At 54.5% G+C, this 56,554-nt stretch overlaps 4 protein-coding genes across 4 annotated transcripts; 2 read left to right on the forward strand and 2 right to left on the reverse strand.

Moving 5' to 3' along the window:
* Positions 1 to 1,931: 1,931 nt before the first annotated feature.
* CREB3L3 (cAMP responsive element binding protein 3 like 3) lies at positions 1,932 to 6,713 on the forward strand. The gene is made up of 10 exons (XM_026041467.1): positions 1,932 to 2,203; positions 3,591 to 3,715; positions 3,899 to 4,154; positions 4,454 to 4,569; positions 4,900 to 5,031; positions 5,144 to 5,250; positions 5,393 to 5,461; positions 5,627 to 5,711; positions 6,212 to 6,308; positions 6,385 to 6,713. The coding sequence occupies exons 2-10, from the start codon at positions 3,593 to 3,595 to the stop codon at positions 6,711 to 6,713; spliced, it is 1,314 nt and encodes a 437-aa protein (XP_025897252.1). The 5' UTR covers positions 1,932 to 2,203; positions 3,591 to 3,592.
* A 1,052-nt stretch (positions 6,714 to 7,765) lies between these two features.
* Positions 7,766 to 15,519, reverse strand: SIRT6 (sirtuin 6). Its single transcript, XM_026041447.1, has 8 exons — positions 15,436 to 15,519; positions 14,204 to 14,331; positions 13,660 to 13,842; positions 10,811 to 10,870; positions 10,116 to 10,211; positions 9,238 to 9,318; positions 8,765 to 8,888; positions 7,766 to 8,288 (listed from the first exon to the last, which is right to left on the reverse strand). Exons 1-8 carry the CDS (start codon positions 15,499 to 15,501, stop codon positions 7,953 to 7,955), a joined length of 1,074 nt encoding a protein of 357 aa, XP_025897232.1. The 5' UTR covers positions 15,502 to 15,519; the 3' UTR covers positions 7,766 to 7,952.
* Positions 15,520 to 17,608: 2,089 nt separating this feature from the next.
* ANKRD24 (ankyrin repeat domain 24) lies at positions 17,609 to 25,759 on the forward strand. The gene is made up of 19 exons (XM_026041468.1): positions 17,609 to 17,677; positions 18,702 to 18,832; positions 18,990 to 19,078; positions 19,502 to 19,566; positions 19,707 to 19,764; positions 19,842 to 19,912; positions 20,150 to 20,256; positions 20,337 to 20,524; positions 21,065 to 21,093; positions 21,258 to 21,350; positions 22,005 to 22,109; positions 22,257 to 22,301; positions 22,461 to 22,559; positions 22,658 to 22,730; positions 22,886 to 23,007; positions 23,089 to 24,492; positions 25,075 to 25,212; positions 25,330 to 25,395; positions 25,580 to 25,759. The coding sequence occupies exons 1-19, from the start codon at positions 17,609 to 17,611 to the stop codon at positions 25,655 to 25,657; spliced, it is 3,030 nt and encodes a 1,009-aa protein (XP_025897253.1). The 3' UTR covers positions 25,658 to 25,759.
* A 2,406-nt stretch (positions 25,760 to 28,165) lies between these two features.
* LOC112949075 (tyrosine-protein kinase ZAP-70) lies at positions 28,166 to 38,973 on the reverse strand. Its single transcript, XM_026041450.1, has 11 exons — positions 38,572 to 38,973; positions 36,904 to 37,064; positions 36,122 to 36,260; positions 34,132 to 34,210; positions 33,399 to 33,439; positions 32,144 to 32,192; positions 31,667 to 31,841; positions 30,724 to 30,930; positions 30,253 to 30,445; positions 28,885 to 29,025; positions 28,166 to 28,282 (listed from the first exon to the last, which is right to left on the reverse strand). The coding sequence occupies exons 1-11, from the start codon at positions 38,971 to 38,973 to the stop codon at positions 28,166 to 28,168; spliced, it is 1,704 nt and encodes a 567-aa protein (XP_025897235.1).
* Positions 38,974 to 56,554: the final 17,581 nt, after the last annotated feature.

The following is a 56,554-nucleotide window of genomic DNA, read 5'->3' on the forward strand; positions in this document are numbered from 1 at the left end:
GCGGAGCCCGCGCCCCACATGGGAGCTGCGGCCGGGGCCTTGGTGACCCGCGAGGCCGAGGAGCGGCCGCCCGTCCCCACAGCGGCCGCCCGCTCCTGCCCGGCGCCTCGCTCCGCAGCCCCCCGTGCTGCCGGTGCAGGGCCTCGGCTCATCCCCCTGCCCCGTGAGGGGCCACGGGCAGCTAATGGCTCCCGGCTGGCGCTGGCCCGGCTGGCCCTGGCCTGGGGGGCTCCGCGTGGCCTCTGCTTCGCGCCAGGGCAGTCAGCGTGGCTGGTGGGGCCGGGAGCTGCCGTGGCACTGCCGGGGTGGAGGCGTGAGGCTGCAGCGTGATGCCCAGCCGCTGTTCCCGGCAGCGTTGGGCCTCCACTTCACCACCATGGAGGGCAAAGCCCCTCAGCTTGGTGCCCCCCGCGCCTGCCCCTGCGGCCTGCTGCGGCGCCCCGCTGGGGGACCGCTGTGGGGACAAGCCGTCCTGTCCCTGCCCGCAGCCGGGCCCGCACCGGCGCCCCGCTGGGCAGGGCTGCCGGGCCTAATCAGAGGGCGTCGTGCAGCGAGATAACGGCTGCAGGCGGCGAGCGGGCGCTGGGCCGCGGCCTTGTCCTCGGCGCCCTGCCTGCCCCACCTCGGTCACACGCTGCTTACTCACCGGTGGCTCCCGGCTGGGCCGTGGCGCCGGCCGAACGCTTCCCCGCCAAAGCACTCCCTGCCCTTCTGGGCGCTGTGGCCCGACTCCGGCCGTGGGCCTCCGCTCCGCAAGGGTGTCCCTCCCCATGGAGAGGTGTCTCGGGAGAGGATCTGCCCGCTGGCGGAAAGCCATGAGTCCAACACATTGTCCAGCTGGGAATGGGGGGGCCCTGCAAGGAGAAGGAGCTCTGCTTGCATCGAGGTGGGCTCTGGAGGCCAAGAGGACCTCGTCTGTATAAGGAAGGAACATGCCCAGGGCTATGTAAATCATAGAATCATAGAATGGTTAAGGTTGGAAGGGACCTCAGAGGTCATCTAGTCCAACCCGCCCTGCTCACGCAGGGTCCAATATGTGCCTTGACATTAAAGCTCTAAAACAGGGCTGCAAGAATCCAGGACATCACAGAATCAGAGAATATTCAAGGTTGGAAGGGACCTCTAGAGATCATCCAGTCCAACCTTCCTGCTCAAGCAGGGACACCCAGAGCACGGGGCACAGGGTGGCATCCAGGCGGGTTTGGAGACCTCCAGAGTAGGAGACTCCACAACCTCCCTGGGCAGCCTGTTCCACTGCTCTGTCACCCTAACAGTAAAGAAGTTCCTCCTCACCTGGAGACAAAACTTCCTGTGCTCCAGCTTGTGGCCATTACCCCTTGTCCTATCGCTGGCCACCAGTGAAAACAGCCTGTCCCCTTCCTCCCTGCGTTCTCCCTTCCTGAACTTATACACGTTAATCAGATCCCCTCTCAACCTTCTCTTCTCCAGAGAAAACAGGCCCAGCTCACTCAGATCTACATATTTTTTTTTGTTCGTTTTTGTTTGTTTTTTAACGTTCTGCTTGATTTTGGGTTTAAGGCATGGAGGGTGCCATGGCTGACAAGGCTGGCACTGGTACCACACGGGAACTGGGTCAAAACCCTGGCCAACATGTTGCAAGCCTTAGCGCGAAAACCAAAGCGCGGAGGGCAGGGGAGGCGGCGGGCGACGGCACCCAGGCACCGTGAGGAGCAGAAGGCACCAACGCTTGTTGTGGCACCTGAGATAAGTAGCGGAGGCCGAGTCAACGCTTTCCACGGATGTTGTTCTCAACACCTATAAAACGCAATTAATGCTGATACGCTGGCCTAAAAAAAAAAAGGGAAATCAGCCCCGAAATGGGTGAAAGTTCATGGGCAGTCGCCGCAGCTGGGACTTTGCACCAACAACCCCAGCCCCTCCTGTCCCCCACTTAGTGGAGGAGGACAACAACATTTAGCTAATGAATTACGGGCTGGTGTGGGTCCTTCCCTGTGGCCCAGCTATCACTCAGCGCCAATCCCCAATCAGGGCCCAGGTGATTTTGCAATCCTTGGTGCTATTTCTGTGGGGTTGGAGTTTAAACTTTGCCACTTGGGCCAGGACACTGTGGAGGAGGAGGTGGCTGTGTCCCTTGTCTGCCTCGTTCTGCTTGTGTGCCGAGGGGGCTTGAAGGATCGGAGGCTTCCACAGAGCCCGCTGCTAGGGCTGCGATCTAGCACAGGTAGGTCCTGGGTGCCACTGGGTGCTCGAGCTCCTCTGTCAGTATGGGGACAGAGCAAGGTGCAATAAATCCCTGTGCCAGGGACATCTGGCCAAACATGTCCCCAAACCAGACTTGATTGGGCTCTTAGGTGAGCAATCAATAGGCCAGGAGGGTGAGAGGGGTGGTGGGTTGGGGAGCAGCTGAGTGGTGGTTTGGTGGTCGGTTGGTTGGTCAGTCGCAACAGGTCAACAGGTTGTTTGGCTGGTTCTTCACCTGGTTGGCCAGCTGGTTGGTCAGTCAATCAGTCAATCAATTGATTGGCCGGCTGGTTATCCATTTGGTCTGTTTATTGCTTGGTTAATTGGTTAGTTGGTTGATTCAGCCGGTTTGTTGGTTGGGTGGTTGTCAACTGGTTGGCCAGTTGCTTGGTTTGCCAGCTGGTTGCCTGCTTGGCCAGTTGGTCAGCCAGAGGTTTGATCAGTTGGTTTGTTACCTAGTCCATGGGCCAACTGGATGCGTCTGGGGTATCGAACAGTTTCTGATAACTGGCGCAGGCTTGGCAAACCCAGACTGAGTCTCCTCCTTGGGGCTGGCCAACAGTAGCCCTGCCCCATTAGCCATCCAAAATGATTAACCTGATCTTCCCAAGTGCCTGAGCAGGTTGCTCACAGTGGTCTGTTGGGGAAGCTGAGAGGGTGCCCAGGTCTGGGTGCTGCTTCTCCTCCTGCCCTAGTGGACAGGGCCAAGGCAAGCGTATGCCCTTGGGGAGGGTCAGCCGTTTTCCTTTGGGGGAAAAAATACAGTAATTGGGACTTTTCAGCCTTTGGAAAGGGGCTAAGGGGGGGAACCGTGCCCAGCAGAGCCGCCCTGGCCTCCTGAGGCAGTGTGTGCACACAGCGCACACACCTGCATGCTCACACGTGTGCTCCTCTTTCCACATGTGCACTTGTGGAGAACTTGGGCTTGCCCAGATATGCTCACACATGTCCAGACATGCACCCACACGGCTGCATGGCCATGCACATGCAGACACGAGTGCACATACATGCACGTGGTCACGTATACATGCCCAGATGCAGATGTTCCCCCATACATGTGGCCATACGTGTCAGCATGGTCACACATGTGCACAGTCACCTGCATCCACATGATCCTCCACGTGTCCACATAGGCACAGCTCTGCATACAAGTATGGAGACACATCCCCAGTGTCTCACCCCCCTGTCCCTTGCGCCCACTCCATGGCTGGGCCCTTGTGCCCAGCCCCAGGGCCATGTGGTTTGGGGAGGTGCCTGGGTCCCAGGTGCAGAGGCCACCAGTGACCGTGGGGCTGGGGGGACAATCACCCCATAGGGGAACCACAGTTGGTGGCACCTGCGGCCAGGTGGATTCTGCCGCCCCCCAGCCATGGCCTCCAGTGTGGGTGGCCTCGACAGCCTCGACCTGCTGGATCTTCTCTTCGACCGTGAGGATGGGATCCTGCGCGGTGTGGATCTGCGGATGCCCGTGGGCTCCTGGCAAGAGGATGTGGTGAGTCCCGTTAAGATGTCCTGCCTCACACCAGCGCCCAAAGCCTGGACCTGGCATGACGACCACATTCCTGGCACTTGCACGTGGGCTGGGGAGACACAGGGAGCCTGCCTGGCAGGGCAGCTTCTGGGGCACCCTGTGCTCACAAGTTCCCCGCGCTGACCAGTGTCCCTGTCCCCACAGCGTGCCCCAGATGGCGAGGACTTCCTCAGCTCCATCCTGGGCTTCCGGGAATCGGCGTCGGACTCTCCCAGCTGGTCTCCAGCTGCCAGTGACAGCGGGGTCTCTGATGACCCACCCTCCGATCAGCTTGACAGTCCCCTGGGGTGCTGCGATGGGGGGCCCAGCGACAACCCCTGCCCCTACCCTGATCCCAGCCAGCCCCTGCCCGTGCTGGGAGTGCACAGGGCCCCGCACCCGGAGGTCTCCATCGACCTGGGTGAGCCAGGGGGAGAGACCAGTCTGGGGTTTGGGAGGGTACTGGGATGAGCTGGGTTCACTGGGGAAACTGAGAGGGGTGGGGGAGCTGGATGCACTTGGGGGTACTGGGGTAGGTGGGGGAGTTGGGGGTCTGGAGGGGACTGGGCAGGCTAGGGAGAGCTGACTGGGGAAAGCCAGGGCACTGGGAGCAACTGGGCAGAATGGGGGTGTGGAGGAGGTGGGCAGGGGTCCTGCACCAAGGCCAGGCGGGACACAAGACGCGGGAATGCTGATGGCACCCGCTTCTCCTTTGCCCAGACGTATGGCACCCTGGCTGCTACCTGGAGGAGACCCAGGACCCTCCCACGGTCCCTGCGCCTGCATCCTGCACCCTCACAGTCAAGGACCTGCTGCTCTCAGGCAGCTCTGACCCCGTGAGTCCCTGTGTGCCCTTCCCTGGCCTTCCCTGGGATGATCCCTGGGATGATCCCTGGCCTTCCCTGGAATGATCCCATCGTCATCCCCATCCTTACCCCTGCCCCCTACTCAAGCACGATCCCATCTTCATTCCTGAACCAAGGTCTCATCTCTGTCCCTTACCTAGCCATGATCCCATCCGTATCTCCATCTCTGTCCCCTCCCGGACCATGGTTCCATCCCAACCTCAGCTTCACTGCTGCCCCCAGGGCCTTGGTGGCCCTTGTGGTCCCCTAGGGTGGGATGACCCTGCAGCCTGGGGATGTCACCAATCTGTGGCCCTGCAGCAGCTGCCGGTGCCCAGCTCCTTGCTGCGGCAGAGCCAGGGGCAGTGCCAGGAGCTGGTGCTGACAGAGGATGAGAAGAAGCTGCTGGCGAAGGAGGGGGTGTCCCTGCCCAAGCAGCTGCCCCTCACCAAGGTGAGTTTCGCATTGGCCAGGCACAGGGTGCCCAACACTGTGGCCACTGGTCTCCTCTGCATCCCTGGGGCCATCAGGCTCAAGGTGCCACCCTGCCCCCTCTCTTGCCCAGTACGAGGAGCGGGTGCTGAAGAAGATCCGGAGGAAGATCCGGAACAAGCAGTCAGCTCAGGAGAGCCGCAAGAAGAAGAAGGAGTATATCGATGGACTGGAGAGCCGGTGAAGCCCCCGACACCCCTGAACCAGCCTGCTCATGGGCCAGCTGCACCCCAGTGTTACACCCGCAGCCTGGGGCGACAGCGGTGGCCGCGAGCTCAGGGCCATCCCCTCCTTATTGCATCCCCTTCTCCCTGTCCCCCAGGATGTCGGCATGCACGGCCCAGAACCAGGAGCTGCAAAGGAAGGTCCTGCACCTGGAGAAGCAGAACTCGTAGGTGCCCAAGGGGTACAAGAGGGGCATGGCAGGGACCTGGGGACCAAGGGTGAGGCCTGGTTGGGGGGTTGAGAAGCCTCCTGGGCAAGCCCTACTCAGAGCAGGAGGGGCTCAGAGGAGAGTCCAGACCTCAGGGTACTGATGGAGTCTCTGTGTCCCCAGGTCCCTCCTGGAGCAGCTGAAGAAGCTCCAGGCCCTCGTGGTGCAGTCGACCAACAAGGCAGCACAGACAGGCACTTGCATCGCGGTGTGTTGGCCCCTTGTGTCCTCAGCCATGGACCCAAACCCTCCAAACACAACTTCCCCGGCCTCCCTTGGGTTGCGAGTCCCCTTTGTGGCCACCCTGGTTGAAGGGAGGGAAGAAGGGTTATAGGGATGGAGGTACTAGATGAAGATGTCTGGGCAGCAGTGTGCAAGGAGGGAAGGGTAGATAAACGCATGTACGGATGGGTGAATGGAAGAAAGGATGAAGATGTGATATGAAGGAGGAACAGCTGCTCCAAGGATGAATGGATGGATGGAAGATGGGATAGAGAGTGTGATAGAGTGGAGGAACAGAAGCACATAAGCATGGCTGGATGGAAGATGGATTGAGACGGAGCAGATGAGGCTGGAGGGAGGGAGGACAGTGTGCTGGCAGGGACACGTGGGCAGGGACAGGTGGCAGGATGTCGTCCTGGCTCTGCTGCAAACTGCGTCCCAGAGCCCGATTCTCCTCCACACAGTGACACCCTGCTCTGTCCTCAGGTTCTGCTGCTCTCCTTTGCGCTCATCGTCTTCCCCTCCATCAGCCCCTTTGCCCCCAGTAAGGCTGAGCCGAATGGCGACTTTGGGCCAATCCGAGGTGAGGAAGGCCAGAGGAGGATGGGAGGGCGTGGGGGGGGGTGCTGGAGCAGACCCTGACCCTCCCTTGCACACAGTTTTCTCCAGGTCTCTGCACAACGTCGCAGCCTCACGCGTGGCCTACATGCACCCCCGTCCTGGAGACGAAAAGCCCCCGGAGCCGCTGTGGCCGGAGCACCCAGGTGAAGCCCCCGAGACCCTGCACGAAGCGTTTAGCAGCCGCCAGTTCCCCCCACGCTCAGCTAGTGCCTCCCCCCGGAACGACACGCGGGCGCCCGCCCCAGGGGCGCTCGGCCGGAGCACCGGGGATGGCTCCGCACCAAGGGATGGTGCCGCGGCACCGCTTGCCTGGACCAAGGCCAGCCACGGCGGCCTGACGGCGCTGGAGCCGGCTGAGGAGCTTTAAGCAGCACCCAGGACTGTGGGGGATGCAACGGGGTGGCCCAGCACCCTATCTTCTATGGGACTGGCCTTTGGGGTAGCCCCGCTGGCGCTGCCCCTCCAGGAGGGGGGACAGGGGCTGGACCTACTTGGTTAGCTTTTATCTGTGAACTGGGAAGAGGCAACTGGTTCCTCCAGGCCTACAGGGATGGAAGGGGCTACTCTCACCCCCACAGACAGCAGGAATTGTAGGGAGATGCTGGGTCCCCCAGGATGGGAACAAGAGGACCAAGGGATTGACTGGTTGGTCATTGATATTGCAATGTAGGTTTTTTTTTTTTTTTAAACTTCATTTTCACCTCTAAATAAAAGTTATTTTGGAAAAAAAATATATATAACTTGCCTGAGTTGAGAGCCTGAGGAGAGTCATGGGAGAAATAATGGGCAGGGACCTCCATGTGCCCAGGTGAGGTGCAGGAGGAACAGAGAGCACTGCCAGAAGCACAGGAACCATCTCGCAGCTCCCAACACTGGGCCAGGATCTGGAGAAAGCTCTTCCTTGGGCCCCAGGAGGTCTGACCACAGCATGTTCTCTCCCTTGGTCCCTCAAACCCAAGTTCAAGAGAGGGAGAGGAAAGGAGAATTAGAGGATGCTGGAAGACAGTTACCTTCATCCAGAATAAGGCAGGGCAAGGAACTAAGTTCTAAGAACTGATACCAGCCACAGCTGCATCTGAAAGTATTCAAGCTCTGCATGCACCTCCTGCCAGGGTGGGAATAAGTGTTCTGAAGCCCAGGGGTCCTCATAAGAGGAACAAACCCCTCTGTGAACATAAGGCTCAAGGAGAGGTACAAGGCCATGCAGGAACCTGGCACTGGTGCACAACGCAGGAGATGTGGGGAATTCCTTGGATCTCTGCTCCTTCAGGCCACGTCTCACTCTATGTTTAAGCAAAACATCTTGTCCTGCTCCAACTTTGGGTCTTTCCCTGGCATCCCCAAGCTCTCCAGCCCCTCAGAGGCTGCAGGACATAGCTGGGCCCTGCTGTCATCTCCTTGCAGCTAAGGAACTGCTCCTCCTCAGCCTGTTTCAAGCAGAGGATGGATCACTCTCACCAGCCTGGTGAGTGCAGCTGAACAGACGTACACGATTCAAGTGTATTTAATACTTACATTAAAAAAAATGACAATATTTAAGGGTATAAAAAAGTTGGTAGGAAAAGGGGCACAGACTAGTGTCTAGACAGCCAGGGAACAGTCTGGGTCAGGTGAGGAGAGACTCCACCTTCATCTTCTTTGCTGTTGTTGGCCCCGTGTCTGGGCTGGGGCACTCCTGCTTCAGACTGTCACGGTGCTCCGTGAGCGTGGTCCCAAGGCCAGGGCGCACCCCAGCCGTACCGTTGCACTGGGAGATGGGCTCCTCTTTCAGCAGCCCCCGAACCCCAGGGTTGAATTGGAAGAGCTGTTCGGGCTTGACAAGCTCAGCGCTCTCCACCACCACTGGTCCTGTCCACTCGGGTACCTCCAGCTCCAGGTGCTTCATCAGCTTTGTCATGACATCATCAACGTAGCCGTGGATACGCAGGTCTGCCTGTCTGTCCTGGGGCAAGCAAGGGCAAGAATGGCATTAGGGGACAAACGGCTGCTCCGGGAGAGTGTCTGGGGACACCGAGTCCAGGGCTCCCAACCCTAAGACGTCATCCCCAGAGGAACCTGAACCGAGACTGTGACCATGGGGCTGTCTGGCACCACTCCCCATTATGCTGCTGGTGGACCGGGCTTTAAACACAACCCAGAAGAGGGGACATCAGCACAGAGCTGGGCAAGTGGCTCCAGGTCACAGTCAGAAAGGGACGAGGGATACAGAGGATACACTAAGTTTTGCGGATGGATTTATTTTACTGCTACAATTTACCTTGCACTTCTAGGTATTTAGGCAGAGCTGAAAGTTTAATCCCTTCAGCTACAGAAATCCAGTGCATTTGTTTGCCCCAAATGAAGGCTGAAGCAGGTAATGGGAGGAAAAAGGGGTGGAACAGAGCAAACCGCTGCAAGCGCAGCGGGCTAGACACTCACGTGCTTGGTTGCCTGTAGGTTCACTATGACCAGCTTCCCTCCCCTCTTTTTTGTGATCAGTGGGAGGTTGCCACTAGGTTTGATCTGCAGAGAGGTCCCCAGCGTGATGGAGAGGTCAGCTTTCCTGTGAGATGGAGACAAAATATGCAGGGCAGAATTTAGAAAAGTGTCTGTTCCCAGGCTGTTTCTCTCACCCGGCCCTAGCCTGGATCCTACAAATTTCCGAGCTAGTAAAGCTAAGTCATGGCCAGAATCCACAGCAGCTTTCCTAGGATACAGCCCCCAAGCTGCTCCCTGCCAGAGCTGAGGCACAAAACACACTGACCAAAACCAGGCAGGTGCAATACGAGGGCCGCTGTGGTCCTGGTGGAGGGCAGGGAACGCTGGCAGCCTTGCAGGAGCACCTGCAAGCTGCAGGCATCGGGAGCTGCTCCTGGGCTGCCACCCCGGGCGCAGGGACACAAACACAGTACCTGCAGGCTTCATCCGCCAGCATGAGGTCACGGTCAGGCAGGGAATCCTCCCAGTCCAAAATGGTGTCTCGTAATTTCCCTCTAGAAAAACACACAGAGCATCATTACCCCTGCCAGGTGGGAAGAGAGCTGCTGAACAGGACAGGATGGCTCCAAACCCTCCTCACACCCTCCTTGGCTGAGCACTGCCCGAGCAAATCGAGCCTGACCGTGGGTCCTGGCAGCGATGACTCCACAGATGAGAGAAATGCAGAATGTGCCTGCAAGAGGCATTTTGTGGCTAGCGCCACATTGCCACCGAAAGTCTTCAAGCCCCCAGCTGATTTGCTGGCCCAGCTCAGAGCTGGGGTGCCTTTTAGCTCCCAGCATCAGAGGTGGGTTGGCACAGTTCCGTGATATCTGATGATGCTAGGACATAGTCAGCTTTGGAGCAACAGAGCTGGAAACACTAGCTGTGTTTCCCTACTGAGGGTGGCGGCAGGGCAGGGCATGGGCCATATCCTGCTGCAGGAGGATGGATGTCTAGGGCTGCAGTCCTACGGCAGAGCATTCTCCAGCATGGGGACGTGCTCAGCTATCCACAACGGACGATGTTCAAGAGGTGGCTGTGTGGCCAGTAGTTGAGACCACTCAGAGACTCAGGCATTGGTCTCCTACCTGGGCCTTTGAGACCATCTCCCCTACAGATGCTTATTCAACTGAACTGGAGGAACTGGGGGACCACCACGAGGTCCGAGCAGCAGAATCACTTGCTCCTCCCCGCGGGGACATTCAGCCCACAGCCAAGTTCTGCAGGGCCCAAGGGGCCACCAGGGCCTGTGCCCAGGGGAGCCCCCAGCCAGCAGTCCCCCCCGCAGAGCCCCCCGGCGCAGACATACCTGCAAGCCCGCAGCCCTCGGCCTTTGGTGACGCTGCACAGCCTGCCCGTCGGCTTCAGCCCCATGCTGCCCACGACGGCGTCCCGCACGTACTGCCTGCGCATGCGGGAGAGACGGCGGCATTCGAGCCAAGGACGCGGAACAGTTCGGAGCCACCGCGCGCGGACGGGTGGCACAGATGCCTTGTGTGGCAGAGGTCTGCATACTGCAGGCACTCCCGACTAGGGCACTCAGGGGACAGCTCGGAGCTACCCAGAGTTTGGGGTCTCAGTCCTGTGCTGATTTGGGCCTTCGTCTCCACCTACGGCAACATCCCAGTGAGGGAGCTCTGAGCAACAACTCGGGGCAAAAGGGTCTGCTACAAACCAGGATGGAAAATCCAGAGTGCAGCAACCTCCTCTTGTCTCTCCAGTTCTCAGGGACCCTGTTGGCACCTGAGCCTCACCACACTAAGCAGGATTTGAGGGCAGAGAGGATTTTTTCCAGGTGATGGAGATCCCCCAAATGCTCATTCCCCACTACTTGATAGAATTTAGGATTCAGATAGGACAGACCTGTCACGGACCCAACCCCTTCTCCCGCACACACTCTGCTTAAGAGCCCTGTCAGACAGACACCCCTGTGGCACATGGGGGCCTCCAGACTTCTGCAGGGACAGCAGCGAACCCGTCACCCAGCTCTCGGGGCTCACGTACTTGCCGCATTTCACGCACTCCTCCACAAACATGTTCCCGTGCAGCTCGGCCAGCTTGTCCCTGTGGAAGGAAAGGCAGAGGTGAGCAAGAGAAGAGGAGCCTGGGAACACCTGGGGAAGGTGCCTGAACCCTTTTCTTCTTGGGGTGTCCAGTAATAAGCTGAGCTTTTCCTTTCCTCAACGTGCAATGTTTTTCCTCTGTCCCTGTGCAATTCTAATCCTCGGCCATCAGCTAGCTCAATCCACCAACCTGGCAAGAGCAGCTGTCATCGAATCATCGAACGCTTAAGGTTGGAAGGGACCTTTAGAGATCGCCTAGTCCAACCCCCCTGCACATGTAGTGTCACCCAGAGCATGGGGCACAGGATTCCATCCAAGCAGGTGTTGAAGATCTCCAGAGAAGGAGACTCCGCAGCCTCCCTGGGCAGCCTGTGCCAGCGCTCTGGCACCCTCACTGATAAGAATTTTTTCCTCAAGTTCCTGCAGAACTTTTAGTGCTTCAGTTTGTGGCCATTTCCTCTAGTTCTGTCAGTAGTCACCACTGCAAAGAGGCCGCCCCCTCCTCACTGCCTCCCTGGAGGTATCTACGACACTGCTCAGGTCCCTCCTCAGCCTTCTCTTCTCCAGGCTGAACAGACCCAGCTCCCTCAGCCTTTGCTCTCAGGGCAGATGTTCCAGGCCCCTGATCATCCTGGTAGCCCTGCGCTGGACTCTCTCCAGCAGCTCCACATCCCTCTTGTCCTGGGGAGCCCAGAACTGGACACAGTCTCCAGATGTGGCCTCACCAGGGCTGAGTAGAGGGGGATGATCACCACTCTCGACCTTCTAGAGACACTCTTCTTGATGCACCCCAGGATCCCACTGGCCTTTTTGGCCACAAGGACACATTGCTGCCTCATGGCCAACTTGTCATTCACCATGACACCTTGGTCCCTCTCCAGAGCTGCTCTCCAGCAGCTCAGTCCCCAGCCTGTATTGGTGTATACCGTCACCCATGAGAGCTGCCAAGCACCCTGGAAAGCACTTTTGCCACTCTCACAAGACCCAGCCCTTCCAGCAGAGCCCTTTACCCACAGAAAGGACAGGGGCTGTTTTGACCAAAACTCCTCTCACACTCAGCACCAGCCTCAAAGTGCTGAGACTAGCGAAAAATGAGGCCATGCTTCTCCTTAAAAGTCCCAGGACGACCGAGAACCTCCCCCAGGGTGAACAGAGACAGGACTGACTTGATTCCCACAACACTGAACCACTTTGACCCCCTTTCAGAATCAGTTACTTAAATATGTGCTTTGCTCAGGTGGAAGAGCTTGTGCTAGATCAGAGTGCAAGCCAGTGGCACCAGGCTGAGGGCAGCAAAGCTCAGTTCTCATCTCATGATTATTTCTTAGTCTTTCTATCATTACTGTTCAATTTGAGAAGACAGGTGAGGTGGTACAAACAAGGAGTAGAACTTGGAGCTAATGAACAAGGGAAATATCACTTTGAGGCAGCTCTCTGCTTGGCCAGCACTGTCTGAAGCCATCTGAGAAATGCATCTTCTCCAAGGTCCCATTCATGCTCTTGTTCTCATTCTAATTACCCTTATTTCACTTTCTTATATGAATTTAGCTGCTCTCCCCCTCCTTTGCAGGCAGCTCCAAGCAATTTGGCTCAAAAGACAAGCACAAGTGCTGAAAATGGAGAATTACTGTGGGCTGAATTTTCTCGAAGGGATCTGACTCTGGCAGCTAGCATTAATGGAAAGGCAGGTTCCTCTGAGGACATCTTTGAGATGGCTGCTGCACAGCAGCTCTTCAGTCTCCACCCACACGCGGAGCATCTCATACCCTCGGCTCCCAGCAGTGGGAATGCTGCTCTGCTGGATCCCCGAGCCCGCCACAGCTGACACGGAAACTGAGGACCTCAACCAGTAAGTCCCATCAGTTCTAACTGGGACTCTCTCTGCCCTCATGTCCTCCTGGAGAAGTCTGGCAAATTTATTTAGAGATGAAATATCTTTTAAGGCTATCTTGGATCCTTGGATCCTTGGATCCATCACATTAAACTACCTTTAATAGTTTTCTCTCAAGAAACTCGGTTTAAGCAAATCCTAAAATAGCAAATCCCCAAATGCAGCGCTCTGGGAGAGCTCTGAGCGCACTGGTAGATCAAGGTGATGCAGGTGCCTGCGAGCAGCTGCAGCAGTTCCGGATGCCTCGTCTCCTTCCTTGTGCCTTCATCCCAGTGTTGATGGATGCTTGTGCTGGGGAACTGAGGTAGAGAAGAGGAGCGTGTGGCTGATCCCAGCCCTAGGGCTGGTCCCTGTCCTCTGCCGCCAGGAGCACACACCTTACACGAAGCTGATGTTTCTCTCTGCAACAAGATACACTAGGGTCCCCGGGCAGTTGTGTAATGTAGCTTTGAAGCTCAGTCAGCTGCTGCAGCTCAGCTGGCGGGTGGTAATGCACTACAGCACTGTGTGCAGCTTCACTTGTGAGCACCCTTGCTGTCTGACTGGGCAAGCTTCTAAGGAGCATCACCTGAGGCTGATTTCATTCCATTACTACCCATTTTATTGCCATAACCACTCTTTCCTGATTCAAGCTGCTTTATCTCCTTCTCCCACCAATGCACCCCACTTCCCCCCCTCTTTGTATCCATCGGCAGACAACTTCTAAGCTGGCTGTTTCTTGGAAGCAAAACATTGAAGCCCCACTGCCAAATGAGAACTAACTGGCCCATTTTGTTACAGGCATTGGCAAGTATTTGCACGGGGGACCACACTAATCAGGCAGCAAGAACACCCATGCAGCAGTGGCTGGTGCAGGGACAGGCACAGGGAACCCCGGTGCAGGGCAGGACAAGCCGTACCGTGGGAATCCCGAACGGACGTGAAGGCCGTCCACGTTCTGGCTGACCAAGAACTTCAAGATGCCAACTCTCTGCAGCCCCAGCAAGGCCATATGAGTCTTGGAGGGCCTGGCGTTCTCAAAGGTGGTGTCGAATTTGGGAGAAAGTCCCTTCTCCTCCATAGTCCAGACGCCATTTGGCCCCCTGCAGCAGAGGGGACAGAAGAGCAATGACCACAGAATCTAAGACAACGCAAATGCATCTTGACCCCTATCAGGGTAAGACCAAGACTCTGTTAAATGAAGGTCATCTGTTACCAGAGATTTCCATCCTTGCTGCAAGGAGAACACAGGCAGGTTCTGCAAGTGCAGCTTAACGCCCCAAAGCAACTTGCAAGAGAAAAGGGGTAGTGTCTGCAAGGTGGTGGCTGCATACGGGATCACGTCCTGCTGCACGTGGCAGGGAGCACAGTATGGAGCTTTATGGGAAGTACAAAGGCCCAGGAGGAGATGCTGTTCCTTCCACCCATTCCATGCTGTCCTGCTACCCTCGCCGCTGTCCTTACCTGAAGTCGGGAATTCCCGAGGCAGTACTGATTCCAGCCCCTGTGTGAAAAACCACGTTTGAAGAACTCCTTATTAAGTCTGCCAGTTCACGCACCTTCTTCTCCAGCTCCTCTGGAGGGTCAAAAATCTGTCAAGAAGCAAAACGTGGTGGGCATAGAGGTGCTATACAGCCCCAACAGGGGCAGAAACCCGTTAAACCTTCTTTCTTAACCACAATGAACTGTAGGTGGCAAACAGGATTTCACATTACTGAATGATGACAGCATTTAACTGGAGAGAGGAAAAGTAATGTACAAGCAGCCCCTTTACAAAGGGCTTAAAACACCTTACACAGAAAAGAGTGTTTACTGCTCTTGCCAATGGGCACCCGATACCCAGAGAAGCAGCCTGGCTCGAGGGCACCCGGGAGCAGCAGGAGGAAGGCAGCGCCTCTGGGGCCGGCCCAGATGCTCCGACCCCTCATCCTCACGATTCCCACAGGCACTGCGAGCAGGACGAGGCTCAGAGCCCCGAAACACAGAGGAAGAAACAGGATCCCACAGCCTCGAGCAAGCTGGAGCTGCACGTCCATCCTGCTTTCTGGCACGGGCAACTGTTGTGGGCTCGGGGCTTCCTTTCCCCAGGACGCTCCCGGTCCCCGGAGGGGGTCTGGTCCCATCCCAGTGCCCCACAGCAGGCTCAGGACGGGTCCCCATGCAGCCGGGCTCCCCTGAGCCTCCCCGGGCAGCGCGGTGACCTGCGGGGCCGCAGCTCCGGGCTGCTCTGCCCCCGGCCACAGCAGGGACAGCCCTGGGCATCAGCGGCTGCTCGGGGACGAGGGGGCCCTGGGGGCACCGCGGCTGGGTCGGGCCGGGGCACACGGTGAGGGGGGTCCCCGCTGCGATGGGGGGGGAGACACGTCAATGGGGGTCCTGCTGGGGGTGCCTGGGGCGAGGGGCAGCCCTGGCTCGGGGGGGCAGCCATGCAGAGGAGCCCCGGGGCCGGGGCAAGAGCGGGCTCGGCGGGGCCGGGCTGCAGGGGGACACGGAGCAGGGCGCACAGAGGCGCCCGCGGGGCTGGAGCGGGCGGGGAGGACGAGGACGAGGCTGGGCGAGGAGGAGGAGGAGGACGAGGACGACGAGGCTGCGCGGGGGTCGCTGCTGCGCGGCCCGCGGCGGCTCCGCCCGGGCGGGGGTTAAGCGAGGCCCCGGGAAGCCGCCGGCTCAGGCCGGCCCCACAGCCCCTCACTCACCTCGGGGAGGCCGCACTTGCCCTTGTCCGAGTACGGCGAGAGCCCCGCCGCGTAGTTCACCGCCATGGCCCAGCCCCGGCGCGCCGCCCGCGCCGCACCAATAAAGTTTTCATTGTTGTCAATCCTCACGGCAGGGCGGAAGCGCGCAATGAAGCCGCCGGGCGCAGCGCGCATGCGCGGACCGGGCAAGGGGGCGGGCAGGTAGGAAGGCGAGGGCGGCGGCGCCATGTTGGTGCCTGGCAGCCTGGGCACTCGCCTTGCCCTCGCCCTTTTCTCGCTCAGGCCTCCCCCAGGCCCCAGCGCCCCGTCCCACGGTGCCCCCAGCCCGCAGGAAGGGATGGGGGATTCTTCTCTCACAGACAAGTGGCCCCAGGCCCCCCTGACCCGCTCTGAGCACACTGCGGGCCGTGTTTCCCTCCCACGCCTCCCACCCCGGGCTCTCGGGGGCTGCTCGGTGTCACCCTGCGAGAGCTGAGCGCGGCCATGGGGCTGCTGCCCTGCCTGGGCCAGGGAGCCTGTGCCGGGCTGGTGCCACCTGGTGTAACAGGAGCTGTGCGGCCGTAACCCAACGCCCGCGCGGTGCCTGGTCCCCCCCGCGCCGCCCGGCACCGCGCAGCGGGCGAGGAGGGGACGGGGCAGCTCGGCCCGGGGCAGCTGCAGGGTGAGGAAGGGTCTGCGGAGAGCGGCGGGATGGCAGGACAGGGAGACCCGGAGCTGGGTGCTCCCGGCTCGTGTGGGCCTGGCTTTGGGGGCGGCTGCGCTGGGGAGGGGGCGCGGGGTCCTCACAGAGGCAAGCAGGGCCGCGGGGCTGTCCCCGTGCGGCGGCAGGGACCCCAGCCCTCACTGCTCGGTGCTCTGCCTTGTCCAGCACGGCCGACCAGAGGGGCGAGCGCCATGAAGAGCCTGCGGGCCAGGTTCAAGAAGTCAGACGTGAGTGCGGTTCTCGGGGCCGTGGGGACCTGCGGGGGCCGTGGGGACCTGTGGGGGCAGTGCTGAGTGTGTGGGCGCGGAGGCAGGACTGCGTTCCCAATGGACCCCTGGACGTGGGAAGGGAAGACGGCATCAAGGGATGGGAAATGTGTCCCCGGCGCTGGCCCGGGGCAGCCGGGAGGGCTGCCAGGTTTCTGGAGCCAGTGATCGGGTTCCCGCCGTGGAGATGGCGGGTCGACGCTTGTCAATAATTCAGTGCTGCCTCGCAAGCCCTGGACTCCCGCCATCCCGGGTGGTGGCAACCATGGCTGTCAGCCTGCTGGCGTGACGGCACCGTCCGCGATGCCCGTGGAGCTGTCGTAGGGAGGTGACTGTATTTTAGCTCCTCTGTTTTTGTGCAACTTAAAGCTCCGAGCATCCTCCTTTCCTCCTGGGGGCACCGGCAGCTGCTGCGCTCGGGGGTGCCCTTGTCATCCCTCTGTGCCCGGCTCCCTCGGGCACTGTGGGGCAGGGGAGGGCTGAGCAGCCTCCCGTGTCCTCCCGGCAACTGCCGGGGTCCTGGACCCTGTGCTGCAGCTCTGCCCACCCCCAGCCCGCCCCGACCTCCGGGCCGTAGCCTGTCTAGGTGCTGCCCGCTCATTTTGGATGGGGATTCCCACGTGATGTGTGCAGCACTGAGGATCTGAGGCAGCAGTACCCAGGGACAGATGCTTGGGAACAATTTGCGCTTTGGGGCTCCCTCCTTGAAGGGAGTCTCCAATCCTTGGGGATACAACCGTCCTCCTCGCCCTCCCCGAGGCCTGTGGGGAGAGCTGAGGTCTGTGCCTCCAGGACAGGATGGCAAGTCCTAATCCCCCTCCTTCAAGGGTCTAGGTGATAGGAAGATGCTCTGGCTCAGGGTCTGGGTGACAGGAGGGTGCTCCTGTCCTTGATTTGGGGGAGCACCCCAAGAGGGAGGGGTGATTCCTCCCATCACTTCCCAGTCCCTCCCGATCTAACGGGGACTAGCGCCTCGCAGTGCTTGGCAGCGCTGTGCTCGCTCCATCCATCTGCAGGGATGCAGGGATGCTGGAGCTCCTGGTGCTGAGGAGGGAGGGAAGGAGGGAGGGAAGGAGGGACAAGGCATGGATGGAGGCGGGCCCCAGCTCCCACTGCGGCAGGACGCGCCTGGCTCTGCTCCTGGAGCGAGCCGGGCTCTGCGGCGCCCTGGCCTGCCCTGGCTCGGGCGGGGGACCAGGGGTGCATGGCCACCCGCCGCCTGCTCCTCGACACCATGAAGCAGATCTGCCTCTGTGCCGCTGCCTCCTTCGCGGTATGTCCCTGCCCCCTGCAGGGGGGCCCCTTCTGGACCCCCATCCCTTTCCGTTCCCCTGCACTGCGCACGGACCCTCCAGCCCTCGCCTCCCGCGCGCCGGGCCCCTGCCGTCCCCTTGCCCGCGGTGTGGCTGCGGCCGCTACGAGCTGCTTTGTCCTTGCATGACTGCCGGGGAGGGAGCGGGGAGCGTCGCCCTGCCAGCCTGACCAGCTCCCTCGGGAGACTGCTTTCGTTTCTGACCCAGGACAGGGTCAGTGGGGGCTGCGAGGGGACAGGAGAGGGAGCCCTGGCACTGTCCTGGGCACGGCTCCGGGCTGGCAGTGGGCAGGACGCGAGCGGCTCCGAGAGGTCACATCCATTTCCTGCCTCTCGCGGCTGCAACCCAGCTCTGGTTTTGTGGCCGCGAGCTGGGGCGAGAACCCCGGGCTTCCCATGCTCTTCCCAGCCTTTCCCTGTCCTGTCCCGCAGCAGTTCCCTCCTGTGGCCACCATCCTGGGCAGGTGCAGGGGGTGTCTTTGTGCCCCCCATGTCCCTGGAGACTGGAGCCGTCCCCAGGGACCCGCTTTTGCTGTCCAGCTCTACACAGCAAGCCAGGGCTGCCCCAGCTCTGGCTCCATCTCCGGTGTCAGCAAAGCAGGGTGACCGTGGGGTTGGGATGGGGTGCGCAGCTGATGGGGAGAGCCTGGGCAGAGTTAGGGCAGTGGGGGCAGCGGAATGGCAGGATCAAGTCCCACAGCAGGGGTGATGGAGCAGCACGAGGTCATGCCAAAGTCACAGCCGGTCACAGCCTAGTCCATCCATAGTTAAATTCCGGGAGCTGAAAGCTCCCTGTCCTAAGCAGCTAAACCTTCCCGTTACTGATGGCACCTTGCAAAGGGGCTGGCTTGGCGATGGCTACCCCAGGGTATGGGAATGGGAAGGAAATAGCAGGGATGGGGATGGGGACACTAGCCCAGCCCAGCATCCCAGCTGCCCTCGGGGATCAAACATCTGTCATGGCCCTGTCTTGGCTTCATTGCAGAGCCAGGACTGGACCAAGAATGATGAGAAGCTCCTGCAAGCTGTGGACTACAATGATGCCGGGAGGGTGACCTCACTCCTCCTCCGCAAGGGCCTGGTTGCCACCAAGTTGGACTCAGAGGGCAAATCTGCGTGAGTGCTGTGTTGTATTCTCATGTCCCCCTGCCCGCCTCTGCACAGGGTGTGTGGTGCTTCAAACCTCTCTGCTCAAAGCTGGAATCACTGGATGCTCTATGGGGCTCTTCCGAGGTTGGGGACCAGGGGCTGATGGCCCTGGACCTTGCTGCAGGTTCCACTTGGCTGCCATGCGGGGGAACGTGGACTGCCTCGAAGCCATGCTGGCCCATGGTGTGGATGCCATGACCAAGGACAGTTCAGGTGAGGGCACTGCCGTGAGTGCAAAACCCCACTTTGGCCTCCCTGACTAACGCTATAGACCACCCGTGGCCCCTGGCGCTTCCCAGTGCTTCCAACCACATCAGCAGATGCTGAGACCACGAGGATGGAGGTGAGGACCTCACATGCTACAAAACCAGGTCCTGGAGAGATCCCCGCAACCAACAGGGACCCAGACACTAGTCTATGATGTTCCCAGAGGTCAGGACTGGGGCAGACTCGTTCCTGCCCAGGCCCAGCCCCTTCAGGGAGCCGGGCTCTCCCGGTGCCCCAACCATCCAGCAATCCTCCCCAGAGCCACCAAGGAACAGAGAGACGTGTGGATGTCTGTCTGTCCCCCGACTTGTCCATCTGCCACCACCTCCTCCATCGGACTCTAACCCATCTTTCTGTCCCTCTCCCCAGGTTACACTGCTCTGCACTTGGCATCCAAGCACGGCCATCCGCAATGTGTGAGCAAGCTGCTGCAGGTAACGGGGCCTGGGTACATGGTGCCATGAGGGTGGAGATGCTGCTCCACCACCAAGGAACCCAGAGCACCTCACAATCCAACTTGGGCGGTCCAGCTGGCTCTTCCCCATTCTCTGTTAAGCCAGGTTCTCTCCCTCAGGCTTCCTGCCCTGTGGACGTGCCTGACAACAGCGGCCGGACGGCACTGCACCATGCGGGTGAGTGGGGACAATGCCGGGACATCCTGCTCCTGTCCCCATGGGAGGCACTGCTCAGCCTCTGTCCTTCTCCCCAGCTATCAGTGGTTGTATCACATGCTCAGAGATACTCTGCGATTTCAAGGCTCCCTTGAACATCAAGGACAAAGTAAGCTCCCTGTGCCCAATATCTGCTCTTGTGTGGAGGCTGAGTCCTCCTGCAGTGATTAAGCTCCACCAGACAGGGGATGCTGCTGTGTAGATCAGCCAAGGGCTGGGCTGGGGCTGCCTCTGAAGCACGGCCACTGCTGGGGTGAGATGCAGCAGCTATCAGTTGGTGATACCTCGGGTTCCCGGGGTGCTGCTCTTCTTGCCCAGGATGGGCAAACACACTATCCTTGCCCAGGATGGCTTCACTCCCCTGATCCTCGCTGCCAAGATGAGCCACTCAGAGCTGTGCCAGTACCTGCTGCACCGTGGAGCGGCAATAAACAGCCGAGACCTGCAAGGGAGGTGAGTCCCTGCTGTGATGGGGACAGGGGACTGATGGAGGCGCCTAGAGCCCTTACCTCTTCTCTCACTGCCCCCTTCAGAACGGCCTTGATGTTGGCCTGCGAGAATGGCAGCGTGGAGACTGTGGAGGTGCTCGTCAACGCGGGCGCCCATGTGGCTGTGGTGGACTCCATGGGCCACGACGCGGCTCACTACAGCCTGGCCACGGGCAACGCTCTCATCCAGCATTTCCTGCAAGAGGCGGCGCAGCGCCGGTCCTGGGCCAGCGGTAAGGGGGGACTGCCCCACACACGTGTTTGCACCTCGCAGGGTGCTCTGAGGCAGGGGCCTTCAGGGCAGTCTTACCCATGGCTGGTCTGCGTATAGTCAGCCCTGATCAGGGCTTGGGGACACAAGCGCCCTTACCCCGTGCGCTTGGGGTGTTTTCAAGCATGCTGTCCCCAGCCGAGGGCTGGGAGGTTGTGCTGAGCTTGGATCTGCCCATTCCTGTGCTTTTATGCCCTCAGACACACACGTTTGCACATACGCTTGCAGGTGTGCGTGGGTAAGCATACATGTGTGCAGGTATGCATACATGTGTGCATGTGCAGACGCACATGCCTGTTCCCCTGGGGCTGCACATGGGTGTGCATCCCTGCAACTGCGTGTGTGGGAGACCTCCCTGTGTTGGTATGTGTCCCAGGTATGCACACGCATCCCCATGCATGCACATACATGCATGTATCCCTGTGAGTGAGCATCCCTGATGCGGCCACCCCTGGGAGCCTCTAACCTTTGTGTTTCTCATTCCTACCTTTCTTCCTGGCAGAAGAGGAGTCGACTGGGCAGACATCTCAGGTGAGGCCCTGCCTGGCCTCTCCTGGGGGCTGGCCTCCTTGCCTGGCCCTAGTGAGAGGAAGATGAGAGTTTGGATGCTGGTGGGGTGGGGTTAGTAAGGAGAGAGGCTAGTGTGGCTGTGAAATGTGAAATGTGAAATCTTCTCTGCCTTGATGTCTCCACAGGCATCGTCACCCAGCCAGTCCACAGGCAGGGAGAAGAGCAGCACCCCGAGGAAGAGGAAGGCCCCGCTGCCACCCACAGGCTCCTTGAGCCAGGTGAGAGATGGGGTCTCACCAGCAGAGCTGAGGGCATCTGAACCTGCGTCCTGGATCAGCCAGTGATTAGCTGAGGTAGCTTCTGTGGGTGCCACCCACCCTGGATTGTGCAAGGTGTCCCTCTGTGGTAGAGACACTCCCCAGCTCGTCTCAGGTCCCATGGAGGATTCATTTTTATCCCTGGGCTGGCTATGCAGCAGATGAGTCCCAGCCCCAGTGGGATGCCTAGAGCCACCCCTGCACAGAGGGGAAACTGAGGCATGAAGCAACAGCAAGACTGGGTATCACCCCCCCAACCCCTGTGCCCCTGCTGCCTGCAGAGCACTGGGCATCAGCCTGTTTCTACCCACCTTGTGGCCCTGAGCACCACCTTGTGGCTGCCTCTGTGGGCAGGGGCTGGGCCCAGGGCTCTGTGCCTGTGTGAGGAAGCTGGAGTCCATTGGAGTCTTTCCTTCTTTCTCTGGTGTCAAAGAGTGCCCCACAAACCCCAGAGCGGGGCTCACCCTTGGCAGGACGTGGTGCCAGGGCGGCTGCCACCAAGCCTGGCTGGGCTCAGCCTGCCCCCATCCAAATGGTGAGCGTGGCTGGGAGTGGGGCTGTGGCAGGGAAGGGCACGGGCCCATGATCTGGAGCGTCACTGCTGCTCACTTGCAGGAGGATAGGGATGCCTATGAGGAGATTGTGAGGCTGCGGCAGGAACGGGCCCAATTCTTGCACAAGATCAGGGGCTTGGAGCTACAGGAGAAGCAGAGACGAGAGGTACCGGCAAACCTTGTCATCCACGGGGCTTCCTGGGGCAAAATCTCACTGGCGTTGTGGGACAGATGCCACTACGTCCTCAGGGATGGAGAAGAGGGGAGGGATGGGGATGGTGGTTAACCCCATCATGTCTCTGTGTCCTGCTAGCGGGCAGAGCTGGATGAGGGCTCCATTCGCTCCATGGAGAAGCAGGTGAGCCCAGTGGGCAGTGCCCGACAAGGAGGTAACTGATGTTTATGGCTCTCTGAGGGGTCCCTACCCAGGCTGGTTTTGCCAGCATCAGCGTCTGGCACCTTACTGGGGTGTTGGGTTGTCATGAAGGAGCTCCCACACCTCCATTTGCCTCTTCAGATCCAGGAGCTGGAGCAGCGGCTGGCAGCACGCGATGGTGAGAAGCAGCGTCTGGGCAAGGAGGTGGAGGCTCTGCGAAGTCGCTTGTCCTCACTGGAGGTGGGAGCAGGCAGCACTGGCAGCACCGGCGCGCTGGGGAGGGGCTGTCTCCATGCCCAGGAGGTGCAGGGTGCTGACACCCATGGCTCTGTGCTCAGAATGAGAAGGAGAACACGAGCTATGACATCGAGACGCTGCAGGATGAAGAGGGAGAGCTGCTTGAGTTCCCAGGTAGGGCCACGCTGGCCCCTGAGGCCCCTGCAAGGACAGGTGTCTGCTGGGGCTGGGCATCCTTTGGGGAAGAGATATTTCATGGGGGGAATCTCCCTGGTACGGGACGATGCCTCTCTGGGACATGGCACCACGTGCTTTCTGTGTCCCTGCAGGGGCAGAGCTGCTGCTCTCCAAAAAGACGCTGAGCCCCTCGACTGAAGAGCTGCTAGCCACGCTGCAGGGCCAGGTGCATTCCCTCACCATGCAGAACAAGGAGCTGAGGGAGAAAATACAGGTAACATGTCCAGCCCACCTCTCTGTCCAGCCCACCTTGATCCCCCTCCACCCTCGGGTTGCCTCACTGTCCCTTTGGTAGATCCTGGAGAACTACGAGAGGGACGAGAGCGACCGGGCCACCTCGGGTGACTTTGTCCCCGTCGGCCTCTACAACTCCCTCAAGTGTGAACTGGAGCAGCTGAAGGAGCAGCACGCCGCGGCGCAGGCTGCCTTGCGCACCCTGCACGATGGCCAGCCCAAGGGCAAGGCTGTGCTGCCCAAGGCAGGCGGGCAGATGAAGAATGAGGATGAGGGGCAGATGCACACAAAGCAGGAAGACGTGAGCAAAGGCGGCATCCGCAGGGAGGCGAGCCCTGGGCGGGAGACGAGCAGCGCAGCCGGGGAGAGAAGCACTGTGGAGCAGCTCACCCAAGAGCTTAGCCAGACCCAAGGCAAGTACAAGGAGGCACTGGCTGAGGTGCAGGCACTGCGGGAGCAGATGCAGCTGGGCATCCTCTCGGTGGTGGAGCCCACTGAGGGTACCGGTGCTGAGCTGGCAGCAGCAAAGGCAGCGCTGCAGCAGGCCCGGGAGGCCTTGGAGCAGCGGGAGCAGTGGGTGAGGGAGCTGCAAAGCCGACTGGAAGCTCGCGAGGCAGCTGGTGGCCCCCGGGCCTGCTCCGAATCCGAGGACACCGTGGCCTCGCTGAGGGCGTCGCTGGAGGAGGCCTCACGGGAGAAGGAGGCCTTGAAGGAGCGCTGCGGCCAGGCGGAGGCAGCGGCGGAGGCCCTGCGCCGCAGCCTGGAGGCCAAGACGCGGGACTGGCAGGCAGCGGGCAGCCCTGAGCCAGAGGCTGGCGTGCTGGAGCGGCGCTTGGCCGAGCTGACGCAGCAGCACAGCGAAGTGATGGCCCAACTGGGGCAGCTGCGGGAGGCGCTGGACCGCAAGGAGGCTGAGTTGGCCGCCCTGCGGGAGCAGCTGGCTGCTCATCCTGTGGCCTGCCAGGAGCACGAGGAGGCCCTGGCGCGGCTGAAGCGGGCCCTGGCGGAGGCCGAGGGCCGCGTGTCACGCGACGAGCACGCCCGGGCCACCGGGGCACTGGAGGAGCAGGCACGGGCGCTGCGGGAGCGGGCAGCTCGGCTGAAGGCCGAGGCGGAAGCCAAGGGGCGCGAGGCTGCGCGGCTGGAGACCGAGCTGGCCAAGGCCCGGGAGGTGACAGTGCCGCGGGACGAGCACGAGGCGATGCAGGCCGGGCTGCGGGCGGAGCTGGCGGCGCTGGCGCAGCGCCTCAGCGACCTGGCGCGGCGGCACGAGAAGACCAGCGAGGAGGTGTTCCGCGTGCAGCGGCAGGCGCTCTTCATGAAGAGCGAGAAGCAGGCGGCCGAGGAGCGCCTGGCCGCCGTGCAAAAGCAGCTGGAGGAGGCACGGGCCGAGGCGCGGCGCCTCCAGGACCAGCACGGCCACGTCGAGGATTCGGCCCGGCTGGTCAGGGACAAGGACAGGAAGGTAGGGGCTGCGGAGGCCGCTGCGGCAGTCATGGTGCAGTGGGTGAGCTGAGTTTGCCGGATCTTGGCGCAAAGTTACGCAGGCGGCATGCACGCACAGGAAAGCCTGCGTGTACACGTGCGCTGCATGTGCACATGCACGTGCATGGATGCCTCGGTGCACATCCATCCACGTGCACGCTTGCACGCACAGTACCTCACGTGCACACACACATGCAAATATGCATGCTCAGTTCAATGCTCACACTTGCACGTACGTCCGCACACATTTGCATACATGCAAATGCTCACACGCAGGCCTCCCCCCTGCGCCTGCTGCCCTGGCCGTTTCCCTTTTTGCTTTCTAAGCTGAAACTGAAACCTTGGGGGAAGCTTGGAGGTGGCTGGGAGCCCCCCTGCTGTAGCCTTGCTGTGGCAGGGAGGTAGCGGGCACGGACGTGGAGATTTGCCCGGCAACCTTCCACGCAATAGGCAGGATTCCAGAAGTGGAATGGAATTCCAGGGATTCCAGGGGCGGAGACAGGGCAGGAGCAGGGGTGGGGGGCGGCGTCCCTGGGCCCCCCTAACCCCTCTGCACTGCCAGATCACTGAGCTCTCCAAAGAGGTCTTCAAGCTGAAGGAGGCCCTGAACGCCCTCCCCGAGCCCCGGGGTGCCCCACAGCTACCCCCCGACACTGCTGTGCTCCAGGCCAGGATCCAGACCCTGGAGACACAGCTGGCGGTGGGTATTGGCAGGGCAAGTGAAGCTGGGGGCACTGGTACCTGTGCCGGAGTGGGCTGGGAGTCCTCGGAGCTTCCAGCCCTGTGCTTGACCCACCTTACTCTTCCTGACTTGAAGGAGATGGAGACGCGGCACAGCAAGGTGGTCACGCTGTACCGGAGCCACCTGCTCTGTGCAGTGCAGGTGAGTTGGGCATGTCACCTTTAGGGGATGGGGACATGGCCCTGGGGGCCTGGGGACATGGCGAAAGGGACCAGTGTGCTGGCTGGGGGCATGCCAGGCTGGCCCATCCACCCCTCCTTGTGTGGGGGTTTGATCTGGGCACTTGTCCCTCCTCTGTCCCCTGTGATGTTCTCCCTGCCCCCAGGGCCACATGGATGAAGATGTGCAGAAGCTCCTGTGCCAGATCCTGAAGATGCAGCGACTGCAGGAGCAGGGCAGATGAGCTCCGGCCAAGCAGCCAGCACTGCGGCGCCCAGGGACACCGGCAGCAGCAGCAGCGGGGGGCAGGCTGAGGCTGAGCCCCCACAGCCAAACCGGCCCGCTGCTTCCCTCCTGCTGCTTGGGCACCTGCTGCTCGCACACGTTCCTCACGCTCGTCTGGGCCTGTGGCCAGCCCTGGAGGCCGGGCCGTTATGACAATGTCCTCACAACTCTGTGCACCTCAACACAGCAGCAATAAAGTATTTATAGGGGCGCAGCTCATCCTTTTGAGGGAAAAGGACAGGGATGGGGACAACTGGCATGAGGGCAAGGGTGCTCGGAGGTGCAGGTGAAGCCTGAGTGCAGGGTTTGGGCACAGCTCTGGTGGTGTCCCCAGCGGCGCTAGAACCCTTGGGAGAGGCCTGAGCCAGTCACAGGTGACACAGGGTGCCCTTGTGGGGTGACAGTGTGGGAAAGGTGGGAGACTCTCCTGGTTAGAGCCAGAAGGACCCGAGTCCCGCTCTCCCGCGGGCTGCCTGCAGGGCTGGGCGGCCACAGCTCCCCCGGGAGCTGCAGCCTTTCCCGTGGCCAGGCAGGGCTGCAACTTCCCCGGCCTCCCTGGGGACCGGCACCCGGCCGCGCTGCGCTCAGCACTGCCAGTGGCCCGGGGGGCACCGGAGGCTCTGGGGGTGCCTTGGTGGCACTGAGGTGGAGGAAATGCCCACGGTGCCTGGCTGGAGGCGCCCTGGTGATAGTCCACAAATTACTCCACCTCTGACTGCAGTTGTGTCCCAACAGAGAGCCTTGCTGTGCAGCGTTATGAGCAACTCAGAAGGGACAGGGAGCATCAGTTTTGCTACATACAGTGCCAGAATTAAATAAAAAGACACCACTTCCCCCCACCCTCTCATTTTCATTGCTCTTATGCAAGGCTCCAAGGATTAACTGCTCCATTACATCCCGAAGCATCCTCAAAGAGCTTTTCTTAGCAAGCTGCTGATGGACATTTCTTCAGAAGGCAACGTAAGGAGGGTACCCCAGAGCATGAGCTGCTCCTGGCAGTAAAAGCCTCATTAAGCTTCCACAGTGGACTCAGCTGAGCTGCTTGACCCCAGTCCTAGGCAGCAGGGCATGCCTGCAAGGGAACTCCACTGCCACAGGGAGATGAGTCCGCAGGTGGCCTCACGGGTGACTCGAGGAGTGTGGAGACCATAAATGAAGAAGACTCTAGATGAGGATGGGAAAACTGCAATAATTTCAATATTGTGGTATTTCAGTAGTTGAACTGCAGTAGTTCAATAGTCTAAGCCGTATGGTGATAAATAGAAATGTCATTTATTTATAGGGTGGCTGATTTTCAGACATGGAAAGCAAAACGTTTCAGGAGCACGGAGCGGCCAGCAGGGAACCAGGAGGTGGGCGATGGTTCCCGGCCAGGGCCTTCGGTGTTTGTGGCTCCTGGAGGGTGGCAGCACGGCGGTGCGGGGGTGACGGGCAGCGCGGCCCGTGCTGCACCCACAGGTGCTGGCGGGTGGCAGAAGGACAAGGTGGCAGCTGAGGCTCCTCACCCGCGTTGCTGCAATCCCCGCCAGCGGAGCACGGGGGCACGCAGGGACCCCTGCTCCTGTGTCCCAGCACACGCCAACCTCACCTGACACGTGGTATTGGTGGTTTCCTGGGAAATGATCGTTTTTCAGGGGATCTGGAGAAATCCCGGTGTGCTGGAGCCAGTACAGTTCGTCCTTAGTAAGCCTGGTAGGCATTAAGCACTGCCGTCCTGAGCTGAGGTTTTGGAGCTGGGTAGGAAGGAACTGCAGTGCAGCTCTGCACTGTCCTGCGTGGGGCAGGTAAGTCATTGCCAGCTCTTCCTATGCGATGCTTTGGTTGAGTTCCCCTGTGCCTTGTGGCAGAGCCAAGTTTTGGGAACTGCTTGAGAAACAAAACTGGCATAAGAGATTAAAGCAGAAATTTGCAAAGAGCCTCTCCAGGTCCCACTGGCACTTGTTGAAACAAGTTCAGCAGAGCACGTGTTGAGAAGCAGAGAAGAAAGCTCAGTGAAGAGCTGCCTTTGGCTTGGCCTCTGCCTCTGACCCGTTTTCTGTCTTGGTAGCAATACTGTAGTAGTAGGAGCGGATTGTGTTTTCCACGGAGAAGAACCCTGGACGTTCTTCCCATCTGCGAGGGAAAAAGGAAAAAAAAAAAAAGCATATGGAGACATCAGAAAGGACAAAATTGTCTGGTGCACAAGGGAGAAGATACCAAGCATAGATGAACCTAGGAAAGAACAGCTTCTCTGTTGTATCAGGGCTCAGATAAGGAACTGAGACTTCTTCTGGGATGGAAAGGGACACAGGCAGGGAGGCTCGGACGTGTTCCAAGGCTGCTGCAGGCAAAAGGAGGGGAATGATATTAAAGAAAGAAGTATGTCATTCATTAGGCCTGGTGAATGAGACCAGGGCAGGAGATGCCATTTGCTTTAGATTGCAGCGCAGTGGACATGACACTCAGCAGAGAGGAGCTGGGGAAAGCCTCACCTGTAGATCCAGCACTGCTGCATGAGGGCGTACATCTCTGCCGGGCAGTCCATGGGGCAGTCCATGCGCTTGCCTTGCTCTATGAAACTGATGACCTCGGGGCCTTTCATTTTCTAGGGCAGGATCAAGGGGGAAAAGGTTTTAGTGGACATTGGTGCAGCAAGAGGGTGGGAGGAGAGAGATTAGACTGGTCTTCTAACAGGCACTGCGCTGGTACCAGGTTGTGCTTAGAGCTGTGTGCAGCACACCCCGGATCTTTAACCCAGGCAACCAACAGCGATGTCCAACTTGGCCTCCAACCTCCTCCTCCCCAGCCTGGGAAGAGCAGTGGTTGAGCAACAGTCTAGTCAGTTCAGTGAGTGGAAGGATCACATGCAAGATGTGCTTTGAATCATACCCAAATGAATTCCTGTTTTTGTTCCTGATTTTGTTTTCTGATTCTTCTTGCGATGAACACAAAGCCACGGGATCCAAGCAGTCTAATTAGCTGCTTTCATAAAATAGAAGTGAGTCGCTCTCCTTTCACCTCTGTCCAAGAGTGAGAGGACCCACTCAAGGAACAAGAAATGGACATTGCAGTGTACATCAGCTCTTCGGAGGGCGGGAGTCTACACTCAGACATCCATCTGTGGTGGATTGCTCCAACTCCCAAGCCATGAGCCAAAGTGCAACTATTTTTCCTCACTCTGCTCCTGCTCTTCCGTGTGTGCCTTACCTTATACGGTTTCTGCCCATAACTGAAGGCCTCCCACATGGTCACACCGTAACTCCATACATCACTCTTGCTGGAAAACTTGTGATAGAGGATGCACTCCGGGGCATACCATTTCAAGGGCCACTTTCCTGCTGTCCTGGCCTGCAGGCAAGCAAGGAAGAATGTTTTTACCCTGAGATGGATCGCGACACAACAGTGTGCTCTGTTAAAATCTGCTTTGCTAAATGCTTTGATCAAAAGCAATCACTCGGTATTGCATGAGAATAATAGGCAAAATTCAGTACAAATGACTAAGAGAACCTTATAATGAAATAACCTCTCTGTCAGACAGGGACTCGATCCCTGAGCTGTTGTATTTCTTTTCAAGGATTCATAAATAAATCTGAACTATTTGAATCTGGACCTGAATCTATCTGGACTTGAATCTAGACTGGGATTAAATTCATCACAATTTCAAAGGAGAGATACTAGGTAAGAACCTGTAATTTGCTGTAAGGAATTGGATCTCCGAGTGAATCTGGTGAGGGGATAAAATCCTCTGGTATGTGAGAGAAGGGGATCTGCATGTCAGTTGGAATAGATAAGAATGAACCCTAAATGAATTTCTGTGTGTGCCCCAGATGAAGCATCCTTCTCTCCAACTGCCAGTGAACATTTTGGGACACGTTTTCTGGCTGTGGACTTCAGAACTTGATCCAAATTGCAGCCTTCCCCCATAAGAGCATGGACGTATTTAGCTGGAGCCCCTCCTGCCCGCAGTGTGCAGCTCAGGGCCAGCTCACGGCTCTGCCCGGCCTCCCCTCAGCCGCTTCCAGGCATTCCTGGCTCGGGAGCATGGCAGCTCCTGCCCACTGAAGTCAGAAACCAGCCGGCATGTGCCCCAGCTGAGCGCTGAGGACAGGAGCTCCTCCAGGAGCAGAGGTGGCTGCAGGTGCAGAGTCCAGAGCTGCCTTGGCCATCCTTGGGCAAAGGGTGCCCTCCTGTGGTACCCACCTCTCCACTGGCACCCTGAGAGCCACCCGGGGAGCAGCCCGGCCCTGCGTAACCTGCAGACGAGCGGAAGCATCAACCCTGACTCATTCAAAGCTGCCTGTTCTTCGCTGCTCTCGCTCCTCTCCAGTCTCCTCTCTCACGTCATTCCGGTGAAGAGCACCCACCTCACTGCCTTTGTGCCGGTTTTAGTTTCTTCCTCGCCTCCGTGTTCTGCTGGAGCTTTGCAAAGCCCCTTTTGAAGTCAGAACAGTGAGGACAGCCAGAATATGATAAAGTCATGCAGCAGGGTTCCCAGGAATCGCTCAGAGCCACTATCCCTGGGAGTCTCACCAGGAAGGCCCTTTCTCTTGGATCTTTTGCTGTGCTTCCACTTACCTTGTAATAGCTGTCATCCGCTCCAAGAGCCTTGGAGAGCCCAAAATCACTGATCTTGGCATAATGCTGGTTGACCAGCAGGACATTTCTGGCTGCCAGATCCCTATGGACAAAGTTTTTTTCCTCCAAGTACTTCATCCCCATGGACACTTGATGCATCAGCTCCACAATATTGCTGACTGCGATCTCATCTCTGGGGAGGACAGGAGGACAATGCAGTCATGAAACTGTTGGACAGCAGGGACCTGTCATTACTCTGCACACCACAGCCCCCTTTGAAGTTTCTTGCTGCAAGAGAGAGTCATAGACATCTCTGCTGCAGATGCAGCAGTCCCTATTACCTCACATGAAAAGAAATCACCTTTTGCTGTTATTAGCCTCCCTCCACATACAAAACCAGGCTCCCTTGACAGCAAAGAGTATGATGAGAAGCACAGAGAATCAGACAGCCGTGCTTGTTTTAGTACTCACTTCTTGGAAGCCAAGAACTTGTTGAGAGGCCCTCCAGAAGCCATCTCCATCACAAGCATCAGGGACTCTGCCTCGCAGACCCCAATCATGCGGACAATGTAGGGGTTGTCCAGTTGGTGCATGATCTGGGCTTCCTTCATCATTTCATCCTTCACTGTTTTTTCGTTGTTGCTCTTCAGGACCTTTATGGCCACGTCAATCTGCTTCCTGCATGGGGGGCAAGAGGAACACACATGGGAGGAATTAAGACACAGTTGACTCATGCATCACAACCAGGAATGGAAACAACCTCTCTGTGATGCTGTTTCATCTCTCAACTGCAATCTCATTAGTCTGTGCTGGTACAGAGCTGCCTTTCCCAGTCATCCCAGATCTACTAGAAGGCTAAAGAAAAGAAGAAACACGCAGAAAAATGAGGAAATCGTATCTCCTCACCCTGATTGATGTAAGCTAGGATTTGCCATCTTAAAGCATGTCTTTAAGACGTGCTTAAAGATCACTAAGATCTAATCACACTATGATCACATTAAGATCAGCATCATCATTTTACAAGGGGGAAACTGAAGCACAAAGTGGATAAAAGCCATCTTCATGGTCTCACGGAAGGCTGGTGGTGGAGCCGAGTATCACACATCTCAATCTTTTTCTTTTCCCTGACATGGATGGAAGTGACCTCAGAAACGTGGACTTGTTCCGAGCCTAGCAAGTGCCTCCAAAAATGGCATATGGTGCCATGAAGCTTGCTGTGCAGATGACATCTGAGGGCCCTGGGGTTGTCACTGAAGGTCAGTGGAAAGCAGCTGTTGACTTTCTAATGTCTCTTTTATGCCTCTGCTCCATTATCACTCTAGAATTTATCAAACTAAAAAGTGTATGACTGGGGGCATCACTAAGCTCAGCCTGAAACACCCTCTTCCTCTGCCTGCTTCAGGGCAGCACTCACTTTCTCATCTTGTAAACTCCTTTCTTGACGCAGCCGAAGTTTCCTGCACCCAGTTCTACTTCATCCATCATCAGGTGGTCCCTCTTCAGGAAGAGTTTCTTATCCTTCAGTTCCTCGGGGTCGCTGTAAGGGCTCTCATACACGCTGGTATCCATTGGCAGCAGGCGTGACTTTCCTGCACGTTCCCGAAAGATAGAATGATTTATATTATAAGTGAGGTACCCTTCTCCTGTCCCTCCTCACATCATTGATTGGGAAGATCTTCTCTAGCCTTTTGACCAATTCTCATTCACGTTCCAGGGTTTAAACTTCTCTTTTATAGCCTGTGGCCTCTTCTGCTTACAGCTGGGGCATTCAGGGTGGAAAAAGTATTTGAAGCTCTGTGGCTTCTGTGGCCTCCCCATGTCCTATCTTACAGCTTGGCTGATGGTGCCCACCCCTGACCTGCACTGTTGGAAGGTTTTCAGAGGTGCTCACCTATAGGCTCTGGCGTGTATCCATCTGCATTCAGAGTCCCAACCTGCCTCTGGAAAAGACACAGGGGTGAAAAGCTTAGTGCAAACAAGGCCGTACAAGTGCAGTGACTGTTCCAGCTCGGAATGGGGGAAGAGAGGGACTAGGACAGTGCAGCCAAGCTGAGTCCCAGCTGGTGACCTCCACTAATGGCCTTTGCAGGCGCCGAGGTCTGCAGGCCATACCGAGGGCGCGGGACGTCAGGGTGCTTTTGGGATGATTTCTCCCTTCTCGGCTGACGTGTACCCCCGGCTGCAACTCCATAGGCAGGATGTGGCCTGAGAGGGAGCACCCACCACCCTCTGTAACTGCATCTAGGAGCAGTGCAGAGCAAAGCAGCGAGTGGTCTGCGTTTAGCCCGGCACTGAGGGCGCGCGCCCATGGCTGCATTTGCTCTGTCCCCCTTGTGCTTCCCCCACCTTAAAGCCTCCTGCAGCAGCTGGAGCCAAGTTTCTGCAGCCCGTTTGGAGATGGTGAGCAAAGGGGAGGCAGGGCACGACTCAGGGTGCCGATGGCACGCCGGGCTCCCCACGCACAGTGCAGGGCGGCTCTGTGAGCAAACGCAGACACTGCATCCACTGTGAGGGAGCCCAAAGCAGAGCCACACAGCTGTGACTGCAGCATGGCACACGTGTCCAGCACAGCTCTGCACTGCTGTGCTGCTTGCAGCACCTCACAGTGACATGGTTGCTTCTGGAAGGTTGTGAAAGCAGTCTGAGAAGCTGGGCAAATTAGGCGGGTCTTGATTCAGCCCCTGCTCGGCTTTGGGATGGGCTTCTTGTTGAGCTCAAACCAGCTAGTTTCAACACTGCTTTGCACTCGCAGTGGGGGCTGAGTACAGACATACCCAGAGGCCAGGGACACGGGGGGAGCACAAGGACCCGACCAGCAGCAAGACTAAGTGTTCCCAGAATCCAAGCAAGTCTTCCTGGCTCCTGCCTGGCAAGGAGGGCAGAGAGGAGAGGGTGCCCCGAGGACAGGCCTACATGTTGCAAGAAGCATAATACGAGTGGAAACCACTTCCAGCTCTGATAGTAGCAGTGTCCAGCTATTCCTCATCCCCATCCAAGCTGGAAAGGGGACAACATTGCACCTGTCCTTAATGTATTCCACTCAGATTATTCCCTTTCCACCAGGACAGAATTTGGTCAGCAAGCTTGAAATGTAATTACATGAAACCACTGAGATGCCACTAGAAAGGAGCTTCCCCAAAACTTACAGACATGGAGGGGTGCGTTGGTGGAACCGGTGCTGCAGAAGCTGAGTCAGGAAAGAGACAATGTTAGTTACTGCTTGTGCCTCAAGCAGGATCAGAGCATTAGTCCCTGGAAGACATGGCTCCGATTCCCACCCACGCAAACCCTCCTTTTCATCACTTTAGCCCTAGAAGGTGTAAGAATATGCATGGATTTGGACATTAATTTTGGATTTGGACTGGCCTTCGGCAGAGGCTCAGGCTTGCGGGAGGGCCCTGTATTCTCTGATGGTCCCAAAGCAGGGACTAGCTGAGTCCTTGGGGTCCAAAGGCAGGCACTGAAGAGAGATCTGTGACACTCAGGCCCAGTTTGCCAGGCCCAACCTAATGCTTAGTTTTGGGTGTTTGGCTTGAGAGACCCATGAGGAGACAGATTTGTGGGATTCTTTGGTTCCTGTTGTCAAAAAAGCAACTCATTTTTAGGAGCAGTATGTTTGGCAGCAGACACCCCTTACCACTTTGCAGCAATGATTCCCAGCTCCGTTGCTATCTTTTGGCCCCCCTAAGCCAGCGGGATGATTTGCCTGGGCTACCAGAACTGAGACCCCACCACTCCTGCTGATTGTGGAGCCTTCACTGTCAGATTTGAGCAAGAAGATTAGATTCAGTGAAGGAAATTTGTGTGGATGCACCTCAAATTAACCCCTCTTGGACACTGAACCAAGGCCACGGATGTCACTCACAACTGCCAACTCACCTGGCACATTGGGGTTGGGACAGCTTTCCTTCAGGTAGAATATCAGCCCATCAGGTTTGAGCTTTAAGTATTCCACCAACTGGGAAAGGAATCAGAGGAAAGGGGAATTATTGAAAGGAGAAAATCGTCTTTTTTTTTTTTTTTTTTTTCTTTTTTGCAAGCAACATTTGTGTCTTATGGTAGTGTCTTCTCCGAGCTTATGGCAGACAGGACCTCAGATTTGTCCCTCTCTCCTATCGCTTCACACAGAGCTAGTGTTTACGTAGAGCAAGTGTTTACATAGCTCAATATCTGCCAGAGCTAGGAAGAATTCGGCATGTTAAACAGGAAGCAAAGACAAAAGAAAAGTTCCCCAATAGTAGAGCGAGTTAGGACATTTCCAGTGCAATTTCACTATTAACACATGCAGAAAATTTTTAAAGACATGCTATGCCCAGTAAAGCCTGACAGAGAAGCCTTTTGCTTCCCTGGAGGAATCCCAGGGCTTGCTCTGTGGATCCAGACAATTTTTCATTGCAGTTCCCTCAGATTCAGGCACACCAGGACCTTGGATCTGGATGGAGACTACCACACCACCCCTAGGCACCAGACTGCACAGTCTTTCTCTTCTCCTCTCATGTGCTCTCCGAAACTGGATGCCTGGCAATGCTCCCTTTTCAAAGAAAATGCTCCAAAATCTTTGTTTTCATTCAAAGTCAGAGTGAAAACAGTCTTGGGAGTTTTCAGAACTCAGCAAAACAGGTACCGCCCTCCAGACAGCTCTGCCCGGGAGGACACGTTCTCTGGAGCAGCTCCAAGAGGGAGATGACCCTGGTGCTCTCCACGGGGGAGAATACAAAAGYGCAGAGCAGACAGGGAGGGGAGCGTGGCACATCTGCCATTCAGGGAGCTCCGGGGCCCTGTGCGCTGTCAGGAGGGCCCTGCTTGTACCAGGGTGTTGAGCCCTTGGCTGGGGTGCTGAGACTCTCATCAACCAGGTCACGTTCCCCCCAAACCTGCCTCATCCCGCCCTGGGGTGATGGGACTGCTGGCAAATCATGGCCACCTTCTGCCTCTGAACATTGCCCCTGAAGCCTCTGACCCTTTGGGGTGGCRGGATGTGTCCTGGGGGATTGATTCTTTGGTCTTGTAAAGCTTTTGGCAGTTGGCTCCAATAGTGCCTCCCCTATTCTACGCACAGTATAAAGCTAAGAAAGGAGAGCGCCAGTCCGCCTGCTCCATGGGAAAGACACCAGGCTAGTGTTAGACCTGACTGTAGAGATAAGCTGYTATTTCAGAGCAGCTATGATATGCTAGGCTTAGGTCTACACAGCTAGGAGTGCACGCTGCTGCACAGAGACGCGTGCAATGAGGTGAGCTGACACGTAGCCGGATCCAGAGGATATAAGGGTCTCCTGGAATGGGCTAAACAGTATATGTATGATCTTAAAGTCTTTAAAGCTTCAGATAGCCTTTCATGTGTGCCAATGCATGGGCAGCTCTATCCGAGGTAAAGCTCCCTTACCCAGCTAGGATCATGGAATCACAGAATCACAGAATGGTTRAGGTTGGAAGGGACCTCAGAGGTCATCTAGTCCAACCCCCCTGCTCACGCAGGGTCACCCAGAGCACGGGGCACWGGCTGCGTCCAAGCGGGTTTTAAAGATCTCCAGAGAAGGAGACTCCACAACCTCCCTGGGCAGCCTGTTCYAGGGCTCTGGTACCCTCACTGTCAAGAAATGTTTCCTTAAGTTCCTGGGGAACTTTTGGTGCCTCAGCTTGTGGCCGTTTCCTCTAGTCCTGTTGCTGGCCACCACTGAAACGAGGCCACCCCATCCTCCTCACTGCCTCCCTTGAGGTGTCTAGAGACACTTCTCAGGTCCCCCCTCAGCCTTCTCTTCTCCAGGCTGACCAGGCCCAGCTCTCCCAGCCTTTGCTCATAGGGCAGATGTTCCAGGCCCCTGATCATCCTCGTGGATGCCCGTGGGGTCGGCATCCCGCAGTATGTTACCTGCCAGAGCGTGTCGAACTTGGTTCCCTCAGGGATGGAGTACTTCCCGGACTTGTCCTGGTCTATGCGATAGTGATACACCGTTTTGCCATAGACAAGTGAGAGAGCGTAGGTACCRTTTTCCCTTCTTTCTCTTAGCCTGGTAGGAAGGACAACTATTAAAAGCAGTTCTACTTTTCTTTTTCTCTTAAGTTTTTGTGGCTACAGAGTGGCAAGGCACTGGGTGGACACTTGCTACAGTGTCCCTGGACCTCACTTTTATTGTCACTTTCCTCTGCCTAGATGAACATGGATCATCTGAATACTCTTCCTCTTCCCCATCATCTGCAGCTAATTGCTTCTTTCCCTAACTCATTTAGGAGATAATTAAGGGCTGTCTCACCTCTTCAAAAACACCTGAGTAGAGTCCTTACTCTAGCAGAGCAAATGATTTCTCATGGGTTTGGCCAGCCATACAGTGTTCCTATTTCAGTGTGAAATGTCTTCTCCCACTGAACACTATGTCTCATATCATCCTTTGCATTAGCAAGCACCCTTAATACAAACATCTGAACATGAGAGACGTGTAAAGCTCAAGATTGGCTTTCCTTGGAGACCACATGCTATTTGGGGRGTAACAGGGTTGAGACCCTCTTGTTCAAAGGCTGTAACTACAGTCTGACAGTATCCAGCTAAACCTCTTCTGAAGAACCCTCACAGGAAACAAAACTAGAGGGTAGTGAAGGGAAGGAGATGGTGGTGCTCCCAGGCATCATGGCATCTCCAGGGTTTTGCTTACTCACAGAAATTTCCCATCAGGTTGGGCTCCAGAGTAGAGCCTCCGTTCAGCCTCGTCCCGGGCGATGTTAGCGTGATACCAGGGCATCCTCTCATGGGCCGTGGTGGCGATGAGTTTCTCTACCTGCGGAGCCTGACTTATAATGGCCTGTTCAAGTGCATCCCCCTGGAAGAAGAGGAGAAATCAGACCCTCTGCAGCTCTGCTGTGGTTGTTGCATGGCTTTCATATGATTTTTTTGTGCGTTTTTTCTCTTTGGCAGATGGCACAGGAAGCTTAGGAGATCTCATAATTGAACTGTCGGTGACTTTAATTATGCCTTTAGGAATAGCGGCCTGAATTCTGTTCTGCTGAAAAGCAGAATTGCTCATGTATCTAAATTGGTCTCATGCCTTGTATGCATCTGCAGAGCATTGACTTGCTGATGAGGGAAGAGAAAAATCATTATGTTCCTATGGGCGTTCTTAGCATCGTTTGAAACATCATGTCTTTCAACCTTGCATTCATGGGAGACAATCACAGAATCACAGAATGCTTAAGGTTGGAAGGGACCTCAGAGGTCATCTAGTTCAACCCCCCTGCTCACGCAGGGTCACCTAGAACATGTGGCACAGGGCTGCATCCAAGCGGGTTTTAAAGATCTCCAAAGAAGGAGACTCTTCTCCTCTCAAAGAAGGAGAAGGATCCCGTTCTGGTGCCTCTGCCTTCCTGTCTGCTCTCTGTCCTCATACACTAGAACCTGTCAGGAGCCGTGCAATCTGGAAGTTATGTGGGTGGGATACCGAAAACTATTTTTACTGGCCCCAAACATCTTATCAACAGTTGCTTTTTTCTCATTTSCCAGTAGATGGCAATGTCCCTTACATCACCTACGAGCATTCACAAATCTGCTTCCATGGACACAACCTATAGATATCATCTTGGCAAGCACCTTTGGTCTAAAATTGGCCAAATTGAAAGATCTTTCTGAGAGAGGATCCATAAGGAGCCTGCATGAGCTGTCTTTCTGAAAGGGACACAGACGTGACTGAGTAGCTGCTGTTGAGGTGACCGTAGAGGGAAATTAATTCTGTGGCTGCCGATGTGACTATTTTCAGAGTTTGTATCATTATTTATTACAGTGTACAACCGAGTGTGGATATTTCTGTAGGTATTTTTAAATTTAAATATCAGGCCTGGTCCRGTACCTCAGTCAAAACCTCAACTGCTTTCAAACAGTGAGGAAAACCTGAGCAAGAGTTTGAGTCTGTTTTCTGTGTAGCTCCAACAGGCCATCGCGGAGCYGCGGATGCTGCTGTGCAGAGCAGTGCTCTAAGTGCAGTGTGTGTCTAGTGAGCTGCAGAGAAGCAACTGGCCCACGGGGAGATGCCCGTGCAAGGGCTGCCGTGAACTGTCCTGCCCTGCCTGCAGACACAGCGCTAATTGTTACGAGAACGAGCCTGCAAGCTTAGGAAGATGTTCCGACCTGCTTCGGAAGACAAAACTGCAAAAATGTGAGAGACTGAGGACTCCTCCAAATGTGAGCAGCCTCTGGGAAGAAGGACATTGCTCTAGTGTAACACCACCGTGGTTTAGTAGAAGAGGAGGAAAAGAGAGGCAGGAGGGATGAAGATCAGCAGTCCCCCAGGGAGTTCCTCTCGCACAGACCCCACCAGCATGGGCAATGGCCAGTACCTCCAGCTTCCACGTCTGCCGCACATACTCGCGCACCATATTGTCCCTCATGCTGTCGAAGACGCCGGGCTGGGGCTCCACGCCGCTGGGCCGGTTGCAGGGCTTGCGGAGGGCGCAGCAGAGCCCGTCGGCGTCCTTCGAGTAGAACTCGCAGAGCTCCTCGGGCCCGCAGTGCGCCTTGCCGCCCGCGATGGCGTAGGTGCCGTTCATGTGGCGCTCGATGGAGTAGTGGTAGAACTGCAGGTTGCAGACCACGGAGAGGACGTAGCCGCCGAGGCTGCGCAGGCACTGCCGCAGCAGGAAGAGCCCGTCCGACATGCCGGCCAGCTTGAGGTGCTCCTCRGCCTCCGCGCGGGCGATGCTGCCATAGTAGAAGGGCAGGTGGGCTGCGGCGTCGGGCATCTCTGCGCGCTGGCGGGCACTGCGCGCGGCGGCTCTCGTGCTGCGCCTGAGAGAGAGAAGCAGAGGGTTTCCCCGAGCCCGGATACTACAAAGAGACTCAAATGAACATTTCGGGAATTCAGGCTTTTCTATCTAGAAGTTCTTCAGCTCTCAATTGTCACTTTCTAACGTAACCTCACAGAGATGTGTATTCCTGGCCAGGGAAGCCCCGACGGAGATGCCTGGATGGGGCCCGGAACTGAGCCAGAAAGCATATTCAGAAAGCCAGCAGACATTGATTTAAAGTTCTCAAGCAACAAGGCATCCACCAAACCCACAGTGGGTTGTTCCAATGGTTAACTACTTTCATAATAAAAATGTGCTTCTTGCATCCCTCCCAAAGTTCTCTAGCTCCAATTTCCTTCCATTTTCTCTCCAGCCGTGCTCACAATAAAAGGAAGCTCTTTTCTTCTCTGAATAGTTARTTTTGCCATGAGAGCCTACGAGGGCCAAATCTTAGATGGATTAAGATTAGGATGTTAGATAGACATTGAATGTCTGAAAAACATTTAAACACACAATGGCACTAAACTCTACAGGACTTAAAGGCTAAACCCAGTTGCCTTTAGGAGGATATTAGCTACTAGCTGACAGGACTGAGGAAAAGTAGTGGAGATCCTCAGCCTGAGAAGAGAAGGGAACCTACCACCTTACTGCGACGCGCCACTTCTCAGGAGGAATCCAATGAGAGATGACACTTTCTTGACTGAGTCATTGCAGGATCCCTTCTATAGATTTAAGAGCTATAGGTTTTGTATTGAATCATCTTAAAATCCCACCCACAAACTGAAGCTGATTTCCGGTGATTAGTGGAAACATTACCAGGCTTGGAGGGTCTCATTTTTCCTCTGGAGCCTGCTATATCTTTGATTATATCATTGCGTAGACATTGATCCCAACAAGAGCTGCGTATTTGACTCCCTTTGCATTCGCGGCAAACGCACCAGCCCCATTAAGAGTAAAGAAAATGCAGGTCTGTGGCCGGTTCTCTGGGTATTTGCCCTAATTCTTCCCAATTTAGGAGCAGCTGCCTGATGGACTGCTGTCCCTCTGCTGTTTCAGACTGACCTGCTCTCCGGGATATGGGCTGGAGGTGTCCCTTGGCTGAGGGTCAGGCCTGCTTTGCGTTGTAAGCCAGCTTGCTTTGGACTGCTAAGCAGCATTAAAAATGGGGCTACCTGTTAGCCTGCAGGTGCAGTGGAAAAGGTTGACTGGTTACSTGATGGGTAGCAGTAGATATGGCAGTAGCAGTAGATACGGGAGAAGGGTTAAGAGGAATTTGCTCAGGAGAAACCATCCAGCTGCACATACCATGCAACAGCAAAGAGCTGCGGGGAGCTGGACTTGAAGCCGTCATGCTCTTTTCTACCTATTTGTTTGTTGCCTTGCTTAAGCCCAGGAGCGGCCTTGTGATGAGAACAGGAAAGCAGAGCAGACTCAGCGGAGGAGGCATTTCACTAAAGCAGGAAACCACAACAGGAAGCCGCCAGTGGTGTTTGCAACTTGGGTGCGGGACTGGAGTGAACTGTTTCAGGGACAGCACAAATAACCCTGAGTTGTGAAGCCCCTTAAATCAAATTCATGCAACGAGGCAGAGCCAACGCTTGGCAAAGCTGCCAGCCTGGAGCCCAGGCGGCAAACGAGAACACCCTGGAGCTCAGACACTAGCTGGAGTCGTGCTTGGAAGCAAAGCCAGCATCCTCACGGCTCCATCCGTGCTCCTTTAGGAGTGCTCCAGGCTTCACAAGGAGYGACTGTGGGGCAGATGCCTCCCTGAGGTTCAGCTTGTGCCGGGCCTGCCCGCCCTCAGCCCAGGCCCTGGTGCCTGGCCAGGGCACATCCAAGGGAGAGTGGAGAAGATGTGAAGGGAGAGGACTTCACATCRTGATTTGGAGGGCAGAATCGGGCTCATGAGTCAAGCTCACGAGTCAAGGAAGTTCTGAGTGGGCACTGCAGGACTGAAGGGCTTTCTGCCTTCTCATATGCTACTATTTTCCACTAGCTGCAGGGTGAGGCAGTGTAAGGTGCAAGGACGCTGTCCTCAAATGCATTGATTCCCTTTTCTGAAAAGCGCAGGACCAAAACATCACAACAAACGGAACATGTCTGAAAAAACATGAAGTCAGGTGAAAATGAGATGGCAGAAAGACATTGGCCTGCACTGAGAGTTTCCACCAAGTTTCCAGTTGCTTCACAGATGGTTTTTGTTACCAACAGACGGGTGTCTTCTCCAAGAGCAGCGAGGAAAGCCTCATTGAGGTAAGAGGCTGATGCAGGCACGAGAAGGCTGGCTCAGGTCACACCACCAATGTCACGCCAAGGCTCAGTGCCACAAATGAACCCTATTCTCTGGCCTTTAAGAAGTTTCCGAAGTCTCCATCATAGAATCACGGAATGCTTAAGGTTGGAAGGGACCTCAGAGGTCATCTAGTCCAACCCCCTGCACACGCAGGGTCACCCAGAGCACGGGGCACTGGCTGCGTCCAAGCGGCTTTTAAAGATCTCCAGAGAAGGAGACTCCACAACCTCCCTGGGCAGCCCGTGCCAGGGCTCTGGTACCCWCACTGTTAAGAAATGTTTCCTTAAGTTCCTGGGGAGCTTTTGGTGCCTCAGCTTGTGGCCGTTTCCTCTAGTCCCATCAGTGGCCACCACTGAAAAGAGGCCGGCCCTCCTCCTCACTGCCTCCCTTGAGGTGTCTATAGACACTTCTCAGGTCCCCCCTCAGCCTCCTCTTCTCCAGGCTGACCAGACCCAGCTCCCTCAGCCTTTGCTCWCAGGGCAGATGTTCCAGGCCCCTGAAACGGGGCCATGATGATCCAGGCCATGATGATTTATAGCATTTGTGATGCTCTCACTTAAAAATAAATAAATAAATAAATAAAATGTCTTATTGCAACTCTCTCTCTTTCCGTTGCCAAAATCCCAGCTCAGGGTTACTCTTACCCAAACTATACCTTATGGAATTAAATTCTGTTCCTTGGCATTGGCTCTGTGTGGACCAGGACAACGCTGATACAACCTGAACGCACACACCTTACACACCTTCATTTTTCCTCCCTGTAAAATGTGGACGAGAAGGAGAACCRACCTTGTGGCCTGCCTTCACGAACAGAAACTAGAGTCTGCAAGAAGCTGCACGCCCTCCACTACCTTCAGTTTCACACAGTAGGATCTGATTTTGCCAACACGTGCTAAGTCTCTGTGCGTGSGGCAGCAGCAAGAGGAGCCTGCAAAAGGAGAGCACGAGCAGTAATGACCATGTTTGCAAACTGGTGTCATAGCGCACCGGAGAAAAACAGCACCCACACAAAAACACAGTTGGAACCACACACTGTGACACACAGGAAAGCCAGGCAGGAAGCTATTGAGATGTCACTCAATTAGGACTATATATAGCTGGCCACTTGCTTTTTTTTTAGATCAGACAAGATCTGTCAGGAACTGGTGTGATTTTGCAATTTCTCWCAAGAGCAAATCCACTTTGTGCTGCACCTGCGGCGCTCCAGGCGAGCCAGCGGTGCCAGCCAAGCAGGAGGAAGCGCTGGCAAATGTAGCATCCTCCTAATACTCTCATTTTCTGTTTCATTATCGTGGTGGCCACAGCTGTTCCTAGTGCAGCTCGGCTGCCTGCATGGCCACTTTATGGTAAAAAGGGGCCAACCTGCCCTGTGCTGCCCTGGGGGAGACAAGTAAAGGCAGCTGGGAGGGCTGCAAGCTGGGGTGGGAAACTGCAGGGCATGAAGGCGGCCTTGAGGTAGGTTGGGGCTGTGCTGGTGGAAGGAGCTGCTGGCTGAGGTTGGTTTGTGAGGGGGAGCAGCTCTTCCAAAGGAGGAGCTGGGGGAGACGTGTGGGGTGGTGAATGGAAAACGTGCCGGGTGACTGAGTCTGCTGATTGAGTCTGCTGAGGGTCTCCCAGCTTGCATGGAGCTAAATTCGGGAATTGTCCCCAAACCCTCCCTGCCTGCAGCTTGTTCAGTCCCACAAGCCACAGCCTCTGTGCTCTGGTGCCCACAGCTGCAGTGGGAACATCCCTGCAGGCTGCCCCGGATGGAGGCAACTGCTGCCATCCTCAGTGCCCAGCTGCTTGGCTGAGGGCACCAGTCAGGCTTGTATTTGTACGGGGCTTCTAAGTGTCCCCTGCAGCTTCTCCTTCCAGGGTCTCAACTCCTAGCTTCCCTTCTGATGTTGGTGACTTGATCTGAGAACTTAGCTTAGAGCGGAGAGCCTGGCTCAAAGCTGSCTAAGATTTCTCTCCATAAACTCTCCTTCCCTGGAGAAGCTGGCAGTGGGCAAGAGGAGGAGCTGCAGAGGGCCCATTCCCAGAGCTCTGGCTGCAGCGATCCAGCATTAAGGGGGTCTGGGAAAGCTTTCGCTCTGGTGTTGCTGTGATTAGCGTGATGGACAGCACAGTGTCAAAGCTGAGAGGTGGCTCTTTGGGATCCAGGGCTCCATTTTCCCAGAGTGCACAGTTTGAGGAAGAGATTTTACTATTTAGGAACTTGCAAAGTAATTTTAGCTGCCCCAAAAAGGGGCAGATGTAGCCAAATGAATCTGAGTGCTTGTCCTGGATTGAYTTGCTTTAAAAGTATAGTCATTTTTCTTAACGCTTGTAACAAAAGATGTGATTAATGTGATTTTGATTGAAATAACTATTCTAAAGAGAAAAAAAAATGAAACTTACTTTGGATTGGCTTGATGACGCTTTAACTGTTCTTGCTTACTGCTTGATTTCTCTTTCAGCAGTCCCTAGCCGCTATTTCCACGGCTTCCTCWTACCTCGTTGTGTTCCTGGCTGCAACTGCTTTCTTAATTTCCTGCTGACTGCTTAGGAAAACCTCAACTACCAACCAGTTACTAACACTAAACATGTGGGAGTTTATGAAAGTGTGAGGCCATAGACATTTGTTTGCACCTACAAGCAGTGTGCTGTCACTTGCATTTGAAGATAATCATCTTTCCTGCTTATCAGTGAGTATTACTGACTCAGTCCTAMCTGAAATGGTTCTGGTGACCGAAACTTCCCAGGAAAAGCTCCTGGTTTCTACTGGACTCCTGTGCTGTGACCTCTGAGGGACCTTGTCTGCTTTTAGTGGGATTGAAGCAAGTGGGCAAGTCCAAGCTGTCCGTGGATCTCTGGCCACGTGCAAAGATCTTGCATCTACCCCTTTCCCATTGAAGTGGCACATGGGATCCATTTGGCCCCAATAATAAATGGTTGTTTTGGAAGGAAAATGCCAAATTTCAGTTTGCCCTGGTCCCAGAAAGAGGCCTTGTGTGATACACTCAGTTCAAAGGTGCCTAGAAATAAGAGGAGCATTCTGGGCGTGCAGGCTTTAGAAGCGGAAGGCTCAGTGGAGATGAGTAACTTCCTATTCCCTTCCAAATCCTTGGCTAAGCTGTGGTGTCAGCCAGATCACAGTGTTCCTGGAGATGGAAATAGGAAACGGTTCTGCTCAAACGCTCATCGCTTTGGTCTGTAAGGAACCCGTCTCACAGAAGCAGTCAGTGTTGCCCCAGTGATACAACCACTGCTTGGTTTGCCTGTGCCTCTCCCATGCAGGACCTGGACTAACCAGGCTGCCCTAAGTCCTCTTAGCTCTTTAACTTATTTCCAAAGGCCTGCAATCTTGCTTACAGCTGGTGTTTATGAAGCCTCAATAGGAGCACGTTGCTCACACCTCTTCCCACGGAGCCAGCCCAGAGGCTTGGGAATTGCTGCCTGCCACCTCTGCTCGGCTCTTGCAGCTCCCCCTCCAAAGCTGCCCGAAGGGCGATGTTGCTYATCCTCCTCAGAAGGGAAGAAATTGTGCACAGAGCACGGAAAAATGATGACGCGCTGGTCTGATGCAGTCAGACGGCGGCGAAGGCCTGAGCTCATTCACGTCCTGCTGGGGCCTTGTGTGGTGGCTTGTCAGATGCTAACGGGCAGAAGCGATTTGCTCCTGTAGCCCTGAGTGCAGGAGAGCAGGAGGGAGCTGGGGAGGGAGAAGGGCCCTGTGCCCGGCTCGATGGAGCTGCTGCTACAGCAGCACGAGTACCTCGGTCGCAGGACGTTTCCTGGTGGCGTCCTGCTGTTCCCGGGATCTTTCCTCGTGGTTGAGAGTCTGCAGTGTGGCCGCCCTGCGGACAGCAGGAGAATTTGGTGGTTCCTGGTAGGAAGGTAGGGGAGAACAGGGGACCTTGGCAGTCTGATTTGCCCTGGGTAACAGCTGTCCCCAGAACTGACTCGAAATGCTCTCCAAATGAGTTCTGCCACTAAGCATGGGAAGTTTTGGCTTTACACTTGGCTCTTTCTCAAGGAAAAAAATACATTTTTTTTTTTTWAATACTRCTCCTTTTTCTAGGAAAAGATCTCTAGGCAGGAGTGTGCCCTAGGATAGGAGTCTGGCAGCCCTTGATAAACTGGAATGTAAAGAATCATATTCATCCTAAAAAYGATGCATGCAATAAGAGGCATCGAAGAAACTAACCGAACATGACACTTTGTTTAAACTCAACCTGACAGTTAGTATTTCACAAACACCCAGGGCTCCGACTCGTGAATCCTGCAGTGCCAGAGCTTTGTCCTCGGCGTCCCAGCCCCTGAGGGCAGATTTTGAAGCCTGAATTTGAGTCCTCACGGATTTAGTGAMCCCCGGCTGCCAAGGGAGCCTGCCCAGTGTCCCCCAGTGTCCCTGCCCGTGTCCCACACCAGCAGCTGTCCTTTTGGGGTGACTCTGGAACAGGTGGGGTGCTGCGGTCAATGGGCAGGAGGGACACTGCAAAGCRAGCAGGCAAAGCCCTTGTGTACAGCCAAGTCCGTAGTGTGTTGATTCAGCTTTGCAAGGCTGATGGCTAAACTCCTACAGAAATACCCCACTGATCCCTTGTACAGCCACCAAAAACACTTCTGGCTCTGGATCTGTTGGTCTGGAACAACTTTTAATTAGGGCTAATTCTGGTGCATAGAAAGCTTCCTGTTTAGTACCCACGAGTGCTCTTGAGGTTTGCTAAATCAGCTGTGGGTCATTGCCTCTAAAGAGATGGTGCCAAGATGCATATTCTAGGGACAAGTGGGCAGAGAACCAAGTGCCAGCCTTTACCTGCCACCCAAGCAGAGTCTGAAGTTAACTTTGGTGCTTCAGCAGCATGATGTGCCTTGGAGCAAAGGACGTGGACTCATGGGGCTCGTTCATGTGGATTCAAGACTGCAGTATGGGGTGTATGTGGCAGGGGAGAAGGGCTCCAAAGCCCTTGATTGCCTTGTAAAGGGCTTTGGAGAATGAAGGGCCAGGAGAGAACAAACCTGGAGTAAGTCTGTCGTGTCCTGCCCTGGTCTGGGTCTTTCTGGTGGTGCTTGGCTTGTGTTCACAAGCTCAGAACCTTGTGCTGTTTCTGCATGATTTAAAAAAAAAATAGATCTGCATTTGTTTTGCATTTGTCACTTAAAAATAAGTGTAATTGCTGAGGTTTTAAAGACCATTTTAATGGTCTTTAATAGCTGGAGCGTCTGTAGAAGATCCCAGCCACCCTGCACGCTGCACATGGGTGCAGCGTTAGTCCRGAGAAGCTCAGGTAGGAAAGGCAGGGTAAGAAGGAAGGGAGCGGAGCTGAGGAGGGAGGRCTGTTGTGTCCACAGCTGTAGCCAGACCAGAGCTTTTGTACAGCTCYGAAAAAGCCTGGTTCCTTGGCTCTGGGGGTTATAACGTCTGGGTTATGTCTTCCTGATGGGGGCATTTATTTCTGTACTGAAGTGCACAAAAAAMCCCCATCCTTATTTTCAACTACATGATAATAAATACTCCATAAATACAGAAATCATACTAGGGTTTGACAGTCACCTCCCACTTCATAAAATGATGTTAGCTGAAGCACATATCTACAAGGGCTAGCTGGTGCAGCAGTTCAAAGGCTTAAAATCAAAAGCATAAGGAGTAAAAAAAAAACAGATTAGACTTTTTTTATTACCTGCAGTCCTTCCTTGTGAAGGAAAAACTGAGCTGGGCAACTGGGTGCTCTGCTTGGGATGCTCTTGGATTACTGRATATGCTGGGAAAGGCAGGCAAAGAGGGTAGAGGTGGCCAGCAGATGGGTGAGCCCATCCATGTTAACTTTCAAGTCAGGAGTTGCTCTCAAGTGCTTCAAATAAGTTAAAAGTTGCTGATTTAGTGGAAATAGATTGCATCCGACCTGCTCATTTCAGTCCGTTAATCATGCCTTAATTTAGTTTCAAGAGGAAACGGTTACTGTGTCTCCATCCATGCCCTCTGCCCGCTGAGCACGCGTTTTCTTCTGGTCAYGCTTTGATCATTGAGCTGTTTCACATGGTAGATGCTGTCAGATGCCAGCAAACTGTTGGTCTTTAGTATTCTGCAATGCAACGTGACTGCTCATGTCTACTACTAAACTAAGGGTATTTTGAGTATTCTCAGTTTGGACAATATCTCTTCTYGGATATGACATTCTTACTGTGTTCTACAGACCTCTTAAACAGTCCTCAGCATTTGAGACTATCTCAGGGGAAGAGGCTAGAGACGACATTCTCTAAGCATTGCTAGAAGGGATTTAGGCAGCTAAAGTATAAATATCCAACTCKGAATTTGGGTAAAATACAAAAGCTAACTTCTGTGCCTGTAATAATCGCCACAGGCTTTCTAATGGCCRTGAATCATCAGGGTTTCTCAGTCTTCCTGAAAATCCAGGCAAAGTGGTCCAGGGGCAGTTCTAGACACGGCGGAATGAATGCTTTGGACATCTGGTGTTTGTGTTTGGCGTTACAGCTATGGCCTTTGCTCTTATGAACACCTACTGCTGCAAATCACAGAATCCCAGAATGGCTGAGATTGGAAGGGACCTCTAGAGATCATCTAGTCCCACCTTCCTGCTCCAGCAGGGACACCCAGRGCACGGGGCACAGGGCRGCATCCAGGCGGGTTTGGAGACCTCCAGAGAAGGAGACTCCCCAGCCTCCCTGGGCAGCCTGTGCCAGGGCTCGGGCACCCTCACACCAAAGAAGTTCCTCCTCACATGGAGATGGAATGGCCTGGGTTTCAACTTACACCCATTTCTCCTTGTCCTGTCACTGGCCACCAATGCTCTGAGCAAAGGCGGTTGCCAGGTGGGGAAAGAGCCAGCAGAGCATCTATGTGCTCGTTACTCCTTAAGTTTAATATGATGAGCTGTGTTCACATGTAACAGGTCAAAACAAAATYGCAATAACCTTCGAAAAAGATACCACTGTGTAGTATGGTTCCAGTGCCAGGGATCCCAGCATGTTGGTACCTCTGAGGTTACTTAGCATTTTAATATTGAGGAAGAAACATAAATCTAGCACAAATTCAGGATAGAGCAATAAAGACGAAGGGCTGGATGAGACTGATTAATGAGTTCCTAATGCTGACGTTGGCCATGGTACATTCTCCAAACATGACCAGTGGAGGGGAAATGTGAGAGCTGTCTACGACCATGTGAAGAGCATGATCATCTCTTGGAGAGAAAAAGCTGTTTTGCCTGCTCTGCTAAAATGAGGATAAAAGACACTAATTTGTGGAAAGTAAGTCTGATCATCAAGAAACATTTCCTAATTACAAGATCCATTAACGTGTGGAACAGTGTCTCCAGGGGAAGTAGTGGAAGTCATTGGAGCCGTTTAAAACTGCATCAGAAAGTGTACTATAGGGAATAATCCCCTACTGCCAGGAAGAAGTTGGGATGAGTAATAAGACTTTCCCATATCTAATTTCTGCAATTCTGAGTTCCATTTAAGGAAAATACTTTTAATTTCTCTCTGGCCAATGTAATTTCCAGTTTAGTCAGTGCTCCATGGAAACCTGCAACACTGAATGTAGAAACACTGCTTCCAGTGTTGACACCTTTGGTGGTCTTTTGCTGGACATGAGTTTGAATAGAGTATGAAGTTCTCTGCTTACCGACAGTCTGGGGGTTGCAAGGAGAGCAGCAGATGTTCTGCTGCACTACTTTCTTGTCATATGGCTCAGCTGTTGTCTATGTGACTGACAAAGATGGAAAAAATAGTTCATTCTTCATGGTCTGGTAAGCTCTTAGTGTTTGCCTTTTCTACAGTGTCAATGGGAGGTGACGCTAGTCAATGTCTGCTCATGCTCTGTCCCTTGGTACAAAATACTTTGAACTGAACTTGCAGCTGACCATGCCTTTGCATGCACCCATCTCCTCTCCCCTGTTGGGCACAAGACGCTGAATTGAGCAGCAAAGGGTTAGCACCATCTTCCAGAAAATCCTTGGGTCACTGCTGGCTTTTGCTTCACTCTCTTGCATGCTGCCCTTGTCAGCTCAACATGCTGGCTGCTCTTATTGTTGGAGTCCAATTGCCCCTCAAAACCAATTCCCCAGGGAAGGAGATCATGGTCCAAGGCACAGGGCTTTGTAGCACAAAGCCCTCTAGGTTGCTGGACGGCATCCGCTCATGGCAGGGATGGRTTGGACCTTCCTGTCTGGCGGTTGTTTGGGCAGTTGGTAGCAGAACTGTTGTTCTGAGCCCGGCTCATAGTGCAGGGGGTCTCTGTGGCAACATCTAGTCGCAGTGAGGCTTCCCTCACTGCACACTAGAGAGGTGGTGTTTTGGTGGCAASCTCTCTCACCAGCTTTTGCCTCTGGTGAAACCTCTGCTATACCCTCTACCTCGTCCCTCTGCCGCGTGTAACTCGTCGTGACAAAGCTGACGGGCCCTAGGACTCCTCATGGAAGATTTGGGGAGGGAGCTTCATCCACTAGTTTGAAGAACTATACATAGTCTGATATCCTTCCCTAGGACTCTCTTAATTTAATGAAGGCTACAGCTGGCAAACAAGTAATAGCTGCATGAAGCGCCACTATCTCTGCTCTCTAGCTCCATGTATGAAAGATTGTCATCTCCCCAGATAAGAAATGAGGGACAAGCAGTACGTGTGTGTTTAAACCCTTAATCTTCAGGATCTTAGTTTCCCTCTGCAAACATCCGAATGTAAGAAGGTCATGGTATTTCTTTTTAAAAAGAGGAGAAAAAAAGAAAACCCAACTTTCTATTTTCCTACTCACCTTGCAGATCTCAAACAACTTTTTAGATTCCAATATGACCTTCTAGAGAGCCACATGATGGGAGTCTTTTAATGCAAAGGAGAGGCAGGTAGGAACAGGAGAGCAGAYGGGGRAAGAAAGAAATTAATCTGTTTTTCRATTGATCTGACCTATCATAACGTTATTTAACAAATCCCTCCGCAGAAGGCTATTTAGCAGTCTTTGGAGCCCAAAATTGTTGTTTCCTTTTAAAAGACTTTAAATGCTGATAATATTCACCTGTCTTTACTGTTCTGCTTTGACCAAAAACTCAAAGGAGATGGGACCTGGGCTAAAATCAATTGTATGAGACATCTTGGATACAGAAAGACTGTCTCTGGAATTTGGGTATCTAAACTGAGCCACTGCCCGATAGGTGAAGAATCKATCACATCCCATCCTTGCCTGTATAATCCGCTTTTCTATTAAAATGTTGATGGGCAGCAACAGTTCTAGGTGCTTGGGGKAGGATTTTTTAATCAAATAATAGTTTAGACAAATCCTTATAAAATAYTAAGGTTTGAGCTGATGTTCACTCGTACAGCCGGCTGCTTGAACCCTCCTCTTTAGTAGGCAGCGTAACCCCACAAATGGAAGCTCAGCTCTCCCGCACCGTTGCTTTTGCTGTGCAGTTTTGTAGCTTTGCTCATCCCAAACGCTGCCGGACTTGGAGCTGTTCCAGCGCCCCTGGAAGCAGCCGGCACGTCCCATTGAATTCCTTGCGCTGCAGCGCTGGTGGAATTCTCGCAGCAGCCCTGCCAAGACTTGCTGCGGATGAACTGGAAGGCACAATGTTCTGCTCCGGGCTCTTTAACTCTTGCAATAGAGAATTTTTCTCATTGTGTTGGGGAAAGCTTTAAAATTATGCTTTAACCTACYGATGTTTCAGTGCTCCCAGCTGGGAAGCCTGGGAGGTGCTGAGGAGCTTCCCCTGAGAGCTGAGATCTTTGCCTGCCCATTCATAGGTTTCACCCTCGGTTTTGCCCAGGGCAATGAGAACTTTAAGCCTCAAAAATGTGCCTTTGTTGGATGCTGAATGTGCTTTGCATTAGTGTAGCACTGTTAAGTTCCTCTGTTTTCTAAGCAGCTGCGGGATTAAATTTATGGTGTCTCCCCAACAGATGGGAAATTGAGGCAGTCAGAGACATTCCCATACYGCAGTAATGGAGCGGGCTGGAGTTCTCCCAAGTCACACTCTTACTGTCACATTATGCTGCGCGTCACTTAAGCACAAGACATGTCTAGATGAACTAGGATGGGTTGAAAGAACATAGTTGGTTTATGCATGATTTATTAGGGCTAATGAAACTCAGAACCAAAACATTTTGTATTTTAAGATCCTATAGAGTTTTTGGAAAAAAAACCCACAAAACCCATCATCTGAAGCCTCTTACCCCATTTGCTGTGCCAGACCCCCCTAAATCAGATCTAAAACAGCTATGTAGTTCCTAACAGCCTCAGTCCCATGAAAATATTTCTATGCATACGCGGGAATAATGTCAAAACACCGTATTGCTGTGAAGGATTCCTGTGAACACTGCTCCTGAAATAGGTACTGTGTAAACCGAGCCTGGGCAGGGTCCAAGTTGTTGTGGGCAGAAAAGTGTTCAGCAGATCCGATTGCCTTTGACACCTASGGACCACAAGGACGTGAGTGAGGTCTGGGTGCTCACAGCCCTCCTAGGACGGAGGCTTTCAGACTGCACGGGGCAGCTTGATTAGCAGAAATGTTAACTGTGTTAGCACTGCACTGTGTGCAACCGCAGATGTTTCCAGGCCCCCGCGTGAGCTYGGGCACCTCTGTGCTCTCCTGCGGCTACATTTACTCTTTGGTGCTTGGCACTTGCACGGTGGCCATAGGGAAGTGGAGAGCGGCTCTCCTACTGCCAGGCATGTTTAACACACCCAGACATGTCACCTTGGAGTTGGGGTATTGGTACATAATGCTTGCTGTGTGAGACCTAACCTGTATTCAAGAGAAGAACTCTGCAAGATCTGCAAATCTCCTAAAACCACAGGGAACAGCAGGTTTAAAATAAAGTCCTGATAATAAGTCAGGCTGGGTTTAGACCTTGATTTATCTTCATCAAAGTGGAAAATTCTGCTTTATCCCTTACTACTGTTGCTCAGGATTTCCTTTAATGTCATCTGCAGACAGAGTAAGATTTTTTTTTTTTTTACATTAAATCCTCACAAAACATGGTAGTAAAATTGAGCCTGCACAGGATCAAGAGGTGGTTGGGAGAAATTTCTGTTTTTAAGAGGAAAACTAATACTTTTATAGGCATGCGAAACTGAGGACATGGGCTTCACCAACTCAGACGTCCTTACAAAGGCTTATTAGCTCCGAGCCACGAGGGTGTATGTGCGTGTGCCCAGCAGACACTGGGCAATATGTGACTTGCAAGGGGTAGGGGAAGTTACATTCACAGTCAGTCGTTGCCTGTGTGAAGAGGGCTCTTCTGAGTGTTGAGATGTGCCCCTACCAGCCAGCTTGCTGCCTCTGCTCAAGCAGAAAACTGGTAGGGAAATAGTGGGTAGATTTGCCCAAGGCTTTCACATCTTTAACTGTGCTAAAGGCTTCTTCATGTTCCGCTTAGGAACCCAGTTCCCAGGTTCTTAAAGATTCAATCTTTTTCCTTCCCACTGCCACAGTTGTTGTAGCTTTGTTTCCTGGCTGTGGTCTCTAAAGAGCATCCCGTGTTCCCCCTAGCTCCCATTACCTGTTTTGCCCTAGGGTTTTTTTCCAGCTTGGCCCTTACTGGTGCCTTACTGGTGTCTCTGGGGATTATTACRATATTAAGCCAGCCAAGTCTGTGATCAAAGCTGTGTTTAAAAATGCATCTTGCTGCATCGTTGAAGGACAGAATGAACAAGTATTATTGAAATTCCTAACCTAGTCTGTGAGTTACAGTCCACCTAATGTTGCCACATGGCTTAGCAGTAATTTCTGGGAAAGCAGGTGCTAGAAAAAATATGCAGAGCTTTAAATTACCTGATACAGTCATGTATACTCCTATATACATATTTACAGCCCTTCACATGCATTTTCTGTCCTGCCTTTTGATAGCACCTGCTCTATTAAAAACCACCTCGTGCATCTTTCCCTGTTCCTGGTCATGTTGCTCAACTTGGATCCACAAAATCATTAGAGGTGAAAAATGGGTCTGTCTTGGTGGCCCTGTTTACCCCTGGTATCTGTGCTTTTGTGCTCCGGGTCCCACCTGCTCGGGGTTTGTGTGAGTCAAAGCTGGTTTTAACTAACGTATGTTGCCTTTGCTGATTGCATCTGCTTTCTCAGGCTTTCATTGCTTAAGCAGGGTCTTATACRGCGAGTTCGGTGGCCTCTGATCACTTGGAGAGCCTGATCTCTCAAAAGTTCTGTTCCTCACAAAAGCCAGTGGCTGAATAGGGCAGTTTAGACTGCAGCCAAATGCTTGTTAGCTAAGGGTTAATCTCTCCTTGGGGAACCCTCTTTCTGGTTCAGGTCTCAGTGGGAAACCACTTTTACAAAGAAGCCATTAAACACACACGCACTTCCATGTGGATGCTAAACACTACCGTGCCATAAACCGTGTTTAGAAAGCTTTTCTTGGGAGCATCAACATATGTTCCAGAACCTCGGGTCCTTTCTTTGCTCAACAGGAAAAAGGGTAACAAATAGTTCAAGACACAAAAATCCTAAGTATACCAAAGGTAAAACCTCTTAGAGGAGCTTGTTCATCTCCTTGCCAGCGAAGGCGCCTTCTGCCTGATCCCGTCTCCAGTTCTGCCCGTGTGACGGCGTTTCCCCCACATCGCTGCGGTGTTTATTCCACAGGCTGAGATCTGACCATTAGGAAATGTCTTTGGAGACTTAATCTCAATTTTCCTTTGTTTCAGTTTATTCCATAACACCATGGACTGTGTTTGAATGGATGGGACCTGGAATTGTGCCTGCTTTCACCGAAAAATGTAGAGCAATAACAGATGAGACAACAAAGAAACTAAGAGAAGTGGGTGGAATTTTGCCGACAAGTATATTGGGATATACTTGTTTTTCAGTATAGTTGCTGTTGTATTGATCAGTGTGGCATCCCTAAAGCCCCTCTCCTCAATGATCTGTGGTATGATTCAATAGAGGCCAGGGATCCTGAGCACACAAGTGTTTCCAAATTGCCACCTAGGCGTGTAGGTAGGGCTCGGCGGAATTTAAGCAAAAGCTTCCAAGGGAGACCATTTAACATGGGGTCCAGACGTAAAGGAAAGAAGGGCTGGCTCTGACTGTTGGACTGCTGGCCATCATTTCAGCTTCTTCCAACTCGTGAAACTCCCCACAAATCGGAAAAGAAAGCAATGCCACTATACTCTGCCACTATACTTACGGGGTTTGTTTTTCCTCTCCTGAAAGCTAGAGCAGTTGCACAGTGCATTAAGCTGAGCCTATTAATGCTGACGCTTCCCAGGTTTCCCTCAAGCCCTCCGGAAAGCTTTGATGCAGCAGGATGAGACCAAGAGCAAAGCAGCCATATCGTGTGACGGTTACCGAGTACAGCGGCGGTCACAGAAGTGCCTTACCTGACGTTGCAGATGTGGAAAATATCTTGTTAGTTTGTTACATCGGTTGTGAGGAAAGGAAGGAGCGAAGGAAGGGAGGAATGTCCGCCAGCAAACGCGAGAATGTGTTGACTGCAGAAGGCAGGAGGGGAACGGGCCGCACCATCCAGTGAGCTGTCTGGCATTCAGCAAGCCCCGTGTGCTGCTTTCTTTGAAATGTGACCTATTTCCTTCTTGCACAGGAAAGAGAAAATAAAAGGCGTGTAACTCTGAAGACTGAGAGAGTTCAGAGATCCCTCTTAATGCCGAGGCATAAGTCTCTTCTGGAAGGAAATGAACTTGATGGAGGGACTGTAATTATTTAAACAAGTGTTATGCTGGGAGAAGGTGTTGCCTGGCGAGCAGCAAAGGTCTCATCTTGCCTGTGGAACAGATGTTTATGGGGAGGGGAGAGCTTTTGCACAAGTGTGCCTGCCGTGCCATAGTGCACTCCTTGGAAGGCACAGGGGGTCGAGGTGAGCTCAGTCTCTTTGGATTTTCAGCATCCAAATTGGAGGTTACAGGAGAGCCCTTTGGGGYTTCACTGTGACCACTTGCAATGGTCAAGATCTAAGTTCAGCAACCCAAGAAACCTCTTCTAATCTCTTTTATTCTCCTTTTTTATGCTCTCTAGCTTGGTAGTACAGAAGTGGCAAACCTCTCATTACCATTTGTCAGCCATAAAGGGTCAGCGTTCAGTGCCAGTTCTCAGTAACTTAGAAGAAAAGCCARAGCATTAGGAGCATCCGACAAGCTGCAAGGCACCAAAACAGAGGGTCCCAGTAAGATGGATGAGGAATCCCAATGTGTYTGGCACATGTGGAAGATATTTGCTGCAGAAAACTCTGCTATATGAGCAGTTAGGACCATGGCTCGAATAATCCAGAGTGTGCTGATAATCCAGATTTTTATGGAGTAAAAAAGGCCTTTAATAGGGTTGCTTCTATTCTTGGGCTACCTAGGGCTTATCTAGGGCTATCCTTGAGTATTACTTGACTGTAAGACATTCCATTGCTGAATCCCACTTGGAATCCTGCATTTGTTTTGTACATGTGGCAGTACGAGATATTTACAAAGAAATGTTTCAAACAAAGCAAGATCCTGATGAGTCACCTAGGCAGTTGACCAATGTGAAAAATGAAGCATCGTGAAAAAATGACCCAGCTAACTTAATTCTGTGAGCAGAGAACTCCTCTTCCTGCAGCAAGGCTCACATGCACATTTGTCCTTGGTCCAGAGCCCCCGCCCTAAATTTAGGGGAAAGTGTGGTAGTCTTGGCAATTGCTGTTTTCCGGCCATGCTTTCAAAGCTACCAGTAGCTCTTTCAMGCCGGAGGTGCAAGTTTGGCAGACACCAAATTCATTTTATCTGTTTTAACACCTGGAATTAATTAAGAATCGGTTTCTTGCTGTTGAACCATTAGTTTGCATGTCTCTCCACTAGTGGAAGACCAGAAACCTTTGTTTACACCTGGTCTCCCTCGCGGGTTCTTGGCGGCCTGCAGTGTTTGGGCTACAAACAGCAGTTTGTTGGGGCGGCAGCCGGGAGGCCGATGAGAGTGTTATTGTGTTAGGCACTGTGCAAACAAAAAGGATTAGTCTTGGTGAAGTAGTTAGTCTCAGTGCGGATTTGGGGCCAGGCTGATATGGAGCTCAAAAGCTTGCTCCGGCCTTGTAGTTTAGGCGTAGCAAAAGCCTTTTTATTTTATGTGCAAAATAATTATACAAAATGGCTCCTCGAGGCCTCAGTGCCATCCCTTCTTGTGCTTTCATGGCACCAGCGCTCTGCAGCCTCACAGGCCTCGAAGCGAGCCCTGGCCCTGCGTGTCCCGCGGGCTGCGGTGCGCGTTGCTGTTGGCGTCCCGAGCGTRTTTGGGGATCGCGTTTGGGGAGGCGCCCACCGCCACCTCGGCCTG

This window comes from Nothoprocta perdicaria, unplaced genomic scaffold, assembly GCF_003342845.1.
Source record: "Nothoprocta perdicaria isolate Ctin4 unplaced genomic scaffold, notPer1 scaffold_286, whole genome shotgun sequence".
NCBI lineage: Eukaryota > Metazoa > Chordata > Aves > Tinamiformes > Tinamidae > Nothoprocta > Nothoprocta perdicaria.

Coding starts and splice junctions, on each gene's coding strand:
- ANKRD24 (XM_026041468.1), top strand. CDS start 17,609: ATGGCCACCCGCCGCCTGCTCCTCGACACCATGAAGCAGATCTGCCTC. Junction 19,913..20,149: donor CCTTGAACATCAAGGACAAA/GTAAGCTCCCTG, acceptor ATCCTTGCCCAG/GATGGCTTCACTCCCCTGAT. Junction 25,396..25,579: donor ACCTGCTCTGTGCAGTGCAG/GTGAGTTGGGCA, acceptor CCCTGCCCCCAG/GGCCACATGGATGAAGATGT.
- CREB3L3 (XM_026041467.1), top strand. CDS start 3,593: ATGGCCTCCAGTGTGGGTGGCCTCGACAGCCTCGACCTGCTGGATCTT. Junction 5,251..5,392: donor ATCGATGGACTGGAGAGCCG/GTGAAGCCCCCG, acceptor CCTGTCCCCCAG/GATGTCGGCATGCACGGCCC. Junction 5,712..6,211: donor AGACAGGCACTTGCATCGCG/GTGTGTTGGCCC, acceptor CTCTGTCCTCAG/GTTCTGCTGCTCTCCTTTGC.
- SIRT6 (XM_026041447.1), bottom strand. CDS start 15,501: ATGGCGGTGAACTACGCGGCGGGGCTCTCGCCGTACTCGGACAAGGGC. Junction 14,332..15,435: donor GCAAGTGCGGCCTCCCCGAG/GTGAGTGAGGGG, acceptor GCTTCTTGACAG/ATTTTTGACCCTCCAGAGGA. Junction 9,319..10,115: donor CGAGGGCTGCGGGCTTGCAG/GTATGTCTGCGC, acceptor GTGTTTTTCTAG/AGGGAAATTACGAGACACCA.